Here is a 67,988-nt window from a genome sequence, read left to right on the forward strand (position 1 = left end):
AAAGATGATGTCCTTATTTTCACACAATGTTTTAGGCTTCTAAAAGAGGTCATATATGTGGATTGATTTACATCTTTCCCCATTATCCTTTTATGTTTGGCCATTATCTGTGAATTGAAGGGATTTCTGGTGTCATTGGTTACAGCAGCGTTGAGGGTGAGGCATGGCAATGGAGGCCCTTTAGCTCCCACGAGCATGCACGGTCTGGGAAAACAAACAGCCAGGTAAAGAGCTCCTAGGCAGGAGGGCCAGAGTTTCCATGTCGTGTACCTTCTTCTTCAACTCTTAACTAAATTAGTTAACGGCCTCTAAACTTGATAGGAGTACATTATGCCATGTGTTTTCCATTTCCAGCAGATTCATGTTGAAGCTTACGACCCCATTCCCTTATTTGTAGTTAGTTTGCAGCGACTGAGAAATTGTGTTCCTGCTGGCCTACAGCATACTGATTTCTTCCCCTTCAATACTGTATTTTCTATTGCTTGAATTGCAGTCTATTTGTTTGTTCAAGCACAGTAACTCGATCAGCTCTATCCATTGCTTAGGATGGTTATAGCTAGCAGCTTGATAAATTAATGTGTCTACACATTGAAGCCTGCTCATGCATCCACGTATTACATTTTGCTATCATGATTATCTCAAAAGAAAAGATGTACATATATTTAGACAATAGTTTAGGCTTCTAAAAGAGGTAATCCATTTTGTTTCTTCATGTAATCCCATTGTAACACATGATGATATGGTAGTTCCTGCGATTAATTTGTTCAAAGCCTTTTGAAAACTTTTTTTTTCGGATAGCCTGCTATTTCTCCTTTTTAATCGCTTTGGACTGAATCTCCTCCCTATAAAATATGTTGTTGGATGTCACACCCCAGAATTGGAAATTTTGGGTTGTGCATAAAAAAAACTAAAAACATAATTTGTTTTAATAGTTTCATAAATTTTTTCAGCCTTAGTTTAGTTTAGCACAGAATAGTTGTAAAAAAATGTGGATTTTCAAACTTTTCCGAACTAATATGACGGGCTTGTGCTTTCTTCTATCCCTGCCACGCTTTCTTCGTCCATGCGCGCAAGGGCGCGCGCTTTCTACTAGTCAATCTATAGTGACGCTATAGCTATGGAACGCCTGCTTTTTCTATGATCACTTGATCAGTAAAATGTTTTTTCTATGATCAATAAAATGCTTTTTTGTACGATCAGTAAATCCATCACTCTATACCTGCTGAAACTATGCATGTCATCGTATGACCAAACTCAACTCTGACGGATGTAACAATCAAACACATAACGCCCGGTTCGCTTCGCTGAAAAAACAAGTTGAAATATTATTCCGGCTAATTTGTTGCGAGAAAAAAATATTGTTCCGACTAAAAAAAATAAGTTGAAAAAAATGAATTATAAGAAAAGCGAATCGGGCCAACGTTGCCTACACGGAAAAATTTAGTGACACCAACAAATAGCCACCGGATCCAGGTACTGCTGCGTACATGCATTTTTTTACTGTCCCTATTTTTGGTTTCTAGCTGTGTCCTCAATCCTTTCCGGGCAGTGGCGGAACGGGTACCCCAAACACAATAATTTTTTTAATACTTATAAATATTTCAACTACACAGCCCAAAAAATAATTATTTCACCTATTTTTAATGATAACCTTGTGTATTTTTTGCTATAAATACTAAATACATATACAAAAGTATTTAAAAAGCTATTGAAACATACACGTTGTATATATTTATTATATTTATGAGGTTTCGTCGTATTGCACGGCTGTCGACAAAAGATGATCGGCAGTCCACCGAGGGATATCCCACGATGGTAGATTCATCGGTGGAGGTGCGTGTAATCAGGAACCGGATGGTGACACAAGGCGCAGAAACAACGATTTAGACAGGTTCGGACCGTCTGATCGACGTAATACCCTACGTCCTGTGTCTTTGGTGTATTATATTGAATATGAGATCTATGGAGATCGATGTCTACTAGGGGACCCCTACCTCTCCTTATATACTCTGAAGGGGTAGGGTTAAAAGAAAAGTATCCTATTCAGTACTATGCAATATCTTGCGGTGCGCGTCAAACAGTGTCTTGCACGTCTTGATCTTGTGGGTTAGGTCACCTCTGATAGTGCGGCCCATGTCTTGTCTTGTGGATACCGGGAGCCATACCCCCATAGCTAGTCCCCGAGCCTGACAGTAGGTGACGTAGTCACGTGGTGCCAGGGTCAGAAAGTAGAACAAAGGCAGAAGACCGGTAGAGGAGGCAACCAGTCCACGGGCGAAGCCCTAAATTAAAAAGCGCACATTCACCGCAAGGTGAGGTGTGCCCACTTAGTCTCTGAGCCTGCTGAAAGATGAAGAATGAATCCTGTAGCAGGGTCAAAGAAAAAGAAGTCTGAAAGTTTGCTGACGTCGTCTGACATGCGCATATCAAGACCCCAGACGTGCTGCCCAAGATCAGTACCTTGATTCGAACAGCATGGAACAACTTGATAGCACACCAATGAGGCGTAGCAAGATTCGACCATCAAGTGAGTGTTCGAGCACCGAGGAGTCCCCGGCGTAGCTGGCGACGCCCGAGCACTGAGGAGTCCCCGGCGTAACCAAGGAGTCCCCCGCGTAGCTGCGACGTCCGAGCACCGAGGAATCTCCAGCGTAGCTGGCGATGTTCGAGCACCAAGGAGTCTCCGGTGTAGCTAGCGATGTCCGAGCACCGAAGGGTCCCCGGCATAGCTGGCGACGTTCGAGCATCGAGGAGTCCTCGGTGTAGCTGGCGATAAAGCGCGAGCGATGAATAGTCTGGTCAATTGGTCGGTGACGAAGTGAGAATTGAGTAGAAATGACCGGCGAACAGTCCGATCAACTGGTAAGCGACGAAGTCCATGAACCTAGCGGTTCGACCAGTTGATCGGTGGAGAAATCTGAGCATCGGGTGGTCCGATCACCTGGACGATGATCCTACAATACAAATATGTAGAACGGGTGGTACATGATGTAAACATACATGAACTCCGAAGAAAAATCTGCAATGGCGATGAAATAGCATACGCAGCTCGACGATCAGTTGGTGTGAAGATGTATTTATATTTAATATAAACCGCCCGACTAGTTAGTGTGTAGCTGAGTCTTCAGCCCTAGCTAGCCTATTAACCATAACATGGAGCGCGGAGCCTGTGTGCGTGTAGAAAGAATAAAGCGTCGCTAAGGAGCCGCTGCCGACCATCCATAACGCAGAGGGCATACGCTCGTGCACGTGTAGGGAGGAGCCGAAGACAGGGCCGTCTCTGGAGACATCCGATCATCAACATCACTGTTCGGGGGTTTAGAAAATCGTTTGGAGAGCAAACATGGAGAAAACAGCTCGGAGCAACATTACGACGATATACAAAGATCGGAGAATATTTAGAAAAATATTAAAGCGTGACTTAGCTTATGCGAGGTCAAGCAGAGGCGGCGACCGATCAACTGCTGGAGAATCGCTCCATGGATGACAAACATGTATATGCATGCATTGCTTCAATCTAGTTAGCCTGCCATATGTAGATCGAGTACGCCCCTTTTTCGTTGCTAGCTTGCGTGGTGATGTAGATTCTGACGTGGCCTTGGTCTCCGTGTTGGAAACGTAGATGAGCAGCAGCTGATCTGACGCAGCTTGGCGAGTAGACGAGCCACAGGAAAATCATCTCGTAGGTGTGAAAGGGTCGAGATGGCGACTAGAGGGGGGGGTGAATAGTCCTTTTTGAAACTTAATCACGTTGGCTAACCGAAACAAGTGCGGAATTAAAACTATCGGTCTAGCCAAGACTACACCCCTCTATATATATGTTCACTAACACCTTGTAAAGACATTAATTTTGCAACTAAGGTGCCATGCTAGGTAGAGCTCTCCTAAATAATTCTAGGAGCAAGGTTACACAAACCTATGCCACTAATGCTTTAAGCAACAAGGAAGCTCCTACATATGCTAGTAAGTAAAAGCACAAAGCTAACTAAGCTCACTAGCAATACTCAATAACAAGGCAACCAATGCCTAATTAGAGAGCGCAAAAACTTAGCTACACAAACTAAGCAATGTGACTAACAAGGTTACTAAAACCACATTAGCCACGCAAGGGAGCTACTTCTATGCTACACAAGCAAGAAGGTAATTAGCAAGCTACACAAGCTATCTAATTACAAGAGCAACTACACAAGCTTAATATGTATAAAAGTAATTGCAAGCTTGTGTAATGGGGATGTAAACCAACGGGAAGAACAACGTTGACACGATGATTTTTCTCCTGAGGTTCACGTGTTTGCCAACATGCTAGTCCCTATTGTGTCGACCGCTCACTTGGTGGTTCGGCGGCTAATTGGCATCACCCGCCAAGCCCGCACATTGGGCGCCGCAAGAACCTACCTCGGAAGTGAGGGTAGCTCAATGACACACTTTACTAAAGTTGCACTTCGCGGCTCCCGCGGGGCGAGCACAATGCCCCTCACAAGCTCTACTCCAGAGCGCCGCACAAGCTTCTTGCGGGCTTCGACGGAGACCACCACCAAGCCATCTAGGAGGTGGCAACCTCCAAGAGTAACAAGCACCACCGGCTTGTAACTCGATCACCTAGTGCCACTTGATGCAACCTCATGATGCAACCGCACTAGAATCGCTCACTCACATAATCAGATGATCACTATCAAGTATGTGTGAGATGCAGGGCTCCCAAGCACTCTCAAGTATGGACATAAAGTCCCCCAAGGTGCTCAACACCAGCCATGGCCGAATGTCACTTCTATTTATAGCCCCAAGGGCTAAACTAGCCGTTACCCCTTCACTGGGCAAAAATCGGGCCAACCGGATGCTCCGGTCGTGTTGACCGGACGCTGGACCTCAGCGTCCGGTCGCCTGTAGACGGCCACGTGTCCCAATTCCAACGGTCACTTGACCTAACCAGATGTAGTAGCTTCAATTGACCGGACACAGAAGCCTCAGCGTCCGGTCATTTCCAGTAAGCTCCCCGAGGCGTATTTCTTCGACCGGACGTGTCCAGTCCACCTTGACCAAACACAGACCAGCATCTGGTGCAATACCCTCGGTACTGTGCCGACCGACCAGCTCGACCGGACGCGTGCTTCCAGTGTCCGGTGCTTTCAGACCTAGCATCCGGTCAGATGACCGACGCCAGCGTCTTCGCGACTAACTCGTTTTCACTTCTAACTTCTTCACCCTTGCTCCAATGTGCCAACCACAAGAACTTGCATCTGGCGCAATAGAAAATAGGCATTCCATTTTCCCGAAAGCGCCAAATCCTACGATGTTAGCCACTCAACTTGCCACGCCACTCGATCCTAGCGACGATGCAAAGTTAGATCACTCGAGTGGCACTAGATGACCGATATGCAAACAAGTTTGCCCCTCTTGATAGTACGGCCATCTATCCTAAACCCGGTCATAAACTTCTCTACTCACATATGACCGGTGAAATGAAATGCCCTAGGTTATACCTTTGCCTTGTGCATTCCATTTCATCTCCTCCAATGTCGATGCAACACATGTACCAACTCGATCAACAATGATATGATCCACTTTATATCATCACGTGATCATATTGGTTCATCGATCTTGACTTTACTTGCTCTTCACCGTTGTCATCGTCCATCGGCGCCAAGTCGTGCTCAAGCTTCACCGCCACACGGTCCATCACTCCAAAGCCTTCGACTTGCCCTTCACGCTTGCAACCGGTCCATCAAGCCAAGTCTTGTCTTTATCTTCTCCACCTTGATCACATGACTCAATGTCATGTCTCATGTGCAATAAGCTCCTTCATCATCACATGTGTGAGCTTTGCAACATCTCCAAGCCATTTTCACCTCCATGGCATATGTTGCTCATACACATGTACCTGTGAACTAATCACCTGTGTATCTCACATAAACATAATTAGTCCACCTAAGTTGTCACTCAATTACCAAAACCAAATAAGGACCTTTCAAGGTGGCTAAAAGCATGGATCTGTTCCGTACGCGTGTATGATGTATACGTATATGCTAGTTGCATATGGTCTTGGTTGTCATATCCGAGTGGAGCTCCAGAACTATTGCCATAGCTGACGCAAGCCAATCCTTTTTGGTTTGCATAGCCCAAAGACGGATTGTCACACATCACATGCCGAATTTGACAAGTCTGTTGCGTGGAGACGCTCTGGGTCACCGGCTTTGCTCCTTCGGCGGACGCTTGCCGATTCGATATGGTAGGAAGGCTCGTGCGGGAAGCGCGACGAGTCCCGCTATAGGTTGTAGCCACTGTTGCCGAGGGACGTTGTCGCAAACAACATTGATCTTGAGATCCCATCTGATTCGCCATGGATCAGCACACACAACCCCTACCTGACGCGCCAACTGTCGACAAAAGATGCTTGGCAGTCCACTAAGAGGTATCCTGTGATGGTAGATTTATCGGTGGAGGTGCGCGTAATCACTTGAAGGGTCGAGATGGCGGACTAGAGGGGGGGTGAATAGTTTTTTCTAAAATTAATCACGTCGGCTAACCGAAACAAGTGCGGAATTATAACTATCAGTCTAGCCAAGACTACACCCCTCTATCTATGTTCTCTAGCACCTTCCAAAGATACTAATCAAGCAACAAAGGTGCCGGGCTAGCTAGAGCTCACCTAACCAATTCTAGGAGCAAAGTTACACAAACCTATGCCACTAGTACTTTAAGCAACAAGAGAGCTCCTACACATGCTAGTAAGCAAAAGCACAAAGCTAACTAAGCTCACTAGCAATGCTCAATAACAAGGCAACCAATGCCTAATTAGAGAGCGCAAAAACTTAGCTACACAAACTAAGCAATGTGATTAACAAGGTTACTAAAACCAAATTAGCCACGCAAGGGAGCTACTTCTATGCTACACAAGCAAGAAGGTAATTAGCAAGCTACACAAGCTATCTAATTACAAGAGCAACTACACAAGCTTAATATGTATAAAAGTAATTGCAAGCTTGTGTAATGGGGATGCAAACCAACGAGAAGAATAAGGTTGACACAATAATTTTTCTCCCGAGGTTCACGTGTTTGCCAACACGCTAGTCCTCGTTGTGTCGACCGCTCACTTGGTGGTTCGGCGGCTAATTAGTATCATCCACTAAGCCCACACGTCGGACGCCACAAGAACCTACCCCTTGAGTGAGGGTAGCTCAATGACACGCTTTACTAGAGTTGCTCTTCGCGGCTCCCGTGAGGCGAGCACAATGCCCCTCACAAACTCTTCTCCGGAGTGCCGCACAAGCTTCTTGCAGGCTTCAACGGAGACCACCACCAAGCCATCTAGGAGGTGGCAACCTCCAAGAGTAACAAGCACCACTGGCTTGCAACTCGATCACCTAGTGCCACTCGATGCAACCTCACGATGCAATTGCACTAGAATCGCTCACTCACATAATCGGATGATCGCTATTAAGTATGTGTGAGATGAAGGGCTCCTAAACACTCTCAAGCATGGACACAAAGTCCCCCAAGGTGCTCAGCACCAGCCATGGCTGAAGGCCACTTTTATTTATAGCCCCAAGGGCTAAACTAGCCGTTACCCTTTCACTGGGCAAAAATCAAGCCGACCGAACGCTCCGGTCGTGTTGACCGGACGCTGGACCTCAGCGTCCGGTCGCCCGTAGACGGCCACGTGTCCCGATTCCAATGGTCACTTGACCTGACCGGACGCAGCAGCTTCAACTGACCGGACGCTGGACCCTAGCATCCGGTCGTTTCCAGTAAGGTACCCGAGGCGTATTTCTTCGACCGGACGCGTCCGGTCACACTCTAGCTTCTGCGTCACCGTACGTTAGCCTGACCGGACGCACCCTGCTAGCGTCCGGTCAGTTGACCGACGCCAGCATCTTCGTGATCAACTCGTTTTCATTTCTAACTTCTTCACCCTTGCTCCAATGAGCCAACCACAAGAATTTGCATCTGGCGCAATAGAAAATAGGCATTCCATTTTCCCGAAAGCGTCAAATTCCGCGATGTTAGCCACTCAACTTGCCACACCACTCGATCCTAGCGACGATGCAAAGTTAGATCACTCGAGTGGCACTAGATGACCGATATGCAAACAAGTTTGCCCCTCTTGATAGTACGGCCATTTATCCTAAACCCGGTCATAAACTTCTCTATACACCTATGACCGGTGAAATGAAATGCCCTAGGTTATACCTTTGCCTTGCGCATTCCATTCCATCTCCTCCAATGTCGATGCAACACATGCACCAATACGATCAATAATGATATGATCCACTTCATATCATCACGTGATCATATTGGTTCATCGATCTTGACTTTACTTGCTCTTCACCGTTGCCATCGTCCATCGGCGCTAAGTCTTGCTCAAGCTTCACCGCCACGCGGTCCATCACTCCAAAGCCTTCGACTTGTCCTTCACGCTTGCAACCGGTCCATCAAGCCAAGTCTTGTCTTTATCTTCTCCACCTTGATCACATGACTCAATGTCATGTCTCATGTGCATTTAACCTCCTTCAACATCACATGTGTGAGCTTTGCAACATCTTCAAGATATGTTGCTCACACACATGTACCTGTGGACTAATCACCTATGTATCTCACATAAACACTATTAGTCCACCTAAGTTGTCACTCAATTACCAAAACCAAACAAGGACCTTTCATCAGGAATTGGATGGTGACACAAGGTGCGGAGACAGCGATTTAGACAGTTTTGGGCCGTCTGATCGACGTAATACCATACATCCGGTGTCTTTGGTGTATTATATTGAATATGAGATCTATGGAGATCGATGTCCACTAGGGGACCCCCTACCTCTCCTTATATACTCTGGAGAGGTAGGGTTACAAGAAAAATATCATATTTGGTACTATACAATATCTTGCGGTGCACATCAAACAGTGTCGTGCACGCTTTGATCTTGTGGGCTGGACCACCTCTGATGGTGCGGCCCATGTCCTGTCTTGTGGATACCGGAAACCATACCCCCACAACGGCCCCCTTAATTAAAAGTCTCGGTTCCGCCTCTATTTCTAGGCTGTTGGTTTGTACAGTTGTTAGTGACCCATGTCTATTCCACAGGTACTTGCGCCTGTCACCACTCTCAAAGTTTTGAAGTCATGACCTTGTTCGCGTGCCTTTAAACCCGATTTGATCCGCTTCTTTTTTCATCCGAAACAGTATTTTTCTCTCACAAATTCATCCGGATTCATCCAGATTTCTTCAGATTCCTCCAAAATTCCTCCATGCGAGATATGCTCTTGATATTTACTCACAGCTAACAATATACTAACAATACACACCCAGACGCTCTAATTGAATATCCACACACACTGGTCACACCGGCTGAAATATACTATGCACTGCACAACTATGCAAAATGTCTTTCACATACTTACTTTTCATATTCATTCTACACAGCACCGCCTGTCAATTGAAAAAAGACCTCCACATCTCCACTCAGAGATTAGGTCTACTACCAAAATGGTTTTGCCCAGGTTCCAGTAAGGTTCAACCTTGAAACCCTCAGGTCTATTTTTTTCGGTACACAACACAATAATTTCATTTCTTATGATATTTAGGTTAGCACATATGGCCCCGTTCGGCTTACCCCATATTCGATTTGTTCGGCTTGTTTTTTCAGCCGGAACAGTGTTTTTCTCTCTCAACAATTCAGCCAGAACAATGTTTTTCAGCCAGTTTCAGTCAAGATTCAGCAAGCCGAACGGGACCATATTAGCCCCGTTCACTTCGCTGAAAAAACAAGAAAAAACACTGTTCCGACTAATTTGTTGTGAGAGAAAAACACTGTTCCGGCTAAAAAAAGAAGCTGAAAAGTACGGATTATAAGAGAAGCAAACATGCCATTTATATAGCTACCTCTTCAAAACCACACTCCAAACAAATGACCTCCACTTCTCGATCCCAAATCAGCTTACCTCACCTACGGATTTGTTTCTGCTGTTGTTTTATTTGTTCTCCTGCTTCCTCCTATTCCTCAAGAACATCTATTCCATCATTTGTTCTCTTTCTTGCTACAGTCTGTTCTTCATGCAGGTGTTCGGCGACCTCACAGACCATCGAAACTCACGTTGTTATGTCGTGGGCCTTGCAGAGACCCAAAGACCTCTGTTATGTAGCACTAGCACCAGGTCCTTCGTGCTTGCTGTATCTATCTATGATGATAACTTTTACAATTACCTAAAACTGTAGGTCCTACCGAATTAAGCATGACACCAATCCACAATGAGGTTGCCTTAGATGATACCGTACTTGGTGGCTCATGATTTTGCTGTGGCCTCACTGCTGATACATGTTTCTTACCATGCCTTTTCAGTTTTCACTATGTTCTGTGATACCATTTTTTTTTTGTAAGTTACAAATTCAGAAACAATGACTGCATTCCAGCTTCCTGATATATGCGGCTGCACATTTATGTACCTACAATTGTACAAAGTTGCCACTTGATACTTTCAGCCTTCCTCTAAAATTACAATATTGTCATACTGCCATCAGTTCTTTTTAGAACCTATTTGAGGTATACCCTTTCTTCTTTACCTACTTATTGTACGTAGTTAACCTAACTTCATAAATGTTTTTATAATACACCGCAAAAAGCAACTAGTTAACCTAACTTTTAGCCTGTTCGCTTACTTGTATACGATCGTGGATTATAACTTTATAAGTTGGAACAATATTTTTCTCTCACACCAAATCAGCTAGCAGTAAATAATCCACAATCGTTTACGACGAAACGAACATGCTGTAGATAAAACAAATAATGTATTGTGCCAATCACTACCTTTGCTTGACCTGTGGCAACGCGCGGGATATTAGCTAGTTACATTGTTTAGGCCACGCAGCGACGTGCCATTGACCATGAGTAACTGGCTTGTCGCTGTAGTCACGTTAGGTGCCTTTGTTTGTATGCTCATTTTGGCGCAACAAAATATGAAAAAAAATACTATGTTCACTTTATTTGTGTTAAGACTATCTCCAACAACAACACCTAAAATACAAGACCCATTTAGCCTTTGGGTAGTGCTACAGTCAAATGGTTCAATACCTATCTTCTCCAACAGCAAAACCAAGAAAGAAACCTTTCTGCAAATGGGTTTCCAGGAGAGAGTATGCTCATATTTAGGTTGTGTCTATCGGGCAACTCAAAATAGTTCCTCCGTATAGGTAGTCTGTTGGAGGCTAATTTTAGGTCTCTATTACCCATTTTAGATTTTGTTGTTCATATGAGTCTCTTGTTGGAAACAGTCTAAGCTAAACTTTAAAAGTTGAAAATTAATGCAATATCAAGATATGTTTCAATGATAATTTAATACATTCATTTGATGCTTTAGATGTTGACGGATCGTTTTATAAAATTTATCAAAATTAGATCATTTTTGTTTATTACAAAGCTAAATTTTCCTAAATTTAGAATGGAGGGAATATGGTGAAAAAATAGGATTATAAAGTGTATTACAGTTTACAATTGAGAAAATATGGTGGCGAAAAAATGGAATTCAAACCGCGTTCCCTTTTTCCGTTGTGGTATAGGTGGCTCACTATCCCTTGATGCATTATCTCTATGCAAGTTTTTTATTCTACCTGTTTTAAATTATAAGTTGTTTTGACCTTTTAGATATTCAGTTTTTGTTATGTGTCTTAGGAATGATGTGTATCTAAGTATATAGAAAAAAAAAACTATGTACTAAAAAGCTTTTATAATTTAGAATGGAGCAAATGCATGGTTTAAAACTTAAATTATGTGGTTAGTGGAGAAATTGAGAGGAGAACCAAGTACATGTACTAGTGATTTCTTGTGTGAAACTCCATATCAATATGGTATAAAAGTTTCATTTTTCGTTCCACCGTAGTAACCTTTTTTCAAAACATGTCCACATTTTGTACTGCCAAAATTTAGCATCTGGGGCGTGAGCACACAGCGACACGCCAACGCACGGGGAGTCCGCACGCGCACCAAACCTCCTCCCATGCCCGAAGTCCGATCCCCTCCCCTTCCGCTCCGCTTCCCAGTTCCCCCACTCCCCAACTCCACCGCGCTCCAGTCTCCTCCGCGTCTCGCCGCTTTCCCCTCCGCCCGGGCGCCGCGCCCGCCCGCCCGCGCCGCGGCCCCTCCCGATCCCGTGGACGTCCTCGCGTCGCAGGCGGCGGGCTGCACGACAGGTGAGCTCCTCCCACGCGCCCCCTCTCTCTAGTCCCTGTCTCTGTCAGTCGGTGCCCAGTTCCTCGACCAGCCGCAGTCTGTCGGCGCTGCTCGCCTTCCCTTTGCCCTCGCTCCCGTAGTCCCCTCCCAGCGCGCTTCTAGGACCGCGTACCGTCGCGATTGCCTCGCGGTGAGAGTGGGAGTGTGGGACAATTCTCGGCGCTTATCAGCGCAAGATGCAGCTGTGCTCGCAGATGCCAGTGCTCTCAGCAAGTGCTTCGCGCCACTCATAGCAGGCTAGCACCTTTTAGTTCCCTTGAGAAGCTGTAAGGATCTAGCGGCCTCATCTTGAGCACATGTATTTCCGGTCCAGTGGCTTCATTCCTGGCTCGCCCAAAAGAAAGAGAATGTGTACTCTATACAAAAATTAAGTGTGGCATTTTGGGTTACAGCTGTGTCTCCTAGTCTCTCTATCTTTCTTTCAGTTAGTATTCATGCACCAACCTGCCACGGGTAGTAGAATGCACTCATGAATTGATGCAGTAGTTGAATTTTGGGCGCATAGCACGAAATCCGTAATGCAGTTATGAGCTCTGCACGATTACAACTTACAGACCCATGGTATTGTCCCTGTAACTAGGAAACTGAATAAAAGAAGTCTGTATGGTAATTTTGTCTCCTGATTGGTTTTGTAGGTAAGTTTTTTGTCCCCTTCTCAACGCAGTAATCAAAAGGTGATTCCTTTGTGTTCGTTGACTGCAGCTTAGGGAATGTTTTACCTGTATTGTTCATGGTAAACTCAGAGTTTCCATCTACTGCCTGGAAACGTGAACTTGTTTCAGTTCCATCTTTTGTGTCAACCAATTTCTTGTACAGAGGGACAACAGCACCTATTCCGAAGGTATTTCCTGAAAACCTTATTTCATTGTCATTTGGATAGTCGCCATTATGATCACATCTTAGATGTGGAAGCTACAGAACTTGTTCTATGTGTTTGTTTAGTTGTATTCTGATACTTTGCATTTGTACCTTTTCCAGTGAATTATGGGTGGGTTCTGCTGCTGCCTCAGTACTGAAGATTTTGAGGAATATGTCTATCCAAACAACCCTATCTATAGGCAATGCATATCCTTGAGGCAAATTTTCCACAACATTTTTGGCGGGGGTAATATGAACTTTTATCCATATTTTCAAGTATACTCTAGGATCTAACCAACTGATCCAAAATGTCACATGTTACATTGATTGATATGTGGATTTTGATACTTCTGACTCCATGCAACTGCTGCCAGTAGCATGTTCATGTGATTTAGTTCTAACTGGTGGGGATTTAGATACTCACCGCTAGTTTTCTTTTTCTTTTCTTTTTTTCAAAATGGTACATTTTTCTGTTTTCTGTCAAGAAATATCCTTTTTGACCGCATGATGTTACAAACTGAAGAGTACTTTATTCCTCTTTTAGAGTATTAGATACAGCGCTAAAAGGAAACGGAGTCATAGTGAACATTCTGTAGTACTATGAAACCCAAAACAGCAAAGCTTGTTGAGACAATGTAAACATGGATGAGCAAGGGTAGGCACATTTGACATGGCTAGGTTGACCTGCTGGTGTTCTTTTACAAGTTCTATTGTAGAGAAATTATGTTGTGCATCTTAATGGCACTTCCATAGTATTTTCTATGTCCATTTTCTTATGTAAGGTAGTATTTTCTATGTCCATTTTCATATGTAAGGTTTCTTCTAACTACAGTATTTCCTTCTATGTAGTATACTGCAACATTCCAAAGGCTTGAGTCTAGGCCAAACAACCCAGCCCAAGGGGTTGCTCCACTGGGATCCACTAATCCAAGTGTCAACATAAATGACAATTCACTCTCTGAAACTTATCACCTTGTTTCTAGACCACTTCCATATGATACTGATCCTAGATATGCCCGTGTTCAAAGAGAGGGATTAGTCTCCAGGCGTGAGAAATCCATAAATCTTGCACAAGAAGAGTCACTAGCCCTTAGACGAAATGGCAGCAGCTCTGGTATTGAGCATTTAGCTGCTCAGAAGAAACGCAGCAGCACTGAAAATGAGGGTGAATATAAGGTCCATCGTTCTGAATCAACTAAGAGTTTGTCTGCGAAAGCTTATAGTAGCAGCTATGCAGTTGTCGCTTCAGAAGATGAGGATATCTGCCCTACTTGTCTGGAAGGTTTGTGTTCAAATAGATTTACCTAAGCAAATAGCAGTTTATCTTGGTGTCTCAATATTTTTTCAACAATTCATTATTATTAATTCACTGTGTAGAATACACGCCAGACAATCCAAAAATTATAACCAAGTGCTGTCACAATTTTCATCTTGGTTGTATTTATGAATGGATGGAGAGAAGTGATACATGCCCAATTTGTGGAAAGGTATGATACTGATGGTTCTGCACTCTTCTAGTTTTCACATCTCAGGCAGAGATCATAATCACTAATCACATATCATCAGTTCTTAAGGTGTAATTTTATTTGTTGAGCTGACAATTTCTCCTCCAACCTGATTACACTGCAGGAAATGGAGTTTTGCGAGAGCCCGTGATAGCCTTTTGATTTACATGATCTCACATCGGAGCAAGGGAAAGGGTCTACAGACTACAGTATGGGATGCTGGAGAATTGTAAATAATAGTTATTCCTTATGAGATGTCCAAATAGATCTCTTTCTCGAGATCAGTTTCTTACATGTACTGAAATGATTATCTGTCTTAAAATTCATGCTAGAATTTGCTTGCCCATTCTTTGTTATATTTGCAAATGGATGCTCATGGATTGAAGCACAGATATAACCTGATCATAGTGATTGTTTGTTGGTTGTTGTAGCCGATCTCATGATGAATCTTTTACCAAAGCGCGTAGAAGTGCTATGAGCATCCTGTTGCAAGCCATCAAGAACAGATTATCGCATAGTGCATATAAATGCAATAGCAAACCATGAGCTTAAGTTCAGTTCAAAGTGGCAACTATGAACCATCAGGCCTCATCAAAGATTCACCAGCCACATATAATGTTTTGGGTAAAATAGAATTTACATTTCCCAGATGAACATTCCATAAAACAAAGAGGACGCATACAGACTAAAATAACTTGCTCAAAATTATTTATCAGATACCCGCATAGCAGTTACAAGCTATGAACATTGGTTACACAATGACGTCCAGGCAAGCCTAAAATACAAAGCCGATTCAGAAAATTGAGAGCAAAGGTACATAACATCGTAAAAATTAAGAGAGCCAGCAAGCTAGCATTTTATTTAGTAAAATCGTTCACCCGCCGGTACCCAACCACTTCAGTTCTACACACTTGCCGTCTTGAGGCTGTTGCCCTTCTCTTGCAGGCTCACAAGTAGGCTGTCAAAGCTCTTCTTAAAGGAGTCCACGCCTTCAAGCTCAAGCTGCTTTCCGACCTCTTCCCAGTCAATGCCAAGCTTCTCCAAGGCGCTGTATACACCTTCCGCCTCAGACACATTAGCATCAACTGTCCTTGAAACAGTGCCATGGTCTATGAATGCCTGCAAAGCTTGGTCGGGCATCGTGTTGACCTGAAAGAGAATCACTCCAGAGTTATTGTTGTGATGATAAGAAACAATGTCAATTCAAGTGGGAAACTCGTCGTGAAAACATACTGTGTCAGGTCCAATGAGACTGTCCACATAAAGAGTGTCAGGATAAGCTGGGTTCTTGACACCGGTGGATGCCCACAGCAACCTCTGTTTCTTGGCACCTTTCTTGGCCAACGCCTCCCACCTTGGGCCAGAGAATTTCTTCTGGTAGAGCTGATTTGCTAGTTTGGCCTGTGCTACGGCAGCCTGTCATAATAAAGGATGGTCACATTGCATAACTTTGTTAACAGTTTAAAAGTTCTAACATTAAGAGGCAGTTAATTATAGTTTTATTTACCTTTCCTCTCAAGGCAAGTGCCTCAGGTGTTCCAATCTTCTCGAGCATTTTGTCAATAAGGGTGTCGACTCGGCTGACAAAGAAGGATGCAACACTGGTAACTCGGGATAAGTCACTCAAACCAGAAGCCTCTAGCCCATCAAGGTAAGCATCAATCACAGCCTCATATCTCGCAATAGAGAAAATAAGCTGCAGTGACAGAAACGAATTTGTGATCAATAAGCTTATCACAGCAATTACACTATAGATTTTTACCACAACCATATGAAAGCAGGGGCAAGGCAGTGCTCAGCAATTACCGTGACGTTGACGCTAATGCCATTAGCGATAACTTCCTGGATGGAAGGAACACATTCCGCAGTAGCAGGGATCTTTATGTAGACATTGGGGCGGTTGACCACTTTGTGCAACCACTTTGCTGCTTCAACAGTTCCTTGGGTGTCATTTGCCAACCTAGGAGACACCTCCACGGAGACATACCCATCAGCCCCATTGGTCTCGTTGTAGATAGGCTCAAAAAGTTTGCACGCGTCTTGAATATCCTTTATAACGAGTTCCCAGTAAGCGCTCTCCGCGTCCTTTCCACCCGAAATGAGCTGCTTGAACTGATCATCATATGCGCTGGACGATGAAATAGCCTTTTGGAAAATCTGCATCGTGTTGAGAACATGGTCAGGAGTGAATGCACAACTATGCAAGCGATCAATCGACCATACAATGCAAAGCAAAAGCTGGAAATGGAGGATTACCGTAGGGTTGCTGGTGACTCCACGAACACCGCTGGCAATAAGGGGGAGCAAGTCGGTGACAGGGCGGCAGAGGTTGTCGTACCACGGGGACAGGCCCTGGAGCTCGTAGAGATCATGAAGCGCGGTCTTCTTGGTCGGAGCACCATTTCCTTCCTTGGCAGAAGCCATCGCCCTGGAAATTGCAATTCAACGAGTAAGGTCATGTCCACAGGTTAGTTGGACTGCAAAAGAGTGGTGTGCACAAAGGCATTCATATTATCCCTCTTGAAACAAGGGTGGTGTATGCAGCTAGAATTCTTTCGACCATAATGGAAACCGTCGGTGCTTTTGGCAGCGTGTGTGCTGCTGCTGCTATCAAGAGGTCTACTACAGCAGGAGCGAGTCAGCGACACGGGAGGAGGAAGCTCCGGGCACGGCAGTCACGGCAACCCCCACCTCCACACGGATCTCGCACCCGCACGGCGAGTGGTCCGAGTGGAGATGCTGGTATGCCAGAAGGCTCCAACCCGTCCATTTCCCAATCGAACGGCCGCAGAAACGTACAGGAGGAGGCTCCATTCAGGACCAGATCGCGGGGTCCGCCCCTAGCCACGTCAGGCCAGGCGGCGTGGTGGGCTACGCTCCAAATCGACGCGGCAGAACACCAGCCCGCGATTCTAGCCTAAGATGCCATCGATCTCCTACCCGAAGAATCGAAAGCACGCAAGGAACGGACAGCTCGAATCAAATTTATCAAACCTCGCGAGAATTAACCACCCACTGACTCAAGCATGGGCACGGATGCGAAGGCCAGTCTAGCCAACCAGATCGAATCCAATTCCACAGATTAGATAGAGCGCGCAGGCGCGGAAGAGGAGAGGGGGAAGGAAGTGGGGGAGGGTGGAGTCAGAGTCACGCACATGATGGGGCTCCTGGCTCGCCCGGCGACGGAGACGCTGACCCGGCGCGGGGAGGGGGCGAAGGCGAGGGCGGCGGTGCGGAGGGACGCCGGCCGGAGCGGCGCCGCCGCCGGCCGGGGTGCGGCTAGCTTGGACACCGTGCCGGTCATCGCCGCTCGTCGGGGTTGTTGGTGGGAAGTGCGAGGAAGAGCAGATGGGATGGGTTGGTTGGCCGGTCGCTCAGGGGGGTCGTTGCGAGGTTTTGCTGCTCGTCAGCATCCATAAGTAGCAGACGCCTCCGTGTGTTTCCGCCCGCCGCTTTTACACGGACAACCCTGCTCGATGTTTATTTTCGTCCAAACACAAAGACGCAGCTGACTTCTATTCTCTCTCGCGAATTACACGCTCATGTATATTTACTCTCTATATAAACATAGTGCTGGTTTAGTTCCCAAAAACTTTCTCAAAAAATGCTACAGTAGCCATCACATCGAATTTTGCGATACGTGCATGGAACATTAAATGTAGACGAAAAAAAACTAATTACACAGTTTGGTGGGAAATTACGAGACGAACGTTTTGAGCCTAATTAGTCTATGATTGAACAATAATTGCCAAATAAAAACGAAAGTGCTACAGTAGCCAAATTTCCAAAAATCACGAACTAAACACAGCCATAGATACACGCACGTACAAACGGGGGCGGAGCTAGAGCAAATTTGAGAAGGTGTGCTTGCATGAGTGTAAGGTCTTTTGACATGAAGATGCAATATACGGTGAAAATTTAGCTCTTATCACTGTTTTTTAATTTTCCTATGGGTGTGGCTGCACCCAACACAATGAACGTAGATCTGCCCCTGCATACAAACTCTAACAAGTATCTTCGAAAGACTGAGCTAGCATTGATTAACGAAGTTCTCTTCTAAATTGCATAGTAACACTCAGAAACACGTACTTATATTTACTCCTTATGAACACACACGTCTCCCAAAGAAAAAAAACACTGGTAGATCATGAAAAAAATCCAAAAAAAAACGAACAACCGTTCCAAGTCGACTACTTAGAATCGAATGGGTAGATTCCACCAAAAGAAAACTAACCATCTAGATTACGCTGTGTTCACCTCTTTGGTCTTCCCATTGCTTCCTCCTCCACTATCTGGCATAGTCAGCGCTTATTTAGATCTTTATAGGCTAACTTTACAAAGTTTAGCTCAAGTGCATCTAATATAAACAGAAGGGGCTAACAGTAGATTAGTCGTGGCTAGGTATTAGCCTAGTATAGCTAGCTAAAAAGAGCTAATAATTTATTACTAGAGATGTATGCATCTATTACTCGATATCTAAATATGTCTGGTCTAAGTTTTAGGTTCGACTAACAATTACCTTTAGCTGCCAAGCAGTCGTTCGCACGTCTCCTCACATGTGAAACAACACAAGAAATTAAGATTCGATGAGTTCCATGAAACGCAACTGATGTACACCACAAGCCATCTTCTTCCTCCTCCTTAGACTGAAAGCGACCATCCAGGTTTTTGACAATGTTTGGAGAAATAGGATGTATGTAGCAAAACTGAAACATCCATCCTTTTCTTCTATAAAAATGGTTGCAAATGGGGAAAGAGGAGTGGGTTGGTGGCGTAATTGATGCGTAGGGTTGTTCAAGATATTTTCGACGTTTCACACACACAAACATGCTTGACCTTGATGGATATACTGTGACATGACTTAGTTTAAGAGTTCGACATAGTTTTAAGGAAAAAGTCTATTTTTGGCCCTCCAACTATGGCTGCAGTTTTGTTCTAACCCTCTAACTCCAAAACCAGACACACGCAGTCCCTTAACTCTAAAAACCGTTTAAAATTGGCCCTCACGCCCATTTGACCCGCCACGACCCCGCCTGTCAGGCCTTTCCCTCTCACCGCCAGGTTGGGACCACTTGTCATCCCCCACCCTCTCTTCGCGGGCCCCGCCTATCAGGCCTTTCTCCAACCTCCCCGCCACACGTCGTTGCCACCACGGTGGCCAGCACAGGCAGTGCTAGGCATGGCTGCTGCTCTTGCTGCTCGTGCCATGGCTCGCTGCTCGCCCACACGGGCCCCGTGTCCTGCTCGTCGCTCGCCTATGCCGCCGCGGTGCCCTGCTCGCTGCTCGCCCGCGCGGCGTCGACACCCCGCTCGCCACTCACCTGCGCTGTCGCGGTGCCCTGCTCGTTGCTCGCTCGCGCGGCCACGTCCTGGGCTGGAGCTTCGCCATGGAAGGCGTAGCAGCCCCACCGCTGGACACCTTTAGGCTACCGTCGTTGTCGCTTTTGGGGCGTTATTCTTCGCGCTACTCGTCGGCGGGCGTTCTTCCTGTACGTCCGGTCTCCGCACGTTGTTCACGTTCGCTGGCTCGTCGCCGATGCCAAGGCCGCCTCCGCTACAGCCAAGTTGTGCAAGTTTTGCGTGCGGCCGTCGCCTCTGCAACTATGGCTGCAACACGGCGAGCACCTAGGCAGAGCCAATAGGCACTCCTTTCCTTCAATTGAGGCTCCAGGTGACCCGTAGGCCTCAACGCCTGTGTCCAAAACTCACGGCGGAGTCCGTACCGTGACTAAGCGCACGACGAAGCTCTAGGCGGCTGTTGCTTGCTTTGCTATGTGTGCGCGCTGGGAGGGAAGGGGTGCCGAGCATGCGTTGTAGCCTGCTCAGCCTGCTCGGCTGTGCTACGGTTCTGGGGCCTCAGCGGAGCAGGCCCCCGCGTGAGCTGGGCGGCAATGGCGCTCGGCATGGATCCTTCTTCACGCTCGCCCATCTCCGCGCTCATAGCAGAGCAGAGCAGTTCTTCACAGATTGTGCTCGCCCATCTCCGCGCTCACCGTGCTCATAGCCAGAGGTCCCCTGCTCACCCACGCTTAGCATCACGTGCTTAGCCCCTCCGTGTTGCCCAGCTTGAAGAAGAGGAAAGGCGAGCGATTTCGTGATGCAGAGAGAGATTTGGTGGTGCGCCGCCGTGCTTCTTGTATTAGCTTGAAGCAAAGATATTTGGGGCTGCTTGTATTAGCGTGAAGCAGAGAGAGATTTGTTGACCATAGCTCGATCGGAGGTGAAGAAGGACTGCTCTGCTCTGCTCCGAGCACGACGAGCACAGAGATGGGCAAGCATGGTGAGCACAATCCATCGCGCTTCTCTGCTCCGAGGACACCACTACGAAGACGGTGCTTCTCTACTCCGAGGTTTGACGCACGAGGACGGCGGAGCATGCGGCTGGCAGCAAGTGCACACGCCTCGGTATCCACCGTGCACACTGGCGAGGTCGAAGGGGCATGGCTTGGTGCAGATGCCAAACGAGGCCAGGGTCATGACATCCGGCGTGCGGGGATGACAGAGGAGCTCTGCTGGGGTCCACGCCGCGCCACACGAGCCCGTTGCCACGACGGTCAAGCAGATGCAGGCCACCGCTCCTCCCACCGCGGACCATTGGAGGAGGAGATGCGGGCCGCCCCGCTGGAGGAGGAGCAAAGCAGATGCAGGTGAGATGGGAGGTGAGGAGGAGCAGAGCAGATGCGTCGCCGAGGTGCACCGGAGGAGGAGCAGAGCGGATGCGTCGGCGAGGAGCACCGGAGGAGGAGCAGAGCGGATGCGTCGGCGAGGAAGGAGGGGTGCACGGGTGAGATGGGAGGTCGGGGAAAGGCATGACCGGTGGGGCCCGTGAAGAGAGTTGTCCGTCTGCTCGCCGGAGTCCCGCGCCTTCGCCGCCGCCTCTGCTCCCTCTTCTTCCTCCTCCTCTCCTTTGCTCTCTGCTCTGCCGTCGTCGCCGCGCCCTACTCCACCGCGCCTCTGCTCTCCCTTTCTCCCCCAGCTCTGCCCTGCCCTTTTCTCCCCTGCCGCTGCACGCGGACAACAACTCTGCCCTGCCCCACCCCTGCTCTGTTTCCCCGCTCCACTCTCGCTCTCTCACACGCCAAGCGTTGCCGTGAAGAGAGGGAGGGGGATGACAGGTGGTCCCAACCTGGCGGTGAGAGGGAAAGGCCTGACAGGCGGGGTCGTGGCGGGTTCACTGTGCAGAAACCACGGTCGAATGGGCGCGAGGGCCAATTTTAAACGGTTTTAAGAGTTGAGGGACTGCGCGTGTCTGGTTTTGGAGTTAGAGGGTTAGAACAAAACTGCAGCCATAGTTGGAGGGCCAAAAATGGACTTTTTCTAGTTTTAATGTCATTTCACAATATTAGCATTTTATGTGTCCATCTCTTTTATGGCATAGTATAGTCTGTCAAAAACACTTGTCACGTCTAATTTTGCAAGGCAGCCATGCATATCTTTCATAATTGATTTTATGTAGAATATATATTCACAAAATACTTCACACTTTTTTTTGCAAGCATTTGTATAATTTATATGTCTTAAAACTAGATAATTTAAAATTGTTGATGTTTGTAGTTTTTAATATTTCACTAAATTATGTCATAAGTGACATGTACAAAGTACAGTAGCAGTTTTCGTACTAATTGTGTATCAGGTTTGACAAATACTCCGGCGAACAATGAAGCAAGAATTTATTAGGAAACACCGGTGAACAATGTACTAATAATAAATAATAATCAAGCGAAAGTCATGGTACCAGGAAGTGTCTATTTAAAAGAGAATTTAACACTAGGGAGCTCAGTACAATCTTGCTTATTTAGCGTATGTATTTGAAATTCAATTCGTGCCCAAGGCCCAAGGGATGTATGTATGCATTTAGGTCCGTGGTGTTTATTGTATTCATGCTTCAAGTCAATGGCATCGTAACGTGAAGGCAAACGTGACGCAAGCAAAATGCAAATGGCGGACTTGGGGCGGCCGTTGGACCAACGAAAAGTCCAACAACCCTGATGGGCCCCCTGGCTGCGACACAGACGAGTCGCAGGCTCGCAGCCAGCCCGAGAGATGCGCACAGGATGACAGCAGGCGGCTGCATCCGCGATGCCAAAAAACGTCTAGGTTCTCTTGTGCTGGGAAAGTGGGAAATACTAAAAATACGACCATTCGAAGATAGGAGTAACTCAAGTATGTGACCATACATTTTAAAACCACCTAATGTTTGTATGAGTAATCCATCATAGGTTTAATCATTAGATCTAGAATTATTTATATTTAAATTTAAACTGTACTGCGTAGCAATACTTGCAATGCCGTTGAATCGTGGAAATTTAACGGGAGCAAACGGCAAACGGCCCTGAAGGGGGGGAATTGAAGAAAGCTGCATCGAAATCCAACGGGCTCACGCAGAAATGCCCCCCTGTACTTGGGCTTCGTAGAAGGCCACTCCATCGGTGCGCTGCCTGAAACTTGACCCATCCCAAGAGCCACATGAGTACTTGACCCTTTGCAGCATTGCATTGACAGTCTGCCGGTCAGCCGTGCTGGGCTCAACCCGCCCAGCATGAGCATACCAACAACTGGTGGACGACGCCCCTACTGACAACTGAAAGAACATCCAGATCAGGGTCTTCTGCGATTCTGCTGTTCAGAGTTCAGGTTTGCTTGCAAAGATCCTTTTTTTACATCTTCTGTCAGTTGCAGAGCTGACCTTCCGATTGCCTTCCCTTCGAACAGCTTTGACGGATGTACTGTACAGTGCAGTACAGCCAGATCAAACAAAAAAAATCACAAACACAGCTCGATTGCAAACACAAAATCACATCAGATTTGAACCATCGATGTACTTTAGGCATGTATTGCAGCGATCGGGTGTTTTATTCACTCCTCACCTCCTAAATCCAGTCACATTTAGTATTATTTAATCACTCTTTACCTAAACACTTTGACTAAATAGGACTAAATGGACTTTAGCCAGCTAGTCATTTAAATGTACTAAATAGGGCTAAACCCTACCTTTTAATCAGGTTGCCTTACCTTTTACCCACTTAGGAGCCAAACACCCTGACTAAAACGGCTTTTAATTCATCAAACCAAACAAAAGGTGATTAAAGTTTAGGAGGTGACTGAGGTGCCTAAACTTTAGGAGGCGAAAATAAAAGCCCTTAATCTGAACAACACTGGGCTGCTGCTTCTCACATCTCCCGACGAATATACCCTCTATATATTATATATTGCTGCTGCATGAAACGGTCCGTGGTACAAAAACTAATGCGTGATACACCCATCCATCCATCGATGTCAAATCAAATAGAACAAAAGAAACAACGAACATGAACAGATTGCACAAGTCCACACTACCACGGTTTGAGGTCGCTCTCGAGTCCGGCATCCCAGTCGAGCGCCTTCTCCCCGGGCTGGAGGAACACGCCCTCGCCGTGCGGCAGCTTGCGCGCCAGCCCGTTGAGCACCTGGTGGAAGGCGTCCCCGTGCCTGGCGGGCTGGTGGAACAGCAGCGCCTGCTTCACCGAGTCCCGCGCCAGCAGGCGCTGCCTCCGGAGTATGTCAGCGAGCGGGATGGAGGTGAGGATGGAGTCGAGCCGCGGCACGTCGCGCTCCGCCACGAACACGCTGATGTCCTCCCATGGGATGGCGTCCGCGAAGGGCAGCACGATGTCGTCGGCGATGATGACGGGGATGCACCCGAACACCACCGCCTCCACCAGCCGGGGGCTCCACGGCGCCCACCCCAGCGGGCACAGGCAGAAGATGGCGCGCTGCATGTCCTCGTAGTACGTGGACGGGTGCTCCGTTGAGATGTCGAACAGCGGGTTGTCCTTGAAGTTCTCCCACACCGACGCGCGCGCGCCCCTGGCGTAGTACCCTCCCTCGGGGTCGTTGCCCATGTCGTAGAAGAGGCCACGGAAGTAGACGAAGATGGAGCGCGGCGTGCCCGGGTTGATGAGGTGCGCCTGCATCTTGTGCGGGTCGGCGTAGGGTGGCACGGTGATGGACCCGTCCTGCAGGCACACGTGGTTCCGCTGCCCGAACGTCTGCACCAGCGTCGCGCGACGGAGCAGCGGCAGGATGCCACGCTCCATGGCGCGCTCCTCCTGGTAGTGGAAGCACGCGCCGAAGTCGTGCGGGGTCAGGAAGAAGTGGTCGGCGCCGTCCGTCCGGTTCCAGAACGGCCACGTCGTCGCCACGTACCGGATCGCGCTCCGCATGATCCGCGGCGCACGGAACGGCAGCGGGAAACCCTGCGGCGTCAGGTCGCAGGTCGTGTACACGGGCGTGTAGAACCAGTCGGCCTCCTCAGGGTCCAGCGTCCGCACCGCGCTCGACAGCAGGAACTGGTGCATGAAGATCTCCGCCGCGAACATGTGGTGCAGGCACCGGCTGTCCTTGTCCAGCAGCATCTTGTTGTACTTGCGCGGCATCTCGTACACGAACACCTTCAGCTTCCCCACGGGATCGTCGTCCAACACGCCCACCGCGTTCCCTGGCATGGCAAAGCATCGTTGGTTTGTTTGTGTTTGTTCATTCATTCACATTAGGAGAAAGCAAATCAATTTGGGCATGTTTGTTCTTCTCTCACACACACAAGGAAAAAAAAGGATGCAATTCTACATTTATTCCTTGTCATCAAAATTTCTGTAAAGTCTGATCAAGCTTATAGAAACAGGAAAGCTCTACAGCACTCAAGTGTTTCTCGAGCTCTCAACACTCGATTCGATCTCTTCTTCAAATCTGGCCTCTCCCCCTCTTATTCTCCAAGTCCGGCGGGCTTAGAAGGGGCTCGAGAGAGACAGGCCGGCCAGGCGGTGGGGATAGCGAGAGGGCGGCGTTAGGGTTCCGGCGGCCGGATGAGGTCAAGGCGGGGGCACCCATGGCCATAGCGGCAGCGGGAGGGGAAGGAGGAGACTGCTGCAGGCGTAGTAGGGTCTTGTCGGAGGTCCACGGCCGCGGAGCTACGGCGAGACCCTACCATGCCGCGGCGGGGCGGTGGGTGGCGATAGTGCGTCAAGAGGTGGAAGAACAGTGAAACAAAAATTTGAGTGCTCCAACACTCGAGCACTCGGTAGACAGACTACATAAAACCGAGATAAAATAAGTATACTATGAAAATATATCTTATGATGGACCTAATGATATTTATTTGATATATAAACTATCATATTTTTTTTTAAAATGATCAAAACCAAAATGGTCTGTCTTGGCTCTACGTTAGAATTGAATTCTTCTTCGGATCAAAGGGCACTACAGTAAATAAATGAATTCATATAGCTGTTATCATCGATGCAATGCGCCTAAAATGTGCAGAATGATGGGATCTCTGCAGTGATTCAAAATGGATATATAAAAGGTGGAATATGATTATACTAGTAACCACTCCAGTACTAGGGCATAAAAAGACATGAGTACCGCTGAGTACAACAAATCTTGGTGGAGTTGTTGCTTTCGGCAGTCCACCAACCACAAAAAATTTGAACTTTAATCAATAAAATACCGATCCCTTTCAAGTGGTGTCTACTTTAATGATATACGCTATTCTCATCCCCTCCTTTCCTTATCGGCACACACAAATCTGGTTGTTAGCATGTCCGGTTTTCAAGGGAAAAAAGAAGAAGAAGAGAAAACCGCTTGAAGGCGCTAGTGGTCAGTTCAGTTGAGCGAGTGGACGGCCACCGCTCAATCTAGCTGCCACTTATCCTTTGTTTATGGCTGTATCACAACAGTTCCAGTTCTTGCATTGCAATGCCCTCAAATATATATAAAAAAGGAACAAAAGCTCTTGCAATCCAGGCATTGGAATGCAAATCTTATCACAAGTTAGGCGCCACACTACAGCAGTTGTCCCCACAGGAGTTGCCAATTCTGGAAGCTGTTGCTCGTTCGGAAAACGAATTCTGGAAGGTGCTGCTTGATCCTAGCTTAGCAGTGCAGTGGATGCGTGGTTGGGAAGAAGATGGTACAGTGCTACAGATCTGAACCTTGATGCACACTGATAATCGGGGAATACTACATGCTGCTCGTACTACAAGCAACTACGTACTTTTAATGAGCAAGCATGATGCAACGCAATGTAGGATGAAGGAGAGCTGCTGTTCCTGCTAGTGTACAACTTGGCTTCACCTAACAACCGATCGATCTCTTCTGCAAAACTTAGCTTCACCTAACAACCAACCGATCTCTTCAACCGAAACAGTATTTTTCGGTCAGTTTGAGCGGCGAACGGGCCGAGCATGCTGCATTGCTTGATGCAGTCGGAGACGGAAGCATTTACTCCTGCTGAGTACGTACAGCGGCTACTGTAGTACTCGCTATACGATTTGCAGGTACAGGCGTACAGCTGGTGCCAGGCAGAGCGGCCACACGGTGGGTCACAGGGCACACGCGGCTACCGTTAGAGACAGCCACAGCAACCACGGCTGCCCGATCCCAGAAGGAGAGGCTGCCGATTCCAATTCCCGAGCTGCGTGCAGACCAGGCGGAACGGCAGCGAGCGGGAGACCCGGGGCGGGGCCATGAGCTGTCGGGCGGCGGCGGCACGAGGCAAGGCACCGGCAGGGAGCGCGATCAATTCGGGCGCGGATCGCGCCGGCATTGCGGTCGGGAGGAGCTCGCGCGGCCAAATCTGAATCTCGAGGAGGGGGCAGGGATACAGATGGGCTGGCTGGTACGAGTTCCGGCGGCGAGCTTTGCGATACCGCGGACGAATTCGGAATGAAAGAGCAGGAGGAGGGCACGCACCTGAGATCCTGCCGGGCTTGTGATGCTGCTGCAACGGTGGCGCCGCCGCGACGCAGGTGGCGACGAGCAGAATAGCGACCACGGCGGCGGCGCGCGGCCCCATTGGGCTTGATCCTGCTGCTGCAAAAGGCGACCGAACCGAACAGGGGGAGCGCCCTGATCCCCTCTTGCTGCTGACAGAGGAGCTGCTGCTGTGCGTGCTGCTGATTACTCGCTTGCTTGAGCGGCCCTCCTCTGCTCTTCCTCCTGCCCTGTTTCTCCGCTGCGGCTGCGTGTGTGGTAGGATGTCGCCGTCAGGAGTCAGGACCCGATGACCCCGGGAGGGAGATTAGGGATGAGGTGAGGCGAGGTAGTCAAGGGCGCGGCGGTGGCGAGCCAATGGCGGAGAATTGGGGCGCGGAATCTGGTGCCGCTGATGCGCTCCGCTCGCACGCAGCACTGGCGGCAGACAGCAGGGAGGAAGGAGAGGGCGAACGGAAGGGGTTGGCTGTACAGTTTACATTTATACTATACTACTAGTACAACTTGGATGGCCTGCGCTGCGCGCGGCGGGTGGCGTGGCGTGACGCAGAAACAAAAACAAGACAGGCCCTTGGAAGGCAAAAAAGCGAGTCCGGGTCGGGATGCGGTGTTGTGCGGGTCCAATTGCGAGTCCGGGTCCGGGTCCAGGTGCGGTGTTGTGCGGGTCCAATTGCTTGCTCGCACATGCGTCATGCGTGGTTGGTTTGTGGAGACTTGTCTCAGCTCTTTAGCCTGTTTGTTTCACTGTGGCTTGTCGTAAACAATCGTAAATTTTTAGTCGAAATAGTATTTTTCTCTCACACAAACTAGCCAGCAGTACTTCTTCATGAACCAGCAACGATACGAACCAGCCAACCGAACAGGTTGCTTCTTCTTCGCTTATAATTACGGAATCACTTACCCAACTTGTAGCACTATATAATCATGTGCCTAATGATGTGCCATTGAGTAGGATGGCTGATAGTATCTTGTTGCCACGGTTTCTTGAGGTTTATGGAACTGGAATAACAGAATCAAGATGAGAATAGGCATAGAGAAGGGATTCCCGGAACCTTCTAATGAAATCATGGCTCCGTTCGCGTGTTCTTAAACCCGGCTTGATCCGCTTCTTTTTTTTATCCGGAACAGTATTTTTCTCTTACAGATTTCTCCAGATTCCTTCAAAATTCCTCCGAACGAACGGAGCCCATGTACAAAAATCTCAATTTGTTAACAGAGACGGCGTGTGCTGCTGAAGGAAGGCGGCAGAAGGATCTTGGGCAGCAAGTCTTCCATGGTGAAAAGCTGGTTAGAGGGTTTCTCGAAGCGAATTATTAGTTAACTAAACACCTGGACGTGGAGGACGTTTCGTAGCTGAGCCTGCACGTCTCCTGTGTCGGCGTTTCTGTTTAGTTATTATGTAGACGTTTGTGTTCGTTTTGTTGGTTGCTGCTTGGCAGTGAGCCGATATTGTAAGCTGGTAATCCCAGCGTAAGTGTGTGGCTTATAACGATGCAGCCTGCTGTTTTAGGTTTCGTTTCGCAAAGGTTCACCTTGTTAGTAAAGCTTTTATTTTGTTTTCGCTCCACGAGTAGCTCTATCGTTGAAGCTGGAGCTATTTTTTCGTGTTTAGCTCGACGAGTATCTTTACCGGTGAAGGTGTTTCGGCGAACATTGGATAAAATAATTCTACGTGTGAAAGTCTTTAAAACATGCTCTCACAGAATCTCACACAGGGGAGAAGCTATAATTTTCAGCTACATCTCTCATCCATCTTTTAGGAGAGCACATTATAAGGAGCTCCTTAGACAGAGCTATTTATTTTTGCCTCGTTTTGCACAAAACAAATCCTACCGGCCGGCTCCTCCATTTGATAGAGGAGTTGCGCTAAATGGAGCCTTATTATGCCGGTAACAAACACGGTAGCTATTTTTTTTTAAAAAAAAATCACTTATGTAAATAAAATTTAGTAATAAACACGATAAAGCAACTCCACCGATTCTATAATTAGTGCGACTCTCCGGTGCCTTTAATATACTAATACATTCGCACATCTATTTCTTGTGAAATGAGTCATATATCTATACCTAATAATAGTATTAAAATGTTTCTCTTCTCTTCCTTCTCTTGCACCCTTCTTATCCCGTTGCCCGTACATCCGCCACTCACTCACTTTCCATCTCACACACTTCTCGTTCTTCATCGGTCTGTTCTTCTTCATCTCTCAAACACTTCTTGTTTATCGGTCCATCCGTCACTCACACATTTCTCGTCCTTCCCTCACTCGCGACTCCTCTATCTGTTTTAGTCTCTTCTCGCTTTGAGTTTGAGGCCGCAAAATCTTCACTGACATTGCACCACTCATCTATTAGCCTCGCCTCCTGGGTCCGTTCATGCTACGACGCACGCATGGACACGTGGCTCGCCTACTTTTCTTAAACTCACAACAGGTACACACAATAGCTACCTATTTAAGTTGAGTCAATCTCCTGTTAATTTGACATTCAGAATCAAGTCATTTATAATAGTAGCATTTAATATGTGCTTTGTAATTCATTTGATTTAAGGTTTGACCAAACCTAATGACAAAATTAAACGAAAATGGCCAGCTCATTATTATTGGCAAAAGCACTGGCAACAAATTGTGTATCCTTCACAAGGACATGTTTGCTAATATATATACTCGTATTAGAGGGCTAAAGGCCATACCAACGTCCTAACCCTAATGGACTCCTAACTACGATTTGGAAGCAGCGGGGAAAGGTTTTTTTTTTTGATGAAATACTAGAGATATCATGCTATTAACAACTTAGACCATGTTTGGATCCGTCCGTACAGCTAACCAACTATTAGTTGTATTTATTAGTTAGGAGAAATTAGCTAATAGCTAATTGTTAGCTAGATGATAGGTAAGACATAAGCTGAGCTTATTATTAGCTGAGGATTTAAATAGATCATCAGCTAACTAGTTATAGACTTTTTGGGATCAAATAGACCTTTAATATACTCCTGTATTGCCCAAAAGGTTGGTAGCACGTGTTAGGAACAACCCCTTTTCTTTGAAAATATATTGACGATTGATTCGATGGATTACATTACTGTTGGCGTCCTTGAATCACGCAGGCACGGGGGGCACGGCGCGGAGGCGTGCCAATGCGGGTCACCTCTCCCTCTCCCACGTACAGCCTGCCTAGCTGTAAAGATGTTTACAGAAGAGAAGGCCAGCCAAGGCACCGTGCAGAGCACAAGCTCGCCATAAACAACACAGATAGCAGGGAGTGCAGCGCCGTGCCCTTAGGTAAGGTAGCTCGTGGCTCCGTCGGCTGATCGGCAGCTGGGGGTGGTTGGCCTGCTCATGATATTTTTTTAACGGAAAGCCTGCTCATTATATATCACAGCTCCATCAGCTAATTGTCCGGTCATGACTGAAAGTATTGTTGATTGATTTATTGTGAGAGAAAAATATTATTCGTTGGCTGAAAAAGTACGGCTTATAAGCTAAGCAGATCGGGTGAATAAGCTGCTGCCAACACCACCTTTGGTGACGGGGTTTAGTTACTTACGTCCTATTTGATCTTACATGTTCGGCACTAAACTTTTGACCACTTAAGCTTCTGAGACTTTTGTGTTATTTCCTCCTACAACTTTTGTGTTATTTCCTCCTACGTACCTTTTTTTTATATAGAAAAACCCAGTCTCCTCACTTTTCCGTCAGTTGAAAACCTCTCGTAGCCTAGTCGGCTTAAAAGTAGCAGCGCGTGTCAATAGTCGTAACCAAATGGTGAAATAGCAGTGGATTTTTTCATGTTAAAATAAAACCGCTTCTTATAAAACTTCTATATGATTTTTACGAAATTCTTGTGTTCAAAGGAAACCTAGATGCATGCTCCTTTTTCTCAGTGACTATTCGAACATTGCCCTACATTTTGTTCTGTTGGCGTTGACGACAAGGTGGGCAGGTGGCAAGGCATAACACACACAAGGGCGGTCAATCGCTGATGGGATATATCTCAGTGCGTCAGCAACAGTGTAAATTACATATGGGCGTATATATAGCATATACGATGAAGCTTTTCTAGAAGGGCATAAACAAAGATTTAGTAGTAGGTTAAGGCTGATGATGAAGGCAGAGAACGACGCGATGACATGAACATCTCCGCAGTCTCTGCATGCGCAACGACAAAATTAAATACAGTGCTAAAAAATGTCCATCACAGTAGATGGAGACGTCAGAGGTGACGATTCGTTGATCTTCTAGAACCCGTGAAGACTGTGACCGGACAACAATCACAGGTACGATCGGCATCCATGGAGCCAAGAACAAACAGTTATAGAATAGATTCGTCCACATTTGTTGGGACACCAATATACAAGTAGCGGAGGCTACTACAAATACAAACTAATCGCGTTAGAGCACTTGTACGATGTTGTGCAGGGATGCTGGGGGGGGGGGGGGGGGGGGGGGGGGGGGGGGGGAGCCTTCGCGTGGGACCCGCGATGGGGCGAAGGCCCCGGAGACGGCGGCAGAGGCCTCAGGGAATAACTAAAAGCGAAGGCTCTGGTGATCCAGGCGAAGACGGAGGCCACGCACGTTTCAAGAAGAAGCCCAGAAAGCCTGCGCAGTGCTGACACGTCGGACCAGAAATGGGCCTCCGGTGGGCCAGCAGCGTCGGCCCATGAGGTGAAGGCGGTGCAAGGAAGGGGAGCCCGGTCTTGCCCCTGGAAGATGATAACTAGGATAGGAATATTCATAGGTATATGCTTGAACTGTCAGGGGGCACCAGTGTAATTGTATAAGGTGGCAGACAGTGTCATGTAAAAGGGGGAGCCACACCCTGTGTAAAGGAGGTTGGTGAATATATCTATGAAACCCTAATCAAGCCTGGGCCCACCATCCATTTTCCATACCTTCGCCCAGGGCACCTGGCTGGGCGGAGGCTTTCTGTGTTCCTCCTGCTAGAAACCCGGTTTTCCAACAACATTAATGCAGTTTATTATTAGTTGAAAAAGATTAAAGGGCCATTCGGTTATTCAGGAATAGAGGCAAAAACCAATCCAGCTGATGCATTGTTATACAAATTGCTCAATCATTCTAGTTGGGAATTGTTCCAGGCCATGGATCCTGGACAACCGAACATGCCCTAAACATATACTCCGTTTCACGACGCTACCTTTTGTCTGGCCCTAAAACATATACTCCGTTTCACAACGCTAACTTTTGTCTAGCTGCGTTCCTTCGTATTTGAGGCAGATATTTGACTTCAGCTATTTAATCTCTCGCCTAACAATATTTACTTAAATATTTAGTTAATCAAAGCGACAAAGGCCATGCTTGAATCCCATGATCTAAAGTTTAGTTTGCTAAAGTTAAGGGCTAAACTTTAGACCATCTTAGCTTATTTATATGGTCTAATGAACTAATGACCTTTTTGTGAGGTTGGCTAATTTTTTAACCATGTGATTCAAACAGTGCCAAAGTATCAATAGATTTAACGTTGCAAGTACTTTACATCAAAAATATGCTAAACATGTCATTCATTCCTAGCCATTTGTATAAATATTCAGAGTAGGTGAATGGTTAAACATCGAATAGGAAAGTCAAAGCCATTGATTATTCTAAAGCTGGCGCCACTACTTAATTTCTCGTGTCTTCTTAAAAGATACTCCCTCCATTCCAAATTATAAGTCATTTGAACTTTTTTTAGAGAGTCAAAGCATCTCAATTTTGATCAAAATTATATATAGAAATAAAGATTTATGACATCAAATAGATACAATATGAAAATATAATTAATGAAGAATCTAGTAATGCTTAGTTGATATTATATAAATGTTATTATTTTATTATATAAATTTGGTCAAGCGAGATATTGACTCTCCAAGAAAGTTAAAATGACTTATGAGTATTTCTTTTCGTGGTACATGACTACTTGATTCTCCAGCTCTTGTTTAGCTGAGATGGAGTGGGAGGGCATTAAATATCTCGGTGCATGTTAATAACAAAATTCGGGAACTAGGTAAGGGTGAACGAACACTCGTAACAAATGACGAGTTGTACAAACTATTCCAACAAAACTAGGCAATGGTGAGCCAACACCGGGCCAACAATCGCAGGTAAATCTTTTGTTGATATCAAGGGTGTGCATTGACATAAACTTGAAATTCCAAATTTAAACTGCCCTCGAGTGCATTTGTTAGGATAAGATAGCTCGGCAGTGGTACCATCCTTTAATATAATAACGAATTGCATAAATATAAATAATTCACATACCATAAAATATTACTATGCGCAATGTCCACTGATCACAATTACTCCTCGGTAGCGTAGTACTGCGGGGCGAGCTCAGCCAGCCACAAGGGGTCAATACGGGTCAGGTTCTTGACATAATTCTGTGTCGTCCGAACTAGCTCGTTGAAGATGACACAGTCGGGCTTGGTCCTGAAAAGCACGGATGAAGGGTGGATCTGCACGCTCTGGCCAGTTGCAAGGGCCCTGCCAAACAACAGCTTAAACATTGAATATGGGGAGAATCGTAGTCATCATCACAATCTTAACATGCATCATTCTTCAAGTTTTGGTTGGTGTAATCTAAGTCCCAGATTAGTTTAGGACATTAGTCTTTGTTCAAGATGCAGGGAAAAGATACCCATGAGGCCATGAGGGGCATTCGGAATGAAAACATATAACATGGAACGATACCTGTATGATCCATCTGGCTGTCGCATCGCTGCATTCAGGAAGAAAGCAGAGGTAAGGCATCTCCGAAACAGAACCATGTCATCTCCACATGATGATAGGTTCAGTCCCATTTGTTGGGCATGGCCCTGAATTTGACTGCAAAGAACAGAAAATTGCTATGTCAAATTGCAGCATAAATGGTATTAAAAAAAAACTGTACAGTCTGACTTTCATGTAGTCATAAAGTCAAAAACAGTCCTAAAAGTCTAAAACGTAAGTCTTCCATTTCGTTTTTTACATAAATGATATTCAAATCTGATTTTCATAGCTCAATCCCTCGAACCATAATAAAACCAAACTACCCTCCCCTTGTTTTGCAATTCAATGTTTTCATGTGTGCAGCCAGGTTGAGCATATATAGATCATGTATAATTAATGTTGACACAAAATTTCATGGCAGAATTGACCATACGCCTTCTGTGGAAAAAGGTGTTCTGTCTTTTTGTAGAGCAGGTCGTGGGTTCGAAGCAGCCTCTCCGCAGATTTTGCGGGGGAAAGGCTTGTCTCGGTTTATCCCTTCCCCAGACCCCACTCATGTGGGAGACTCCGGCACTGGGTCTGCCCTTTTTTTTTGTCTTTTTGTACAGCTCACATATGATCAAATTTATCCTTTTTTTTGTCAAAATAAATGATAAGTAATTTGACTTTTTTTGTGTACCTGACATATGGTCAAGTTTTTCCACAACACTGTCTAAAAGAATATATTTTTTCACTATTTAAAAATTTACAATTGTGTTTTGAAAATGGGGTGTATGTACACACACAAAAAAGACAAAATACTTATCTTTACCCCTCTTTCGCAATGATTTGCCTACTTCATTAGGACACACCTACAATAGTTTTTCTGTACAAGTACTGTCAAGCAAATGGAGAAGAAACTAGAAACTAACCTGTGAACATCACGAGCATGTCTTAGAGAGCGGTAATTGATAAAGTTTTCCCTGCACCACCTGTTCAAAGCCTTTTCCATTGTTTTCTCTTTGGCATTTGCATTTCTGCTCTTCTCCAAGCATTCTGCAGCTGCTCGATAGACATTTACCAATGTGATATGGTCTCCTTCGGAGCTTTCGAAACCTTTCCTGGCAGCTCTTGCCTATAGAACAATAAAGTAAATGGGTCAATTGTTGCACTAATAGAAGTGAGTAACACACTGATGTCATGCTGATCACAAAACACATTGAGTTTCTTTATCTTGTGTCCAACAGGGAAAGGGTAGCACAAAGGAAATGTGAGCAAAAATAGATTGAAGGATATGCTTATTTATCATTAAGCAAATGGTAAATCATGATTTAGGTCTAAAGGTACTTTTTTAGCCTAACAACAAAGACCATCAATTTTCATGTACGTCTTGTAATAAATTTGATGGTACTAATTTTTTTCACATGCCTAATCTAAATGGCTGTTCACAGATTAGCGGTGAAACTTAAGTTTGACCACTCAAATTCTAGAGTGCTATATATGATATATATTTCTGAATGGAGTACATTTTTCTTCTAGAGTTTGCCTACTGGCACTTATCTCCCAGTTCCCACTACCAACAAGCTACTAACAGGAGTATTTGACGAAAAGTATGCCCCGAAACAACAAAACAACACCTGTTTGCAAAGCAAATACAGCCCCCTAAAATAAATGAACCAGAGGGAATAACTCCAACAATATCAGATAAGAACCCAATTGTGACAAACATTTTACAAACTGCCAGTAATTCAAATGGATACCTCTTCTAACTTCTCACGCAAGGAGAAGAAAATTGATTCCACTGAAAGCATAGATACAACAATGAGCATTTCTTCCAAGCACTTGAATTTGCTTGATGCTATTAATGCCTTGGAGTACATTGGATCCAAAGGCAGCCTAGCCATCTGATGACCAACTGGATCTGAGAGCTTATAACCATCAGTCAGAGCCCCTAGTAAGATCAACTGCTCCAGTGATTTCAAAATAGCAGTCCTGTAGTAGGTTGGACACCAATAAGCAAATACTCAGCACTGATATAAAGCAACAAGCTATTTAACTTATAATTACTGAGAAGCCTCTAGGTAAAAACTTCAGCTTAGTTGTTTCTATTAGGTGTTACCACTGCAGGAGTGCAGATCATAAGGTTCATAAAGAAGTCTAGGTAAGGGGTTTTCTTTACCTATAAAGTTAAAGCTTGGGTACATGTGTCAAGCAATAAAATACATCAAATACAATAACATAAATTGCATCCTCTCATCACTGATATTGAATTCCCCTGGAGACAGTAATAGTCCAGTATAAAATTCAAGAACAAAAACACACAGAGTAAAAATGACTCAGAGCATTTTCTTTTACATAGAAGCAGCCTTAAAAAAAAGTTACCTTGATGGTTTCTCCATAAAATCGAAACCTATGATGTCATCAATTCCAAGAGCCTTGAGTTGCAGAACAACATTTGAGAGGTTACACCGCTTGATCTCAGGCACAGTAGAATCCACCAGTTTATCAAACTCACTTTCTTGGAACAATCGGAAGCACTTCCCTGGTCCCTCGCGTCCAGCACGACCACTAAGGGTACAATGAGGATGTTAGAAAGGCATGCAAATAAAAAGGGACAAGTATTGATTTATTTGGTTGAGTATCTGCGAAGTGCCCATATGACTTATTAGCAGAACCATATGCAACAGATATAAGAAATAAGATACAGAACACTCAGTCATCACATGGAGATTCATTCTACCACTACCCCATGCGCATGCTGACAACCGCCCCTTAATAGACTGCATGAACTCTGTGACCTCATATTTAGGCATGAAAAATAAAAAAGCAAGATACATATACCTCCTTTGAAGAGCCTGTGCTTTAGAGACTGGGATGATAATTAGCGATTCCATTCCAGTCACAGGATTGTAAGCACGAGCTTTTACCATCCCAGGATCTATGACATATTTGATGCCAGGTATTGTTACTGACGTCTCAGCAATATTTGTAGCTAGAACTACCTAGCAGAGGCAAATCAGCAAAAAAGTCAAACTTGCTTAACAGACTGTGGTGCGGGACTTTCAAGAGTAAGTGCAACACTGAAAATGGTTACAAAGGAAAACAAATTACTAAATGAACCTTGGAGAAGATTGAATCTGCATGGGAAGAAGAACAGAACACGAAAACAGGACTATCTTATTAAAAGTATAATTTTAGTCACAAACACCAATATTCAAGAACAGTAGCCTAAAACAAATGTAAAAAATTTCATTCGCACCTAATATTATGGCCTTTGTGAGTGTACATGTAAGGAAAAGAATTAAAATGTTCTAATGTCCCCTTCTGCTGGGTTTCAACTCTAGCCTACCCCAACTTGTTTGGGACTTAAAGGCTTTGTTGTTGTTGTTGCTGCTGCTGTTGTTGTAATGTCCCCTAATCTAGCCTACAATGGCTGAGATAAGAAGACTAGTAATGGCTAGGATATTGCCATTCTAACACTTTGGTTCATAGTGACCTTAAAGTGTGCTCTTTTCACATTTATTAGGGGCAAGCAAAATGATCAAATGACATTTAACAGTTTTCATTTTAAAGTTGATCTTGATTACAACATTGTTTACCCAGAGGACAAACAATAGCAAGATCAATTCTGTATTTCACTTTATAACGGCAAGATCAATCCTGTACTCAGGGTTTTCCTACCCCTTCCTCTTCTTTTTTAATACAAAGATACGCAGCTCTCGTTGAGGGAAAAAATGGCATTAGTTAACAAAAGGTCACGTAGCGTATAGTAGTATCGCGTTAGCACTAAAGGAACCTACAGACATTTTTGGAATATGAAACACGTGCAGAGCTTTGTTTAAAGCTAGCAAAGGATTTTCAGATAGACTATCAATATATGGACATTACTAATCATCCATCTGATTATAGAGGGCATGGTTTCATGCCCAGAAGGTCAACAATGGAAGCCATTTTCTTAATAAGACAAGTTATGGAGCGGTATAGGGAGAAGAAGGACCTACACATGGTTTTTATCGACTTGGAGAAGGCTTATGATAAAATACCAAGGAATGTTATGTGGTGGGCTTTGGATAAACATAAAGTCCCAACGAAGTACGTCGGGCTCATTAAGGACATGTACAACAATGTTGTGACTAGTGTTTGAACAAGTGATGGAGACACGAATGACTTCCCGATTAGGATAGGACTACATCAAGGGCCAGCTTTGAGCCCTTATCTGTTTGCATTAGTGATGGATGAGGTCACAAGGGACATACAAGGGGACATCCCTTGGTGTATGCTTTTCGCGGACGATGTAGTGCTAGTTGATGAAAGTCGGACAGGAGTGAATCAGAAACTGGAGTTATGGCGGGAAAATTTGGAGTCCAAAGGTTTTAGACTCAGTAGAACTAAAACTGAGTATATGAGATGTGACTTCGGCACTACTACTCGGGAGGAGGAAGATATTAGTTTGGAAGGTCAAGTAGTGCCTAGGAAGGATACATTTCGATATTTAGGATCAATGCTACAGAGAGACGGGGATATTGATGAAGATGTTAGCCATAGAATCAAAGCAGGGTGGATGAAGTGGCGCCAAGCATCTGGTATCCTATGTGACAAAAGGGTACCATAGAAGCTAAAAGGCAAATTTTATAGGACGGCGATTAGATCTGCTATGTTGTATGGTGCAGAATGTTGGCCTACGAAGAGACGACATGTTCAACAGATAAGTGTCGCGGAAATGCGTATGTTGCGTTGGATTTGCGGTCATACAAGAATGGATCGAGTTCGGAATGATGATATACGTGATAGATTAGGGGTAGCACCAATTGAAGAAAAGCTTGTCCAACACCGGTTGAGATGATTTGGACATGTCCAACGGAGACCTCCAGAGGCACCGGTGCGTAGTGGAATCCTAAGCCATAATATTAACGTGAAGAGAGGCAGAGGAAGACCGAAGTTGACTTGGGTAGAGGCAATAAAAGGAGACTTGAAAGGATGGAATATACCCAAAGACTTAGCAATAGATAGGAGTGCTTGGAAAATAACTATTCACGTGCCTGAACCTTGATTGCTTCTGCTGGGTTTCAACTCTAGCCTACCCCAACTTGTTTGGGATTTAAAGGCTTTGTTGTTGTTGTTGTTGTTGTTGATAGATGACAACTAATTAACTGCAGAAAAATGAAATAATTGACCTTAATCTCCATGTAACAAGAAGGTTTCATCAACTAGGAAAACAAACAACACTATATGATTCCTTCATAAAAAATGTTTAATCCATGATACTCCCTCTGTTTCCATATATAGGCCATTTTAGACTTGTGAATAAAGATTTAAGGAAGAGGGTCAAACAACCTTGGTGACCTTCATTTATACTGCGTTGGGAAGATGGCTTATTCATTTGTGAGAGGTAGTGACATTTATTAAGCAGGGGAAAGGAGGGAAGCAAAGGGTAAGAAGTGTATATTAGTTCTAGGATGACCTGTATTTAGAGAATACTTGAGAAGGCTAAAATGACCTAGATTTGTAATCTGAGGTAGTAGCGTATAAAAACAAAAATGGAGCTATGCAATTCTTCTAAGAAGGATCCTATTAAAACATGACGAGTTCAGTTCCATCAGTACACAATTGATGTTTACCTTGCGGGTTCCAGCTGGTGCTGGCTTAAAAGCATTCATTTGCTGTTCTGATGGGAGAGATGAATATATAGGTGTAACCCATATCTTACTTCTTTCTGGTGGAAATAAACGAGCACGCTCATGAATAAGTCTCTCCAGTGATTCAATCTCCTCTTGGCCAGTTAGAAATGCGAGAATGTCTCCAGGCCCTTCCTCCAAATGGATCTATCAAAACAAACATCTAAAAGTGAAGTTTATACAGAAAAAGAAGGATGCATTGAGTCACGGTTGGATAGTAGGTTACGCAAGAAATTAGTCATCATTATGATTCTATATATTCACTTATCATGTTTTCTGAAGCATTTTTCCATTTCTTTCTGAAGTCCCATTTATGTAGACTTTTATTTTCTTTCTTTGTCTGTAAGCCAACTACAGATGCATGGTGCAAAAGGATGGTGCTCACCTGAAAGATAGTAACTAGTGTGGCATCCATATAGTCCGACTCGGGCTGATAAGTATATAGTATGTCGACCGGATATTGCCGACCTTGAATATGTACAGCTTTAGCACCACCAAAATAATCAGAAAAACACTTAGCATCCAAACTAGCAGACATAATTATCAGCTTTAGAGGAGCACATCTTATTCCCTGGCATTCCTTAAGAGTTAAATTTTGAGAATGACCCTGTACATCAGGCAAAGTCTTCCCATTTTTATTGGCATTAGCTCGGGAATGTTGCACTTTTTTCAGCAAACCCAACAAGACATCAGTATGAACAGTTCTTTCATGAGCCTCGTCAACAATTATAACACTGTACTTAGACAAGAGTGGATCCAAAAGTGCTTCCCTGAAAATTCAAAGTAATCTTTCAATTAGAAAAGGGAAATTCATGCATCAAACAAAAGAAATAAATGTAGATTTACCCATGCCGTTCTATTGCCACAGATATCAGTATGTAAAATGATATGGTATAATTGAATGGAAAATTCACTTAAGAAGGTTTAAACAAACTCAGAAAAAAATCCACATTGTGCTAAACATTTCAATGCAGGTGTATGGACAGCTACCATGGAAAAATGCTAAAATATAAGAGTTGCTTGAAAGTACAAAATAAAAAGAACATTATGAGAGAAAAATGGAATTATGTATCAACGCCTTCTGTTCTCCAGTTCCTACTTCCTAAAACAGCTATATATGGGATTGTACATATAAAAAGGAGACCTGCAGGCTGCAGTGCATATCATGTATGTGTACACCTTCCAAAAACATACCCCATCATTCTTGGAACTTAAATTATTGGGATGGGGTGGTGGGGTTTAACAGTTGAGACGAGGAACCTAAACCTTTTGGTTCTCAAATTGCTCACCAAAAAGGCCATTACCACATCAAAGAAGATCAAAAGAACGTGCATCCCAACAAAACAAATGGTTATCAAACAAGCAACAAAGCAGTAACGCATCAATACCTCAGAAGCAAACCATCAGTCATGTACTTAATCCTTGTTGCATTGGATGTGGAGTCATCAAATCTGATTGAGTATCCAACCTTTTTGCCAAGCTGGTCATTGCATTCCTCCGCTACACGCTTTGCTACTGTAACAGCTGCAACTCTCCGAGGCTGAGTGATGCCAATGACTTTACCATCCTGACAAAACCCACCATCGTACAAAAATTGTGGAAGCTCTGCATGGCCAAATTAAAGAAAATATTGTTTACTCAAAGAATCAAAGTAGAAAAAAAGAGAGAGAGAGAAATACACAGTAATGTATGTTTCTGCAATTACAGATGAATATGTAAACAAATTGATTTTGTAACATGTTGTTTTTGTCAAACAATCTGTACAAAACCTAAGAATAGCTTTCGTAAGCAAGCAATCCCACTTGGAAACGACATTACAATGAGACTACAGCAGGAAGAGTCCATTTCACTTCTGCAATAGCCCTTTAGTTAATACTGTAATAGTGTAATGTGACTGAATACAAATATTTCCAAACCAACAAACACAAGCAATCCACAGCAGACAGCACCACTTTCAATAACTTACGCCCAAAAGGCCAAAACAGTTACATCCGAATCAGAGCCTATTCACACTAATAACAACCAACAGTTTCAGCAAGCAGCATGCTTCTATCAATTACTTCATCCAAGCAACAATTGTGAAAAAGGGGAACACAGAAACAGACTTACGAGTAGTTTTGCCACTCCCAGTCTCGCCAACAATGATCAGTGTGTCGTTCTTCCTCACCTCCTCAACTAGCCTCTTCTCCACTGAACCAACAACAAACAACAAACTTTCAGCTCCCTGAGCTAACACCCCAAAAAGTATCACAGCGAACAGACATCTAAAAGTTCAGCAGGCAAACCTGACGCAATGGGGAGCGACTTCCGCTGTTGCCGAATCAGCTGTCTCCATCTGCAGCAAGCCAACCAACACAAAGGGCTCAATCCCCAGGCCAACGAATGAAACAATCGGAAGAGAACAGCGTGTCAGCTTCGACGAGATAAGAGTTGGCACCTCGCGAATTGCTGCTGCTTCTGCGGTGAGGCGCCGGAAGAGAAGGACGGCATCTCGGACGACGCCGCCGACTCCCGCGCCCTGAATCTTGCCACGGCGGTGGGCGGGGAGGGGGGAGGGTTGGCACGATTAGCCGGACCCGCGAGCCCGCGATGGAGTGTGGGGAGGCCGGAGGCGGGAGGGTTTAGAGTTGGTGTTAGGGTTTTTGGTGCTGCGTGGCTGTGGCCTGTGGCCTGTGGGAGACGGGTTCACTGCCACAACAAGCTCGGGTGAGCTGCCGAGCACGTGGCGTAGGGCGGCGGCGGTCGCCAGTAGCGTCACCAGAGCGGGTGCGCGCTCGCAGGGCGGACGCAGGAGGAAAGAAAAGGCAGGCGGTGAATGGGGAAGGGAAAGGAAACGTTGATGGAGGTTTTTTAGCTTTTCTACATATCTTTGTTGTGTATAAGAGTATAACAAAAGTTTATATTAAAAAAGTTAAAAGTCTTGTAATAATTTATAATGAAGGGAGTGGTTACTTTTTCTATATTCCCTATTGGGCCATATTGGATGTGGATCAAGGATCAATGGGTATAGTAGACTAAAATGCCCATGTAATGTGTCTAGGGACAATTTGATAATTTCGTAAGTCATAACCTATTTCACACCCGTACCCAACCACCTAGGTGGGATATGAAGTTATTTATTATCATATCCATATCTCAAACTATGATAAACATGCCTGTTACTCGTACATAGCAAGAACGTATAATATCCTTAAGATAATAGTATATATAGTAATATAATGATATGATGAACAGCCAAACTTATGCTTGATCGAATCATACTTACTTTTGTTTCTAATCTTGCCATAGTTTTTTATTCTAATTGGATCTTACAAAACTTTATATTCAAATTAATCGTAACTCTACTTTTACATCTCGAGTCATCCATGAGTATGGGTGAAAATGGTATGGATATTTTCCGACCGTATTCGAAATCGAATCTGAATTCGGATATTCAACATCCGATACCGCATTCGTATCCGAATACTCAAATCGCATATTTATAATGTCGATATCCAATCGTATCCTATCCGGCATGGCTGACACTATCCGTATTCGAATCCGAATCCGAATCCGAAGAGAAATATAAAAACAAATGTAATATGAATGATATCCGTTCGTATTATATCCGTTTTCATCACTATCCATGAGTACTGGTCTAGGCATTCAAACGCTCTGGTTCAACAGCTGTCCCAGTGTGGGGAATTTCATCCAACAAAAGCAAGTAGATGATGATGAGTTTGCTCCCGGCATTTAGATATAATTTCGGTAGTGATCCTTCGTCTGATACTACACAAATCCATGATTCTATTCCTATAAGGAGAACTTAAGAGATGCAAACAAAAGGAGAGTGCATCCGGAGAAGAAAGCCGCGTGCCAAGAAAAAAAGAGGAGCACGCAGGTTGTGTTTTGCTCTACCAAGAAAAAAAGAGAGTCTCGATGGCATTTCCAAAACTTTACAAAAACTATGGTTCTATAAACACTGCAATTTTCAAAACTCCAAAATTTCTTCTATCCAAACAAACCCTTAGACTCTATTTGGCAATCCCTAGTTTGACAAGTAATTTCAACTCACAAACAGTATGCTAACCATGTCATTTATTTCTAGCCATTTGTATAAATTAGGCCCGGGTGAGCAAACATCGTCAGCCTGTTCGTTTGGCTGTGGCTTGTCGTAAACGATCGTAAATTTCCAGCCGAAACTGTATTTTTCTCTCACACAAACCACCCAGCAGTACTTCTTCACAAACCAACGATACGAACCAGCCAACCGAACAGGCTGCGTAGCAATTGACGATTTGCGCAAACTATTCCAACATGATCCTTTTTGTGATAGGTCACACTTCACTGATTTCGTCAAGACTGGAACTGGGATTAGTCAATCAAGAACATAACATGAGAGGCTTTGCAAGTCTTGAACTGATTTAGAATGAATTGGTCTTAGATTCGTCTAGTCTTGTTACAACCAAAAACACAAGCTAAAGGAAATGGCACAAACAAGAGTGCACTGAAAGACAATAAAATGGGTGAATGAGAAAAAAAAAATGGCTCAAAAAAGAGTGCACGTACTCAAAGACAAAATGAGTGCACTGAAACACAATAAAATGGGTGAATGAGAAAAAAAAATAGCACAAAAAAAAGTGCACGTACTGAAAGACAAAATGGGTAAATAAAAAGATCATCTGCGGTGAGCGTGGATCGAACACGCGACCTTCAGATCTTCAGTCTGACGCTCTCCCAACTGAGCTATCCCAGCTTTTCATACACTAATTTCATTTAGTCTTACTTCACTGTATTCCTTCCTTCTCCTTTACACCATCTTGAGAAGTTGTGGATGGCGATTTTTTTTTTCAACACTTTTTGAAAACTAATTTTAAATCTAACACTGATCGGTTTTTTTTTAAAACTAACACTTTTGGTCCGCGTCTATTGCCCTGGCGCGGCGCTCCATGCATGGTGGCGCGGCAGCTGGCTGACGTGGCGACGACCAGAATCGCGACCATTGACGTGGCAGGGCCTATCGCGCCACGGTGCATGGCGCGGCGGCACCTGGACGGTTTACCGCCTCCACCGTGCCTCGTGCTTGGAACTGCATCACTCGCCGCGGCCACGCGCCCATCCACCTATTGCGGCCACTACCGAGGCCTGTGCCGCCAATGAACTTCGCACTGGCGACCACCCCGTCACTCCATGGCATCGAACTCTGCGCCGGCGTCGAGCTCCATGTTGACGAGCCTTTTGCAACCGGATGTTTCATGCATTTCAGATGTATGTTTCATGTGTTTTCCCTTTCAACGGCCGTCCATATTAACCACCGTAATGACTGGTCTTCAGTTCTCCCTTACACGCCTCTCACATTAATTATAGGTGAATCAATCAATCACATTAATTATTGGCTGTTGGGCCGTCCCCTTGCCCTATTTGTTTTTAGACTCTTGGATCGAGCCTTGGTGTGGAAGCCAGTCCTGAGGGACCCTGGGTTTATGAACCCGACAGGAGCCCTCGAGCCCCCGGGTGATTCGAGCAGAATCGTCCGGGGGATTTTTGTTTTGCCGGTGGATGCGCGCGAGCGCACCCGTGGGTGTAGCCCCCGAGCCCCCGGGCGGTTCAGGCAGAACCAGCTGGGGGGTTTTCTGTGTTGCCAGCGGGAGAGGTTTTTGTTCGACGGGTGCGCGTGAGCGCACCCGTGGGTGTAGCCCCCGAGCCCCTGAGCGGTTCGGGCAAAACTGGCTGGGGTTTTTTTTAGCGGGCGTGTGTGCGTGTTTTTAGTCTGAAATAGATTTTTTTGTTCTAACCAAGGTGTCGTTGTGCAACCAAGGCATTTTTAGGCGCGGGGATTGGATTGAGATAGAACTTGTTGATCCCGGTGTCGGTGCACGCCGGGGATTAGGCGAGGGAGTTTTTAGTTTTGAGACAGACCTTGGCGTCGGTGTGCGTCGTGAATGGAGACAGCTTAGTTTGGATGCGACAGAGCTCACTGATCTTTGGTGTCGATGCACGCCGTGGGATAGGGTGAGGCGGAGTCGCGAGTAGTCCTAGGCATCGGTGCGCACTGTGGGATCGGGTGAGGTGGAATCACAAGTAGACCCAGACGTCGGTGCACGCCGTGGATCAAGAGAGTTTAGTTTTAGTTAGTTTCAGTTAGTGAAGCCATTACGCGAGTTTGGAGTCGTGGTCCCAAGAGCCGTAGCCGGATGTCACCGATCCTGTCGACGCGAGTTCAGGGTCGTGGCCCCAAGAGCCGTAGCTGGATGTCTCCTATCCTGTCGACGCAAGTTCGGGGTCACGGTCCCAAGAGCCATAGCCGGATGTCGCCGATCCTATCAACGCGAGTTCGGGGTCATGGTCCCAGGGTTTATTTGGAGCATAGTCAGAAGTGAAGCCATTATGAAGACGTTGTTAGTTTAGTTAAAGATCAAACGAGGCGGTGCTCGCGGGTCCTAGCGTCGGTGGACGCCGAGGACTAGGCGAGTCGTAGTTGTGGATCTGGCGAGTTCGAGGTCGCCGTCCTTAGCGTTTTTCTTGAGCCCCCAAGCCCTTTCGGGCCTTCATAGGGGTTGATGTGAGTGTATGTGCATTACCCTGTCTGGTTCCTCACAAACTAGGGGGCTGAGTTTCGTCGCCTATCTCGATCGCTCAGGCTCGAAGATTAGCTCGGTGAGTTCGCTAATGGGTGTGATCGAGTGGAATCCGGGTCCGTCGTTTGTGACGGGGTCGGCATAGCCCTCTTGTGACATTCCACTACTTCTTTACCTGCAACCTGATAGATGCCTAGGTCATTCCGAAGACCAACCTGGGTGGCCTTTCGGCCTCCCTTCGATGGAAATTCTGTGGGCTTGGCAAGAGGTTCAGGATCGAACGAGAAGGTTGAGATGACCTAGTCTACCAGATCGGGCTAGGGCCGCATGGTGCTCATCTACGGTTTTCTCCCCTGGCTCTGTTGGTTACTCATATCGAATGAGGCAACCGTCGCTTCGTGATGTAACACAGAGCGTTCTGATGCATTTTACTACATGTGCGATGCTTAGTTCCTGAGCCCCCGGACGGTTCATGCCCTAACCGTCTGGGGGGGTTTAGGCGTATGAAATGAAATGCGCGTATGGATGTATGAATGATTTAAATTGAAATAGAGGGGCTTTGATAGTGTTTTACCTTGATGACTGGAGTGACGAGGTTTGGAAGCTCCAGTTCGAAATGTCCGACTGGGACCTACGCTCGTCAATCATGGGTTAGCCCTTGTGTGAACAGTTTTGTATTAATGAACACATGCTCACCTTGGTGACCTGAGAGACGGGGTTTGGATAGCTTTAGTCGAAAATGTCCGACCGGGACCCATGCTCATCATTCGAGATGCAGTCGGCATAGCCCGCATGGGGTGCCCCTTCACTTCCTACCTATGTCTCAAGTGTGGATACTGAGCAATTCGATCGACTCAGGGGGCCGGTTGGTCTCTCGTTAGAGATTTCGTGTGGTGGTGCTTCGGTTCCTGTGCCCATCGTGTGGTAGTGGTTGATCGTGCGGTAGTGGTGGGCCATGGCCAGGCCACATCCCTTCTAATTAGGAGCCGTTCCGTCGGGCAGAGCATGTCTTGTCAGTCAGGGTATGTCTCATCTGCATTAAATGAAGAGAGAGAGAGAGAGAGAGAGAGATTCTCGCTCTGTCGTTCCAGCTTCCCCGATCGGTGCTTCTTTCTCTAATCATTGTTCCCTTTTCCTTAAGTAGGAGAAAGGAGGGAGGTTTTCATTATGTTCTTTTGCATGTTCTTCATCTGTCGTCGCCTTCCTTCTTCCTTTTCACCGTGAGTGTTCCTGAGAGCCACAGAGGTTTCTAGGAAAGAAAGAGGAGGAGGAGAAAGGAACTCACAAAAATGTCAGACTGGAGGTCGTCTACCGTGAAGAGGTCAGTGCTGGAGGCTTTCGTCACGAAGGAGTTTCTACAACCGTAGGAGGTGGCGCACTAGAGGGTCCCTGGGAAGGAAGAGTTCCTGTAGCCTCATCCGGATGAGGTGGTTTCTTTCCTTACCTTCCACGAGCGCGGATTAGGATACCCGCGCACTGGTTCCTGCGTGGGCTCCTCAACGAGTGGGGTCTAGAGCTACAACATCTCAACCCGATGGGAGTGCTGCACATTGCTGGTTTCATCACTGTCTGCGATGCTTTCCTTGGGATGGAGCCGCACGCAGATCTCCTTCGGCTTTTCTTCTCTGGAAGAGCTATGGAGAACTGGAGCTCGGCCAAGATCGCACCGGTCGGAGGCTTTGCCCTATAGAGGAAGTCACGTGTGGGAGGCTTGTATCCCGCATACATCCCATGCGACTCCAACTAGGGATGGCATGGGGAGTGGTTCTATATCAGGAATCCGGTGGGGGCACCATTTCCAGCGTTTACCGGTGGGAGGGCGGTGAAGTAGAAGAGTTGGTCATGGGGCTATGCCCATGCGGAGAAGCATAAGGTGGAGGCCATCAAGGAGGAGCTCTAGAAGCTCATAAGGGATGGCCTTGATGGGGTGCGGGTGTTCCACACCCTTTACCACCGCCGGGTTGCGCCGTTGGTGGAAAGGACGCACCCGATGTGGACGTACGGCCGCCGGTCAAACCCGGACTGCGTGTCACCGGAGGAGCTGCCAGATGATGAGATCTAGAGCCGCATCGGTCGAGTGCTGCAACTGAGTCCTAGAGAGACGGTGGTGGGAAAACCCATACCATTCAATGCCTCGATCATGCCCACACTAGTACGCTCCCTTATTTTGTTTGTGTTTTTTTTCCTCTGCTTTTCCTGTTTCTTGATCCTAGGCCATTCGTTCCATAGGGGCTTAGGAGGTACAAGTCTCGACCGCACCTTTCTAAGGGACTAGAGGGACGGGTTCGACAGGGCGCCCAGAAGGAGGTGGTAGACACCCGGAAGAAGAAACAAACCAAGGAGGTTCAGTGGAAGGAAGAGAAGAAGAAGGAGGTTGCCTAGTGTGTGAGGGCTGGGGAGCATAGGAGCGACATCGAGTCAAAACTCATGTCGGATGATCCTATGAATGTGGATAACATGGTATTCTCTGATGAGGAGGAGAGTCAAGAGGTCGTTGTGACCTCGGTGGAGCATCATGGCCCTGCGACGACCTCCGCTGGTGACGAACAGGAGGCCATGCGGTGTGCGGTGGTTCCTGCATCGAGGAAGCGCACGGCAGGTGTGGACATTGTTGGCGAGCGAGTGTCGAAGCGGGTGCAGTCACCGTGCCCCCAATAACGTTGCTGGTTCTAGCCCTTCCTGTTATGGATGTGGTGGAACAAGGAGGGCGGTCTAAGGAGCGGGCTGGCACTTATGTGCCGATGGGACCGGTGCCAATGCCTGGTTCATAGCCAAAGGAGGCCTTGCCTGCCTTGGGTGCGTTCAAACTATCCAAGTGGCCTGAGGAGCAGACTGGCACCCGGACGATGCGCGACTCGCAGTCGGAGGACGCTCCGCCCGCTGCTCTGGTCGGGGAGTCCCGATCCGGAGGTCGTAGTGACCCGCAGACCAGGCAGCAGCCAATCGGGGTGACTCTGTCCCCGCTAGGAGTGAGGGGGCATGGGTCGCAGCCTAGGAGCGGTCCTCGTGCTGCAGGCCCATCGACATCAGGCTCTGCTTTCAGAGTCGTGCCACTCGTCACCTGGTATGTTTTCTTTCTGTTGTTTTTTTTGATATTCTGCTGATTGAGCTTTTTCTAAGGGTGACTTACATGCACTTTTTGTTAGCAGCCAGGGGATGCTGGGGTTGACCATTGCTCTGACCCCTATGCAGGAGGTTTGGAGGCCCACCCTACCATGTGTCATGGTGGCAAAGCCTTCCCTCCTGAGGGTGGAGCCCCTCGGGTTGGCTGCTAACAAGGCGACAGCGGCGGTGTCAGTGTTGGTAGTGATCTCGGTGCCAGTGGTGGGGGTTGCGTTGGAGGTGACCCTCGTGGCTCCTCCTCCACCAGTCTCGGTGGAAGAGATGAGGGGGGACGAACTTCCTATCTCACTGGGTGGAGGGCCACATGGCCTACCCTTGCCGTCAGAGCCAAAGGCGCTGGAGGGGAGCACGGCCAGGATGGGGTTGGGACGCCTGGCAGGGTTCCCAATGGATGAGGTGGTGGACATCCCGTTCGATGAGGAGGCGGTTGTTGCGGTGGAGCAACTAGTGTCGTCGTGGGGGCTGGCAGTGTTGCCATGGGAGCCGACGGTGGTCCAGTCGGTGGCCGGGCCCTCCGGTGGGCTGCCGGAGGGGGACCTAGAGTGGCCCTACCTTGAGGACCCATTGAATGCATGGTTCATCCTTCGAGATTCCTGGGAGCGTCAGCTCTAGGACATTTTTGGGGGACAAGGGCATGCCGCGGTGTCCGAGCTCACCAAGCTATGCACAAAGCTCAAAAGCGCCCGGAAGCAGGCCCAGTTCACTCGGCAGTTGGTTGAGGGCAACCTATAGCTTGTCGTGGAGGTGAGTTTGCTGGTCCTTGTCCTCGCCCTTTGAATCTTACATCGGTTGTTTTTAGCATGCCTATTTTTTCGTAGGATATAAGAAAGATATCGTCCCGCAAGTCCTACTTTCTCTAGGCAGAGCATGCCTGGATGGCCGAGCTTGAGCGTCAGGTGGAGTCCGCTCGCCGTGAGTCCTAGGACTGGGTGGCCGAGGCGGCCGCGACATAGGCAGAGGGGCAGTGTGCGGTGGAGCGGGTGACTATTGCCGAGCAAGGGCTCGAGGCGGCAAAGGTCCACCAGGCGGTGACTGAGGCGACACTACGGACGTCCCTAGCGAACACCAAGGCGGTGCTTTAAGAGGCCCTGGCGACCCTTGAGCTAGAGTGGGCCACCCTAGAGTCGGCACGGAAGGCCCTGGAGGTGGAGCAGAGGGCCCGGTAGGAGACGAACCAGGAGGTGCTCATGCTTTGGGGTCGAGTGATGGAGATGGAGGAGGCAGATGTCCGGTTGCACGCGTAGGTGACTCGACAGGCAGAGGAATTTTCTACCCTTGAGAACTCCCATGCTGGTACATTCCTCCTCTTTCTTTTTGTTTGTTGTTGCATTGGTTTCCTCAGCCTATTTCTGAGCTTGTTGCCCTTCTTTGTAGAGCTGGGTGAAACGGTGAAGGTGCTAGAGCGAGACCTAGAAACGACCAAGGCGAACTTCGACCAGAATGTCAAGGAGCTGGCCAAGTCCTATGAGGGGCGATGCGCACATGAGGGGGATCTTGACCAGATCTGCAACGTCACCCAGCTCATCGTCTTAAAAGTCTTTGGGTCGGCGCCAGGCACTAGTACACCTACGGTCCAGCTGGCGGAGGTCTCGGACACTGGCAAGGACCTTGTCAGGAGCGGGCTATTTTATAGAGCATTGAGGGTGCTGACCTCGGTGGTGACGCACCACCTGAATATGGACTTCGCCACTATCTACAGCAGGTATGCTGAAGGCCTAAGCATGGAGGACATCCAGTCCATCGGAGAGAGCTTGCTGTCGCACGCACGGTTGTTGTCGAAGCAAGTCTCTGTCGAGTGGGTGATGGAGGTTTGCCGTGAAGACATGGCCCGAAGCATGCATGGGGAGGATGCCTCCGAGCCTATGGATAGCACGGAGCCTGGTTTAGGGGGGAACATCATCGAGCCGAATGTCGTGCCGCCAAGGAGTGAGCAGCCTACATCTTCGTCGGTCATGCCACGATCAGATGCCACCGGGCCAGTTCAATAGCTTGCAGGATATAAGTAGTTTAGTAAAAGTAAAATAGTTTAAGTGTGTGGGGAAGTCCCCGTGTAATCATTTCTATGTGCTTAACGGTTACAATAGTATTTTGTTTTCTGTGATGGAGTCACTCCATTCGGGGAAGCCTGTTCCCTTTCATTCCTTAGTTTTCCCCTAGCATAATTTTGTTTTTAGTTCTTTCTTTCTCATACCTGCCTATTTATTCCATAGGTTGCGACCTTGTGAGCCCAGGGCATGGCCCGCGAGGCTCAGCTGTTCGTAACCGTAGAAAAGAGCGGGGTGCGATTAGTCAGAATTTTTAAAGCAAGAGTACACAAGGTAAATTAAAGGAATAAACTTGTCGGTGTTTTGTACAAGCTCCGGCAAATAAATTTATAGTAATGCGTGTTAGGCCCGGATGGAGCGCTAAAGGACACAAGATTTATACTGGTTCAGGCCAAATGTCCCTACGTCCAGTTTGCTGCTGCTTGTATTATTAGCACCGTGAACGGTCTGTAGTAAAGGGTACAAATGATCGAGAGAGGGACTGGTCCCAAGTCTCTGATGAAAGGGTTGAAAGGAGGTCAAGAGCTTTGTAGCCGCTTGACTATGTGTATCTGTCCGTGGTCTCGCTGTTTTCTCCCCCCCTCTATGGGAGAAGCGCATCCCCTTTTATAGATCAAGGGACTGGCTTTACAAGGATAAGGGCTTTAGCTAGTCTTGTGGTTCACGTCTACCCGGTTCGGTCCTTTATTCTGATGAGTGCTAAGGAGGATAAGTGCCTACAACACTGCTGATATCCCTATAGAGTGTCAGGTTGATTACAGAATGTTGCCCTGCTTAGGGTATGGGCTATAGTACAGTGATTTTGACTCATTAGCCTTTCCCAGCCTTGCTCCGCATGTATTCCGGTTCTTGTGAGTCTTCGTCGGAGTGTCATGGGATCGGGGTCCGGAGTAACGTTGAGGTCAAGGCCTTCTGGCTTTGGACCTGAGGGGTCGGGAAGCGGGCGCCGCTCCCTCGGGTCTACAGCGTGGTGACGGAATTCCCGTCGTTCGTGGAAATAGCAAATCTTCTTCTGGAGTGTAGCGGTTGTCGTATATCTTCTCAGGTTCTGTGTCCTAGGATTGAAGGCAGCGCCTACAATTCTACAGGGCGAGGAGCATGCACCGATACAACCTTTCGGGCCCTGCGGCGCCCGGAAGGGTCTAAAGCACTCGTCCCGTCCTCCCCTGGTAGTACTTTTCCTGTCAGGGCGCAGGGTATGGTTCTTGGAGCCATGGTTGACCCGAATGTCTTGTCTTGCCCTATTTCTATCATCCTGAGGGAATAGGGAGAAGTGGTCAGGTAAGGTGAATCCAAACTTTAGATATGGAGCAGGGTGAGGCTTGTTCCTCGCCATCGGGCGAAGCGGAGACCAATCCCTATCTCCTGGGCGAGACCAACCCTGCCCCTCTGGGGTCGGGCGAGGCGGAAACTATCTCGCAGCCCTCAGGCGAGACCGAGCCCACCCTAAAGGCGTCGGGCAAGACGGAGCTTATCCCTCGGCCCTCGGGAGAGACCGAGCCGGTCCCAAAGGCATTTGGGCGGGGTGGAACCAAACTCCTGTTATTCGAACAAAGGATGAAATGGCGCCCTTATGTGTCTAGAAGTTTTTTACGTTCGGTGGTTATCGGTTCCACCTTCTGGGGTACCTCGGTATTAGGTCCCCGACAGTAGCCCCCGAGCCTCTAGGTGATTCGAGTAGAACCGCCTGGAGGGTGTTTTTTTTTATTTCGTCGAAGTTATTTTTGCCAGAGGGTGCGCGCGAGCGCAGCTGATGGGTGTAGCCCCCGAGCCCCCGAGTGATTCGAGTAGAGTCGCCCAGGGGGTTGTATCGGTCCCTTCGTGGGTAAGGCTGAAGGACTTGGCTTTTCGTTAACTGGATGTTTTCCTGAGTGGGTCATGGTATCCTATTTGCTGGGAATTGATTTAGGGCTGACCTAACTGGTGCTTCCGCCTTTGATTTCAGATTGTTCGTGGATCCTACCTTAGTTGGGCCAGCCTCTGAGTTTCTGGGCCCTAGGTGGGTCAAAGAGAAAAGAAAAAGGCCTTCGTGGCTTGCGTTTCCTAGGTGGGTAGAGAGTCCGAATTTGCCTGGGGAAGGCGAACCGTCCGCCTAGATTCTTTGGGGTGAGAGGATAGGGACTGTGGGCGCGTGTCCCACGACGTGACGTGGTGGCGCGTGTGGTAGGCCCGGAGATCGAGGTGGACGGTTGCCCTTCTCACGTCCATCACCCCTTATAAAACCGCGGGGTTCGCCCCCAGGGTTCCATATTTCGCTCCCCTGCCTTTGAGTCCTAAAACATCCGCCGCCAACCGCCCTAGCTTCCTGTGCCCGTATCGCCACCATCATCCGACCTACGCTCGTGTTGCAGTCGTCGTCAAGCTCACGCCTGCCCTTCCCCCCATTGCCTCAATGGAGTTGTGGGGTAGATCTAACATCACCCCACGGTGTCTGGAGGGCCTCGTCCGCTGTGGCCTTCTCCGCCCGCTGTCCGCCGTCCAGGAGTGGCTGGTACCTGGCGATGAGGGCGAGCCGATGCCGCCGGAAGGGTATGTCGTCTCTTTTGCCATCTTCCATGAGCGGGGATTCAGGGTACCCGCATATAGATTCCTTCGGGGGCTACTGGATTACTATGAGGTAGAGCTGCAGCATCTAACTCCCAACGGGATTCAACACATGGCAGCGTTTGTTGCCCTGTGCGAGGGTTTCCTGGGGATCGATCCCCATTTTGATCTATGGTGGTACTTCTTTAACATTAGTCTATCAAAGAGGAAGATTGGGGGAAAAGACGTGCACGCGCCGATGGGGTGTGCCAGCATTTATCTGCGCCATACCCGGTCGAAGGGTTACCCATACTTGCGTCTGGCGACATCCAACAAGGGATGGCATTCGTAGTGGTTTTATGTTAGGGATGATGTGAGTGCCACCCTACCGATGTACACCGGACGTCTTATTGTGGATGCTCTGGAGTCGTGGGGCAGGGGCGTCCAGTCTAAAGACAAGAAACACATCTCCGACCTTCTCTTCGCCCTCCATGCCCTGAAGGGTCGGGGTGTAAAGGGGATAGGGATTATCGGCGCCTACCACGCGAGGAGGGTGGCGCCACTGATGGCGCGTGTGCTTCCCCTGCATCAGATGATGCCCGAGATATCGTTCGAGGGGACGGTGCTCGTTGATGAGGCGCTCCCTTATTCAGAAGTGGCGCAGCGTATCAAGGAGGCGATGGAGCCGACGAAGGATTCCGCCGGCAGGGTCCTCGACATCGTGTATCCGGTGCCTGGGCATCCTCCAATGTGGCCGGAGCCTGGGTTCTTCGAATTCATAAGCCCTCTTCTCCCACACTCTTTAATTTCTCCTGAATCTCCCTTTTTTAATACTTGCTTTTGTGATGTTGGGGCTAGCCGAGGGGGCTAGTCTTCAAGGATAGTCCGGTTCCACTGCCGAAGGACAAGGTTGTGGCGGCGGCGAATCGGCTCGCGGCCGAGCGGGACAAGAAAGCAAAGGAGGAGATGAAGAAGGCGAAACGACTGAAGCAGGAGGCATGGGATAGGGGAGAGGACGTGAGCAGTGAGGACAACGATGATGATGATGATGACGACAACGACGACGAGGTAGCCATCGACATGGATTGGGGCATCCTAGAGGATGAGGACATGCTGACAAGTGGCGACCCACTCGTGCAGGGGCCCTTCCCTTTTCACGCAGAGGGAAGTGAATCGATGAGGTCAGTGGAGGCCGGCGAGTCCGCCGCTTCGCACGGCGTGCCGGCCGAGGATCGGTGGATGGGGGGAGGCGAGCTTGCTGCCGCCGACCCTGAGGTGATTGTGGAGGGGGGTGGCACCGGAGCCGCGCCCGGCTCTGATGCCGCGCCCTGTGAGGTGATGGAGGGGAGCAGCTCTGGTGCCGCACCCCATGGGACGATGGAGGGGAGTGGCTTTGGTGCCACGCCCCATGGGATGATGGAGGGGAGCGGCTCTGGTGCCGCGCCCCATGGGATGATGGAGGGGAGCGGCTCTGGTGCCGCGCCCCATGGGACGATGGAGGGGAGCGGCTCTGGTGCCGCGCTTCAAGAGGTGAGCCCCCGTGCCCTAGGGCAGGGGGCAGGCTCGAAACGGTCCCGCCTAGATGAATCAGGGCAGGGAGCTGGGGATCGGTCCCTAAAACGCTTTCGCCGACCGAAGACGACAACGTAAGTTGCTGATTCCCCTGTTTTCATCCTTTTTCCATGCCTATTTTGACCTAATGGTTATTACCTTTGTACAGGTTCTTGCGAACGGGTCACCCTCTGGGGCTGGCGCCCAGGAAGAGCCTCGCCATTCAAACAGGACAGATGGCGTTGCCTGCCGTCACCCCTATTTTGGGCAGGAGTGGTGCCGATGTTGGGGCTGCGTTGGCCAACCCGACGGCGTCTACGGTGGCGCCCACGCCTGCGGAGGTTACCGAGCAGGCTGCTTCCTCCATGGCGGACGTAGTATAGCTGGCCGAGGGCCATATACCGCCGGTGGAGGTGGTCATGACCGCGCCAAGCCAGGACCAGCCGGGAACGGTCGTGGTAGCGCTTGAGGGCGTAGTTCAATCCGCGCCATCGGAGGCCCAGGTGGATCCGCCCGTGGCGCTTGAAGTGGCCCAGATGGAGGAGGATCCAGTCGGAGGATCCTCGAGCACGGCGGTGGTGCCGCATAGGGTCAGGAGGGAGCCGCCCTCAACCCCTTTGTCGGGAGGAGACCGCTCCCCTACACGGGGGGAGCCGCCACTCTAGTGGATGTCCGCTCAAGACCCAACGTCGGCTCTTTTCTCGCTCGATGATCATTCCGAGAGCATGGAGCGAGAGGGTCTTGACATCGGGATCTCGACCATGCTGGATGCCCTGGACTAGGCCAGAGGAGCTCTCCGTGAGATCGTTATTCCTACTTCTTAGGTATTTGCTGGGCCTTCCTCTTTCTTTGCATGTTTTTATGTTTTTGCTTTTGTGACACCGGTCTTCTTCCTCGTCAGATTCTTGTTGCTCGTAGCCGGAAAAAGTCCCAATTTCTCCGTGAGCAGAAGGCGGAGAGGGATCGCCTTTCTGAGGAGGCCCGGCTGCGAGCAGCCATGGCCGCCCAGCTTGCTACCGCCCAGGAGCGGGAGGCCTAGGCGCGTCAGGACGTGGAGGAGGCCCACGAGATGTTCGAGGATTTGTCGGTGAGGTCTAAGCTGGATGGGGAGGAGATCGCCAGGCTCCAAAAGGAGCGGGACGAGCTGCTGCAGAGGAATGCCATGGCTAATCAGAAGGCCGGCGAGGTCCTGATGGAGCTAGAGATGGAGCGGGACCTCCGGCGGAAAGCCAAGAGTAGGGCCATGGCCCTTCAGCAGAAGGTGGACAAGGACATCGAGGTGGTCCGCTCTCTCTGGGCGGAGCTTGGTGACGCGGTAAGCCGTAGGTTGAGCACCGAAAACGTCTCCGTCAAGCTGGAAAAGGAGCTTGCCCATGTACGAAGGACCCTTCAGGTTGAGAGCGATGAGCACGATCTCCTGCAAGCTACGGTTGGGGTGGTCCTTGATGCCATAAAGGTGGAAGAGCCGGTGGAGACCAGCTCGCTCGCGGCTCGTGCTGCAGGTATCACGGCTCAGGTGGGTCAACTCGAGGAGAGTGCTTTTCACGCCGGGATCACCCAGGCCTTCACCGTCGCTCATGCTCATTATGAGAAGGAAATCAACCTAAAGGTGATGAGTGAAGGTTTCCCGTCCATCTACGAAGATGAAGAGCTGGAGGAGATGGAGCGGATGGTTGCTCCCCTTGCGAAAAACCTGGCGGACAATTTGAAAGAGATGGTTCTCCCTCCACAGGAGTAGTTAGTCGAACAATTTTGAAAGCAACTTATATGTAATATGTGGACAAGTGTTGTATTTTTGAGTCTGGACACAATTTTGTGATTTTGCGTTGTAATTTCGTTTTGTTTGATTTTTTGCGATCTTACCAACCTGTTCCCCCGAATCTTGCCGCTAGTCGTGATGCGAGGAGATTGTTTCGAAAGAAAGAAAGGAGGTGGCCGTACCTTAACCAGCCCCCGAGTAAGGTCCGACCCCCTACATTTGCTGGGGTCGAGGGTTACTGGAGGTCAGAACTATGGTTTTGGCGACAGGGTCAATGAAGTCCATGAATGATATCGCAATATTCCCCGCCCTATCTTCCAACAGAAATCCCCAAATGAGGATTCTATGGGCTCGGCAAGGTGGGGCCATCGAACCTGTGCCCCTATATTGATAGGCTCAAACCCCCGAGCCTTGTTAGGGTCTGATAGGGGTCGGCCGTTATTTGCGTATTACCCCGTCCTCGGTTTTCGCAATTGGAGGGGCTGAGTGAACGACACTTGCCTCGACGGCTCGAGTATCGCGCTCAACGAGCTCACTAACGGGTACGTTCGTGTGGAGTCCGGGTCCATCATTTGCTAATGGGGTCTGTAACACCCCCGGTGTTTATCACCAGTTAAGCAATAGGGTTTGAGCTCAAACATGACATGTCAAGTGGTAATCAAGGTGTCAAGATCAAATCTACATGATGGAGCTTCAACTTAAACTTGGGCCACACACAACTGCTTACATATGGACCCTTGTTAAGATTATGCAAGAGTAATTCTAAGCATGCTTCTTCCATGTACATTACATCCACATGGATCCATCTAGACCCGTGGAAAAGTTTCATGAAGTTTGGAATCAAAAAGTCACATGAAATGATAAGTCATATATTTGCATGAATTGCTTTATCAAGTGGATGGAAACCTATGAAGTCAACCAAACCTTGGTACCTTGCTCAAACAACTCTACTTGCACTCATGAACAAAAGTTATGAAGGGTTCATGTTGAGCAGGTGGCCAGAAAATGCTCCAATAGATCAAAAAGGGTGATTTAAGCTTTATAGTGATGCTACTTTGACTTGGTTGGAACTGCAGCTTAGATTGTTTGCATGGCAGTGGAACCTAAATAAAAGTTGGATTCCATGTTATGTACAACAAACTTTATGTTTGGACCAAGAGCTAGATCAGCTTGTAAGCAAGTCAAACCGAGGCTCAAACTTTGAATCAGCAGCTGTTTTCAGCACTTGAAATTTGGTTAAGTCATGGATGACTGAATGTATGATTTCAGTTTTCGTGTACCCCACTTTGGAACCTTGTATCTACCAAACCAGGCCTAATTAGACTTTGAAGCTTTAATAAAAGTTGGAGGTGGTATGTAGATCTACAACTTTTATTAATAGAGTTTTTGCTAACTCATTGTGGTTTAGGAGTTACAGAGGCACGAAGTATGGGTCTCAGTGGTATTTTTGGGGTAGAATTAGAAAATTTGAATCTATGCTGCATGGCCTTCATGCCGACCGTGTGCAGGAGCCAAACGCCACGTGGTTTGGCGTGCTTGCTGCTTAGGCGCCACCTTGCCCTCACTAGTCGTTTTTGAGAAGCCGTGCCCGAGCCTGCCCCTACCCTCTTCATTCTCCCTCTCCCTCTCTTCTCTGCCTCCTCCCTATCAGCGCCATGGCCAAGATGCACGAGATGTCGCTGCTGCTAGCTGGCACTTCTCTCCCTCTCCCCCTCCTCTGCTGTATGTAGCAAAGTCACTCCAGTCACCACCGCAAGCCACGCTGTGCCCTCCAGCCGCTTCCCCGGCCATCGTAGTCGCTGGAGCCGGCCGGCAGTCGCCCCCGCCGTCAGACCGCCGCCAGCAGCCATGGTCAGGCCGAGGCTGGATGTGGCTGGGTGAGGGCCAAGCGTTAGTGCGGCCAGGTCGGTCCTGTCCTGGCTGGCCACCGCCGCCGGCCGACGCCCCCTCCTGCTGGCCGACCCGAAGCTGCTGTCCCTTCCCTGCTTCATGCGTAAGGTTGAAGAAGAAGGGGTGAATCGTAAATAGAAGCTCTTTCATGTGTTCACTTTGCATAAATGCCAGACACATGTATTTACATATATGGGCTTTGTTGGTTTCTAAGATTTCTAGGGTTACTAATGCAAAAGTATTTTTCTTTTTCGGTTTAATCTTTCTTTTGCAGATTTCTGTGCTGAACTTTGGAAAATCGTAATAATTAGTAGAAAAATCGTAAAATAACAAATAAGGACTTTTTGGAATCCTTGTGAAATTATCTATGCATTAGATCTATAATATGGCATGTTTTAGTTTCAATATTTTGCGGTAAAAATAGATTTGTGCAGTAAGGTTGTAATGCTAGTTGAATTTGTTATTTTCCATAACTGCCGATCTAGGGCTCCAAATAAAGTGAAATTTTTGTGGCATGCTACTCATGTGATAGTGGATGTGTGGTAAAAATTTCATGAGTATTGGATGAAGTATGAGTGAGTTATTGGTTTATCTTGCTCTCACATGAATTCTTGCTTTAGCAACTTGTCTTTTTCCTAGAGGTTGCTATACATATTCAAATGGAGTGAAATTTGTATAGTAGACTATTGAGAGGATATGTGAGTCACTGTAATTTTTGTAGAATTTATTGTATACTTTTGGTATATGTTCATTAAGTCACCTTGTTATCTAAAATAAATTAAGAAATGCATTAAAAGAATTTATTTGGTCATGGACACTAGGTTTTCTGGTGTTCTTTAGTCATGTGTGACATGTTGGTAAAGTTGGTTTTGCCTAATTATGTGTTTGCAACATAAGTTAATATTTATTTTCTTGCAAATATGGTTTATGGACAGATCTGGGAGCTTAGCAAAGTTCTTCATGATAATGTACTTTGTTGTGAAACTTGTTTATACAAAGATTGTAGATAATTCATGTATCTAGCTGCTGTTAAAATTTGGTGCCATTTGGCCAAGTAGTTTAAGAGTTACAGTTGTTCAAAGTTGGGTTATACAATTGATTGCTCTCTGTTTTGTATGAATCAGTTTCTGTAAAGGTATAATTTTGACCTACTTAACTTGGGAATCATGCTGTGATGGTTATATATGAAATGTAGATAATTTCATAAGCTTTCCAAAATGTCTTCTTGCAAGTCATTTGGATTTGTGTAACTACAGTTATGCTTCTCTGAAGTTGCAATCAGTTTTATGTCCATGTCTGGACAGGTCTGAAACATCTACATGTTTGACCTGTTTAACTTTGTAATTAGCTTTTTATGTAAACATCAATCTTGTAGACAATTTCTATGGATTTTCATAAAGTCTTAGATCATCCTTGTGGGATGTTTGTAGCTTAAGTTATGTTTGAAACAAGTGACTGTTTGCTGCTGTCCAAATCTGCTTGTACCTAGAATTGTTTGCTTCTACTTGCTCTTGTTTGTATGATTGCAAATGGTTATCTTGGACACCTAGAGTTAAGGTAGCATGCCTAAAATGTTTTGCTAAATTGTGAAGTACTTGATCATGTATAGCTAGCTGGTTGTATGACATGCTTATGTGTGTATAGTGTAACATATGCTTGTTTAGTATGCTTGTTGCATTCCTTCATGTGTATTCTTTATGTTCATGCATCTGCATCTATGCATCTCATCCTAGGTACGCTAGGTACAGCACGTGGACGTGGAGCGCATGATGTGGAGACAGACGATGGTGTAACGGTGGGCTGTCTAGAAGATGGAAGAACCCCTGAATGCAAGTGCTAGGACCGGAGATGTCACCATGACGGTGCAAGCTAACTAAACTGACTTGTGTCGGATCTTAGGCAAGCCCCGGAGCATATTAAGCCTCCTAATTTCCGAAATGCAGTTAAAGTATTATTGTTACATATATATATATATATATATTGTTGCATTAGGTTTAGGTGTTGGATGCAAACACTTGCTGCATTGGTTATCCAATCCTTGTCCAGATATTGTTACCCTGAATCCTATGTAGCTCAGGCTCGTGTAGTGCTTAGCCTTGCTTAAACATGGTAGAAGTCAGGTGATTTCCTGTCACCTGCGAGATATAGGAAGATACATGTGGCACGGTTGGCTATATTTGCTATCGTGGAAAAGAACCAGTCTTAATTTGAAATTAAGACCGGACGGAGGCTTGCTGGTTTGCAGTGACTCCGTCTGTGTCGCTTAAGGACTGAATCTTGGAGCCTTTCCTGTTCATGTTGAACGCATGCCTCTCTCTTAGTTGGCTGGGTCTGGAGACCGACCGCGAAGCCGAGTAGCTCAACTCAGGCCGGGAGTCGATAAGTATAAAGTACACCTCGGAAGGGAGCCGTAGGCGTGAGTCCAAGGGCAGGTGATTTAAAAGTCCTGATCGTCCTGGCAGAAGGGTAATCCCTGAGAGCGCTGGCGCTGATCGAACCCGCAAATTTGGTTCCTGAGTTGTACCAAAGGTAACCCACGGCTACCCTTGCTAAGTATGCCAGGGTGAGAGTTAGGAATACCCCCTCAGCTGAGTTGTAATTCGATTCGAGTCGCCGTCTCTCCCGGTTAGTGAGAACTTGACGGGCTTATCTCCAATGTAGACACACTAAATAACATAATGGTTTGGAAATGATGATATGATGATGACAGCCTTATTATACCTGCTATGGTTAATATTGATTGCTCCTAATAAGTGAGTGCTCTAGTACAGGTGCTAATCTAGTGGACAGGTAAATGATGATAAGCTTGATGCTAAGTTTAAATTGGTTACTATGCTCATAAGCTCTTTTATGCAAATGTGTCAAGCTAGCCCACCTCATAAGCCTTGCATGACCCTTGGTGTCATTTGTTTTGGTTTCCGACGGGTAAGTCTGGCTGAGTACCTTCTCGTACTCAGGGTTTATCCCACCATGTTGCAGGTGAAGTTCTCGGCCTGTGAAGATGGTGGCTAACCGCCGGTGGCTCGGTGATTCTATAGTTACTTCTCATCTATATGCTTTTATCGGATGATGTCACTTATGCTAGCAATGTATTTGGAACATATATTAATATAATCTTTTGAAAGCTATGTTGTTTTCACTAATCGATTTTGAAACCCAAACTCACACTTTTATTTGTGAAACCATTTGTAATATTATTTCCGCTGCAACCCTATATATGTGATGTGTATTTGCTTAATCACGCGATCTTGGTTGTGATGTTGATTTACCGAGGTCTTTTGAGGCACTCGGCGGACTACCGGGTTTATATGAGTGAAAGTATGTGTGTGTCAACGTGTTAACGGGGATAGCCGTACTTGATCTTGTATAAATTGGGCGGTTCTGTTACAGGGTCGGCAGAGCCCTCTGGTGGCATTCCACAACTTCTTAACCCGCCTCTCGGCAGATGCCCGAGCTATTCGACAGGCTCAGGCGGCCCGATGGCCTCTCCTCGATGGAGATTCTGTGGGTTCGGCTCGAGGTTAGAATCAAACGAGAAAAGGTTGAGACGTCCCTGTCCACTTCCGAGCAGGGTCGGGTAGGGCCGCTGGGGCTTGTCTCAGTTATTTCTCCCTGGCTTTGTTCGGCACGAGGCAGCCTCGAGCCCTTTGTGGGCCGGCCTTCGAACCTCGGCCTATCGCTGCTTATATCGAATGAGGCGACGGTCGTTTCGTGATGTGACACGAAGCGTCGGGATGTCTTATATATGTATAATATAATTGAAACGAAGGCGGGGTTAGTAACGTTACCTTGGCGGTATGTTCGTGCGGGGTTCGGGCCCTGATGATGAGGTTGGAGTAACCTTGTCTTGTTGTCGGACCGTTCCGTGGTCCTGCTTGGGGAGGCGAAGGGTTGGCTGCCCACGTGGGCGCCTTAATTGCCGCGTCCGGAGCGGGTCAGTGGCGAGCCATACCCGGGTAGTGTCCAGTTTGACCGGGGAGGAACGCCTCATCGCCCGGGGCGCATCCCGTTAGTTCTGGCACGTCCCCTCAGGTATCAATCAGCATTGATTTTGTATTTTAAAGAGGAGAAGGGAGAGGGGTATTCATCCAACCTTTTGCCTTTCCTTAGCTATAGTGGCTCTTCTTTAAATAGGGAGGGGGAGGGGAGTTCCTATCCCACCTCATCTTCTGCCTCTGAGCTGCTATCTCTCCTTCTTCTTTCTTTCCCCTGAATGCATCCGTGCATCGTGGCGGTTCCTGAGTGAGGAAGAGTAATGCCCGAGAGAGAGAAAAAACTCACAAATCTGTTCGTGAATCTGGATTGTGATGTCGAGCCAGAGGTCATCCAACGTAGATGAGATGGTGTATGCCGCCCTTGGTGAAGGGTCGCTGCTGCTGAAGGAGAAGGGACGCTGGGGGCGCCATGCATCGTCGACTTCGCCGTCGTTCGCCGTGCTCCTTCTTTGGCGGGAGGGGTTCCCTGCCCTGACGCCGTTGTCAGGGTTGTGGCCAGCGATGATGGCGTAGTCCCCAGACGCCCTGGCAGAGACGTCGCTGTCGGGATCACGGTCGTCGATGATGGCGTAGTCCCCGGACACCCAAGCAGAGGCGTTGTAGATGATGGCGCCTTCAAGGATCCTGCGAAGCGGTGGAATGTCGCCAATGGAAAGCGTGGCATGGTGATCGGGGTAGACGAGCTGGCTCGTGTACACGCCCCAGATGTCGCCGATGGAGAGCGTGGCGCGGCGGTCGCAGTAGACGAGCTGGCCCATGTACACGCCCTGGTCGCTGATGGAGAGCGTGGCGCGGCGGTCGCAGTAGTACCTGTAGGAGGCTAAGCAGAGACTGGAATTGAAATACTTTTATGGGGGAAGCCCCCGAGTAAGCAGTCCTAAATTTACAAGTATGTTAGTCCTTTTGTAATGAGCAAATTTGCACAAAAAATGGACAGAACTTCATCTATTGCCTATGGCAAAAAGGATAAAACTTCATCTATTGCCTATGGCAAGTAGTTTCAGAAGTTTCTCTCTTTTTGTAGAAACGGTTTTAGTGTCCCCCGACCCTTCTCACAATCTAAGTCATAAAAAACTAAGAACGTGGGCAAATCAGTTCTGAAATGAGCTGGTGAGCAAAGAGGTTGCAGCCACTGGGGCGCGGGTCTCCCGCAGTCCTACTAGTTGTATTCAGAATTTGTTCCCAAAATCTTAGCCCTTAGGACTTATTTATGAGAAGAATGGAAAGCCTAGCGAATGTTCGCAGCTATAACACAGGAGGTTTTTTGCAAGCGTAATAGTTATATTTCATATGTCACATGCCAGCCCCCGAGTGAGGTCTGACCCCTCACGATTTGCAGGGGTCAGAAGTCACTAAGGATCGGGGTTTTATTATGACAAAAACTAATAAGGAATAGTGTATGCTTTAAGGAAAAACGACGTAGCTGCTCAATGTTCTAGGCGTTGGTGAAGACCTCGCCATTGATGGTTTTCAACCGGTAGGCGCCTGGGTGAAGTACTTCCGCGACGACGTAGGGCCCTTCCCAAGGTGGGAGAGTTTATGGCGGTCCTTGTTGCTCTACACAAGACGGAGGATGAGGTCTCCAACGTTGAAGGCTCGACCTCGCACCCGTCGGCTGTGGTACCGCCGCAACGCTTGTTGGTACCTAGCTGAACGGAGGAGGGCGATATCGTGGGCTTCATCTAGCTAGTCCATGGCGTCTTGGTGGGATGCCTCGGCTCCCTACTCGTCGTACGCTCTGACTCTTGGCGCTCCATAGTCAAGGTCCGTCGAAAGAACGGCCTCGGAACCGTAGACCATGAAGAAAGGTGTGTAGCCTGTGGCCCGGCTAGGAGTTGTCCTTAGGCTCCACAGCACGGCCGGGAGCTTAGCGAGCCAGCGTGCGCCGAACTTGTTCAATCGGTTGAAAATTCTGGGCTTGAGGCTTTGAAGAAGCATGCCGTTTGCGTGCTCGACCTGCCCATTCGTCCGGGGGTGTGCGACGGCTGCCCAATCGATCCGGATGTGTTGTTCGTCACAGAACCAAATGAATTTCCTACCGGTGAACTGCGTGCCATTGTCTGTGATGATGGAGTTTAGGACTCCAAAGCGATGGATGATGTCGAGGAAGAACAGAACAGCTTGCTCGGATTTGATTGTGGATATTGGTCGGGCCTCGATCCATTTTGTAAACTTGTCTATGGTGACAAGCAGGTGGGTAAAGCCCCCGGGCGCCTTTTTGAGTGGCCCAACCAGGTCGAGTCCCCAGACCGCGAAGGGCCACGTGATGGGGATCATCTGGAGAGCTTAGGCTAGGAGGTGCATTTGCCGAGCGTAATACTGGCACCCTTCGTAGGTGCGTACAATTTGCTCGGCATCAGCTACCGCGGTGGGCCAGTAGAAGCCTTGTCGGAATGCATTCCCAACCAAGGTTCTTGGTGCGGCATGATGACCGCATACTCCACTGTGGATGTCGCCCAGCAGGAGTTTTCCCTGTTCGCTAGGGATACAGAGTTGCAGAATTCCAATGTGACTTTGTTTGTAGAGTTCGCCCTCTACAAGAACGAAGGACTTGGCGCGTCGTGCGAGCCGTCGAGATTCCGTCTTATCTGCCGGTAGTATGTCGTGGAGGAGGTAGTTGAGGTAAAGCGTTCTCCAGTCATCGGGAGGGTCGGACTCCCCTACCGGGTCCTCTTCAAGCTCCATGACCTCAGGGTCGGGCGGCGTAGTTGGTGGATCGACCCTCGGGGTCAGACTAGAGAGGCCGTCGTTGGCTTGTTCTGACCCCGCATAGCGCACCGAGGGTTTGTGTTGATCACTGGCGAAGATGCCTATTGGGACCGACTCTCGGCCGGACACTACTTTTGCGAGCATGTCGGCTGCTTCATTGAGGCGCCTGGGGATGTGATTGAGTTCGAGGCTGTCGAATTTGTCCTCCAGTCGTCGGACCTCTTTACAGTATGCTTCCATCTTGGCATCGTGGCAGCATGACTCCTTCATGACCTGGTTGACGACTAGCTGAGAGTCGCCCCTAATGTCGAGGCATCGGATGCCTAGCTCGATGGCGATTCGTAGGCCATTGATGAGCGCTTCGTATTCTACAGTATTATTCGATGAGGGGAAAAGGAGCCGAACCATGTACCTCATGTGGACCCTAAGGGGAGATACAAAGACCAATCCTACTCCAGCGCCCTTCTTCATCAGCGATCCGTCGAAGTACATTGTCTAATACTCTTGATCGACGGCTGCTGGTGGCATCTGGACCTCGGTCCACTCCGCGATGAAGTCAGCTAGTGCCTGAGATTTGATCGTTGTTCAGGGGGGGCATAGGAAATGCCCTGATCCATCAGCTCGAGTGCCCACTTTGTGGTTCTTCCCGTAGCGTCATGGCTACGAATGACCTCGCCGAGGGGGAACGACGTCACCACTGTCATGAGGTGTGACTCGAAGTAGTGGCGTAGCTTCCTTTTGGTGATGAGGATGGTGTAGAGGAGTTTCTGGATCTGGGAGTAGCGGGTTTTGGAGTTGGATAACACCTCGTTGATGAAATACACAGGGCGTTGTACCCTGAAGGTGTGCCCCTCTTCCTCTCGCTCTACTACTAAGGCGGAGCTAACCACTTGGGTGGTGGCCGATATATATAGTAGGAGGGACTCTCCGTTGCATGGAGGGACTAGGACTGGCGGTTTAGTTAAAAATTGTTTAACCATGTCAAGCGCTTCTTGAGCCTTGGCTGTCCACTCGAAGCGGTCGGCTTTCTTCAGGAGTCAATAAAGGGGGAGTCCTCGTTCACCGAGGCACGAAATGAATCGGCTGAGGGTGGCGAGGCACCCTGTGATCCGCTGAACCCCCTTTATGTTTTGGATCGGGCCCATTCTTGTGATGGCTGATATTTTCTCCGGGTTGGCTTCGATGCCGCGCTTGAAGACGATGAAACCGAGTAGCATGCCCCTTGGGACCCCGAAAACACATTTTTCGGGATTGAGTTTGATGCCGTTTGCCCGGAGTTTCGCAAAGGTTTGTTCAAGGTCGGTGACAAGGTGGTTAGCTCGCTTGGATTTGACTATGATGTCATCGACATAGGCCTCAACGGTTCGCCCGATGAGGTCTTCAAAGCAATTAAGCATACAACGCTGGTATGTTGCCCCAGCATTCTTTAGACCGAACGGCATTGAAATGTAGCAAAACGATCCGAAGGGAGTGATAAAAGATGTCGCGAGCTGGTCGGACTCTTTCATCGCGATTTGATGGTAGCCGGAGTATGCGTCAAGGAAGCAGAGGGTTTCGCACCCCGAGGTGGAATCGACTATTTGGTCTATTCGTGGCAAAGGAAACGGATCCTTTGGACATGCTTTGTTGAGGCCGGTATAATCGACACACATTCTCCATTTCCCACTCTTTTTTTGGACAAGAACAGGATTTGCTAACCACTCTGGGTGGTATACTTCCTTAATGAATCCTGCGGCCAGTAGTTTGGCTATCTCCTCGCCGATGGCCCTATGTTTCTCCTCGTCGAAGCGGCGTAGGCGTTGTTTCACCGATTTGGAGCCTGGGAGGATCTGGAGAGTGTGCTCGGTGACCTCCCTCGGGATGCCCAGCATATTCGAGGGTTTCCACGCAAAGATGTCTTTGTTGGCACGGAGGAAGTCGACGAGCGTGCTTTCCTATTCAGAGGAGAGCGCGGTCCCGACACGGGCTTTTTTGCCCTCGGAGCCGCTGGGATCCAAGAGGACCTCCCTAGAGCCTTCTGCTGATTCGAACGACCTGGTTGATTTCTTTGCGTCGGGTGCCTCTTCGACGACCTTCTCCCTAAGGGTGGCGAGCTCTCCGGAGGCGATTACTACGGACGCATGTCCGCAGCATTCGACCTCGCACTCGTAAGCGCGC

General features: G+C 47.6%; 4 protein-coding genes, 1 long non-coding RNA gene and 1 other non-coding gene across 7 annotated transcripts; 2 read left to right on the forward strand and 4 right to left on the reverse strand.

The window, feature by feature from the left end:
- The first annotated feature begins 11,940 nt into the window (after positions 1-11,940).
- On the forward strand, positions 11,941-13,203 carry LOC136451049 (uncharacterized). Its single transcript, XR_010758514.1, has 3 exons — positions 11,941-12,175; positions 12,918-13,056; positions 13,194-13,203. It is a non-coding gene; the product is annotated as an uncharacterized lncRNA (long non-coding RNA).
- Positions 13,204-13,276: 73 nt separating this feature from the next.
- Positions 13,277-14,998, forward strand: LOC136455542 (E3 ubiquitin-protein ligase At3g02290-like). The gene is made up of 4 exons (XM_066455523.1): positions 13,277-13,291; positions 13,923-14,355; positions 14,451-14,560; positions 14,703-14,998. Exons 1-4 carry the CDS (start codon positions 13,277-13,279, stop codon positions 14,727-14,729), a joined length of 585 nt encoding a protein of 194 aa, XP_066311620.1. The 3' UTR covers positions 14,730-14,998.
- A 145-nt stretch (positions 14,999-15,143) lies between these two features.
- Positions 15,144-17,979, reverse strand: LOC136451048 (uncharacterized). Its single transcript, XM_066451785.1, has 6 exons — positions 17,734-17,979; positions 16,835-17,006; positions 16,385-16,735; positions 16,086-16,274; positions 15,812-15,994; positions 15,144-15,727 (listed from the first exon to the last, which is right to left on the reverse strand). Exons 1-6 carry the CDS (start codon positions 17,880-17,882, stop codon positions 15,482-15,484), a joined length of 1,290 nt encoding a protein of 429 aa, XP_066307882.1. The 5' UTR covers positions 17,883-17,979; the 3' UTR covers positions 15,144-15,481.
- Positions 17,980-23,755: 5,776 nt separating this feature from the next.
- Positions 23,756-27,820, reverse strand: LOC136451050 (probable glucuronosyltransferase Os01g0926400). The gene is made up of 2 exons (XM_066451787.1): positions 27,308-27,820; positions 23,756-25,055 (listed from the first exon to the last, which is right to left on the reverse strand). The coding sequence occupies exons 1-2, from the start codon at positions 27,408-27,410 to the stop codon at positions 23,911-23,913; spliced, it is 1,248 nt and encodes a 415-aa protein (XP_066307884.1). The 5' UTR covers positions 27,411-27,820; the 3' UTR covers positions 23,756-23,910.
- A 3,513-nt stretch (positions 27,821-31,333) lies between these two features.
- On the reverse strand, positions 31,334-42,518 carry LOC136453958 (pre-mRNA-splicing factor ATP-dependent RNA helicase DEAH10-like). 2 transcript variants are annotated; one of them, XM_066454506.1, is made up of 13 exons: positions 42,117-42,518; positions 41,965-42,014; positions 41,789-41,869; positions 41,068-41,284; positions 40,065-40,449; positions 39,623-39,826; positions 36,846-37,006; positions 36,387-36,572; positions 35,765-35,996; positions 34,937-35,139; positions 34,008-34,142; positions 33,579-33,800; positions 31,334-31,472 (listed from the first exon to the last, which is right to left on the reverse strand). In XM_066454506.1, exons 1-12 carry the CDS (start codon positions 42,167-42,169, stop codon positions 33,617-33,619), a joined length of 2,091 nt encoding a protein of 696 aa, XP_066310603.1. In that variant the 5' UTR covers positions 42,170-42,518; the 3' UTR covers positions 31,334-31,472; positions 33,579-33,616. The 2 variants fall into 2 exon arrangements, with proteins under 2 accessions (XP_066310603.1, XP_066310602.1); XM_066454505.1 differs by lacking the exon at positions 31,334-31,472 and having other exon boundaries at positions 33,559-33,800.
- A 1,823-nt stretch (positions 42,519-44,341) lies between these two features.
- On the reverse strand, positions 44,342-44,414 carry TRNAF-GAA (transfer RNA phenylalanine (anticodon GAA)). Its single transcript has one exon. It is a non-coding gene; the product is annotated as a tRNA-Phe (tRNA).
- Positions 44,415-67,988: the final 23,574 nt, after the last annotated feature.

Source organism: Miscanthus floridulus, chromosome 5 (assembly GCF_019320115.1).
Source record: "Miscanthus floridulus cultivar M001 chromosome 5, ASM1932011v1, whole genome shotgun sequence".
NCBI classification, from domain to species: domain Eukaryota; kingdom Viridiplantae; phylum Streptophyta; class Magnoliopsida; order Poales; family Poaceae; genus Miscanthus; species Miscanthus floridulus.

What these genes read in the sequence shown, in the direction of transcription:
- LOC136455542 (XM_066455523.1), top strand. An exon ending in CTGCCCTACTTGTCTGGAAG is followed by an intron (nt 14,356 to 14,450) that starts GTTTGTGTTCAA and finishes TTCACTGTGTAG; the next exon opens with AATACACGCCAGACAATCCA. An exon ending in CATGCCCAATTTGTGGAAAG is followed by an intron (nt 14,561 to 14,702) that starts GTATGATACTGA and finishes ATTACACTGCAG; the next exon opens with GAAATGGAGTTTTGCGAGAG.
- LOC136451048 (XM_066451785.1), bottom strand. Translation starts at nt 17,882, where the DNA reads ATGACCGGCACGGTGTCCAAGCTAGCCGCACCCCGGCCGGCGGCGGCG. An exon ending in CGAGCCAGGAGCCCCATCAT is followed by an intron (nt 17,007 to 17,733) that starts GTGCGTGACTCT and finishes TGCAATTTCCAG; the next exon opens with GGCGATGGCTTCTGCCAAGG. An exon ending in GCATTAGCGTCAACGTCACG is followed by an intron (nt 16,275 to 16,384) that starts GTAATTGCTGAG and finishes CTGTCACTGCAG; the next exon opens with CTTATTTTCTCTATTGCGAG.
- LOC136451050 (XM_066451787.1), bottom strand. Translation starts at nt 27,410, where the DNA reads ATGGGGCCGCGCGCCGCCGCCGTGGTCGCTATTCTGCTCGTCGCCACC. An exon ending in CAAGCCCGGCAGGATCTCAG is followed by an intron (nt 25,056 to 27,307) that starts GTGCGTGCCCTC and finishes TTGCCATGCCAG; the next exon opens with GGAACGCGGTGGGCGTGTTG.
- LOC136453958 (XM_066454506.1), bottom strand. Translation starts at nt 42,169, where the DNA reads ATGCCGTCCTTCTCTTCCGGCGCCTCACCGCAGAAGCAGCAGCAATTC. An exon ending in TTTATGGAGAAACCATCAAG is followed by an intron (nt 35,997 to 36,386) that starts GTAACTTTTTTT and finishes AACCTACTACAG; the next exon opens with GACTGCTATTTTGAAATCAC. An exon ending in CAGCCAGATGGATCATACAG is followed by an intron (nt 33,801 to 34,007) that starts GTATCGTTCCAT and finishes GTTGTTTGGCAG; the next exon opens with GGCCCTTGCAACTGGCCAGA.